At 35.1% G+C, this 64654-nt stretch overlaps 2 long non-coding RNA genes across 4 annotated transcripts; one reads left to right on the top strand and one right to left on the bottom strand.

Annotated features, from left to right (window-relative positions):
- Window positions 1-7245: 7245 nt before the first annotated feature.
- Window positions 7246-8893, bottom strand: LOC141486599 (uncharacterized). Its single transcript, XR_012467944.1, has 2 exons — window positions 8790-8893; window positions 7246-7458 (listed from the first exon to the last, which is right to left on the bottom strand). It is a non-coding gene; the product is annotated as an uncharacterized lncRNA (long non-coding RNA).
- Window positions 8894-11050: 2157 nt separating this feature from the next.
- On the top strand, window positions 11051-19624 carry LOC141486552 (uncharacterized). 3 transcript variants are annotated; one of them, XR_012467916.1, is made up of 6 exons: window positions 11051-14983; window positions 15184-15390; window positions 15462-15554; window positions 15794-15990; window positions 16455-16674; window positions 17185-19624. It is a non-coding gene; the product is annotated as an uncharacterized lncRNA (long non-coding RNA). The 3 variants fall into 3 exon arrangements; XR_012467915.1 differs by having other exon boundaries at window positions 11052-15390; XR_012467917.1 differs by having other exon boundaries at window positions 11054-15390; window positions 16455-16596.
- Window positions 19625-64654: the final 45030 nt, after the last annotated feature.

The following is a 64654-nucleotide window of genomic DNA, read 5'->3' as shown; positions in this document are numbered from 1 at the left end:
GATTTTTTGTAGTAAGTGTGATTGAGTTTTGATTGATATAAGTGATGATTGTTTCGTGTTCTATACTGATGTATTTGAGCATTCGATGTAAGCTTTGTTTAAATAGGTAAATGCAAGTGGTAGTCAGAATTTTATTTCTTTTAAAAGTTCCTCTACAAGACTCACCAAAATCTAAGTCGAATATCAATCTTATTATTCTCTTTTGTTGCCTGAAAGCACGCACCCATTCGTTGGCTTGACCCCAAGAGATAATATTGTAGCTAAGTGTAGAATACACCATGCCAAAGTAAACACTCATGAGTGAATGTCTGTCAAGAGTGTCTTTCAAGGCATGGATAGCATAAAATGATTTATTGAGCTTCCCACAGACTGTGTTAATTTGTTCATTCCATTGAATGTTTGAATCTAAAACAGTTCCTAAAAATAGAGTTTGTTGGCTACATTTAACAGTGTAACCATCAAATTCCATCACATCCATTGTGTCAACTCGTCTTTTTGTGAACTCCATTATTTTTGTTTTTGAAATGTTCACCAATAGGTGATTAGCCAAACACCATCGGGAGAACTGTTCAATGACATTTCTGATTTTCGAAATTATTTCCTCAGGAGTGTGTCCGCTGACCACAATCGTTGTGTCATCTGCATACATGAATAGCCTTCCCTCCTTTATATAGTTGGGAAGGTCATTCACATATAGCAGAAACAACAGGGGTCCAAGAACACTCCCCTGAGGAGTTCCAAGTTCTATTTCATGTTTTTCAGAGGTATAGTTATCAATTTTCACTACCATTTGTCTTTCCCTTGTGAATGACATGAGCCAGTCGTTAATATGACCACGTATTCCAAGAGAATTTAACTTGATTTTTAAAATTTCATAGTTTAGGGTGTCAAAGGCTCGGGATAAGTCAAAGAAAATTCCATATACTAACTTATTGGCATCCATTTGGTCATAAATATATTGTACGAGTTCAGTAGTGGCTGTTTCCGTACTGAGGTCTTCGCGGAAGCCATATTGGCATATTGTCAATGATTTGAATTTAGCCAAGAAGTCATTTATTCGGATACACATGCCCTTTTCAAATATTTTTGAAATTGGATTCAAGATAGAGATACCCCTGTAGTTTTCAATACTTTCTGGATCACCTCTCTTGAATATAGGAATGGTTTTGGAAATTTTTAGGACTGATGGAAATTTTCCACATTCTACAGAGAGGTTCAACAAATCAGCAATATAGGACGCTAGGAATTCATGGCAGTTTTTTAACAAAGACATTTGAACTTCATCTATGCTAGAGGATTTTTTATTTTTCCATTTCCAAGATTATAGAGGAGGAGGAGGAGGAGGATATTAGAGGAGCATATAACTGATCACTACCCTATCATTCTACAGCGTATATCACAGAATAAGAAGGTCAATACCAGTTTAACAAGAACAAAAAGTTATCTGGATCATAGTAAACTAATAAAAAATATCCGAAAAGAAAACTGGCACCATATATACACAGCCGGGAATCTAGAACTATCAACAGAACTATTTATTAGAAAAATACAAACTGTAGTCGAAAGAAGCACAAATAAAATTAAAATAAAGAAAGAAACTATTAAACGTAGCCCATGGATAACAAATCACTTAATAAAATTAACAAATGAGAAAAACTGTTTGTACGGAAAATTTAAAGCTGACCCGACTACGGAAAACAAAACAAGATACAATAAAATGAAAAATGATCTTGAAAAAATAATAGATAACGCCAAAAGAGAGTATTACCAAAAACAGATTTAAAAAAATGGGAATGACTCTAACGCTATGTGGAAAACAAAAAATGAAATATCTACAAGCAGTAAAGGAAGAGAAATTGATAAGATAGTAAATAAAACAGGATACATACTGGAAAACAAACAAGAAATAGCGAATGAGTTCCTTGACTATTTTACTGACGTTGGTAAATCATTGGCTGATAAAATAGATGAAACGCAACTCCGTAACTTTCCAAAAAAAGCTTATGTAAGTCATTTTTCCTAGAAGAAACAACTGAAGATGAAGTTCTCAAAACAATATTTGAATTAAAAAATAAAAAATCCCCCGGAATCGACGGTATCAGAGCTGAAACCTTAAAGACGATAGCACATGAAATCGCAAAACCCCTCACTTATATAATCAATACAATGTTCTCAACAGGACAGTGCCCAATAGCATTAAAAACGGCCATTATCAACCCTATATTCAAAAAAGGAGATAAAACTGACGTGTCAAATTATAGGCCAATATCGCTCATTTCAAATTTGGCCAAAATTTTCGAAAAAATATTAAAGAAACGTATTGTTACCTTATATAGAAAAATAACATATTGTCTGATCGCCAATTCGGATTTAGAGAAGGCAGGTCATCTAGTTAATAAAATCAGCCAATACATAGATAAAAAACACCCAGTTAATGTATTTTCGTGGATCTAGCAAAAGCCTTTGACACATTAAGTTACAGCCAACTACTTGAGGTACTAGAAAGGATAGGATTCAGAGGAAACACGCATAAATTAATGAAAGACTACTTAACATCAAGAACACAGAGCGTAAGGATAGATAATCAATACAGTGATTCTAAGACAGTCAATTATGGAGTTCCCCAAGGAACAGTTCTAGGTCCAATCCTTTTCAATATTTACCTCAATGATTTATACACCATGTTAGTTAAAGGCGATATTATCAGTTTCGCTGATGACACTGCGGTGCTTTATGCGGAAGAAACCTGGGCTGAGCTGAAAAGGGTTGCGGAGGAAGACTTTAAACAAATCATACAATGGTTTGATAGTCGCCTGCTAACAATCAACTTTGGAAAAACCATATTTTTACCTTTCACATCATATGAAAAATTCCTCCCTAAATATAAATCACTCAGAGTTATTTTGAACAATGGCAAAGAGGTCAATGTGTCCGCAGCACAGAATACTAAGTACTTGGGCATAATCATTGATCCACATCTCAAATGGCATGATCATATAAACGCCACAGTAAAAAACTCAGATTTTTACTTTGTAAAAATCGTTATAAGACAGCATTTGAATAAAAACATGTCGACCAGTAGAACACACACATATGAAACGCGAAATGAACATTACACACTCACACTATCAAGAACCAAGAACCAAGAAAAACACATTAATGAGAAATTATAACTTTCTAGCACCCAGGTGTTACAATATGATATCCAACGAACTAAAAATAATCATATCAATGCAATCATTTCGAAAACATCTCATCGCCTGGATCAATACGTTGCCACGCTTAAAAATCCATCAATATATTGACCTGAAAACACTTATTATTTCTAAACACTCATTATTTCTAGATAAAATGTAAACCATGAATTTGAAAATATAATTTTATTATTGAATATTAAATTTAATTTTATTGTAATACTCCATGATCTCAATACTCCTAGGCTTAAGTTAAATATACCCTTTTCCACACACAGGGGAAACCCTCGTGGAATCTTCTTATATTTATTCATAATTACCTAATTGTTTTACTTGTATATGGAAACTTGCCGTCGAAATAAATATTATTATTATTATTATCATCAATGAATTAAGCTGATCGTGGTTGATTAATAACGAAACGTCTGAACTGATGTTATTGTACTTTCTCACGATGACATGAAGTTGCCGTGAAAGTTGAAGTGAAATACATTTTATTACAACTTTAACGATGAGACTAGATAAACGTAAAATATGACATCGAAAACTTTATATTATCGGAAATAACTTGAAAAGTGGTCATTCTGTTGAGAAACTTTAAATGGCCATTCAATCAGAACTGTATGTATATTAAGTATCGTTTTCGATATCCCCATGGTGAATATCAGCTTAAATTCACTGTATACTTTCACGTCGAAGAGTACAATAAATAAATAAGTTCATGATTCATAAACCTAGTTTTACTGCAGAGAATAAATGTTAAAAATTTCGTGATATCGACACAGTGTATTATTTGAACCGCGTGAACGAACTTAACCTAATAATCCTGACTTTCCTGTATCTCCCATCGGATTAATTTTTCCGATTCAAAAAAATAAAATAAAATTTTTTCTTATCTCAACACTCGAAAGGATCTTATTAACTATTTCACTTAATTGAACAAAATATATGAATGATTTACCGAAACTGCCACACCCAAAACAGGCATGAAACTGGAAATAGTATTCAAACATTTCAAACGAAGGGGCGCTTCGATAGTTTAATTCAATGAAATGCCTATAATTGTGGCATACCATTTAGGAAATATTGAAATATCGACATTACAGTTTTGTTTGAACAGGAGGAGTGACCCAAAAATGTTTAGATTTATAGAAATGTTCCCGGAATGATATAAAATAGAAGCTGACTCTTCTTCTTGAATTTTTGCGGTTGTATGCCTCAAGCAATAACTCCCGAGGCAGAGAGTTCCATAACTTTGCCGTTCGTTGCATAAATGTGCCCTGGAAAAGTAATGTTCGTATGTCTCCAAAGCGATAACAAAGGGATGTGAAGATTGAACTCACTGGGTCAGTCATTGGTTGGACCGCTGACGTTGAAACGATTGATGATATATCACTAGAGTATCGTCTATGAAAATATCTATAAAACAAAGACAGATCGTCAACTTTTTTGGGGTGTTCCAAAGAAGTAAGCTTGTTCGTAACGGAGCATCCCCGACGAGACGAATGCCTCCTTTTGAACGGAATCTAAATGTTTCAGTGTGTGTATTGGAACAGGACAGGTCTGTTTTGTTTTTAATAAATCATAATCAGTTGATGGAGAGTGAAATAGCTCTTGGCATAGAACACAAAACCGAGTTTTTAAGAGGCACTTTCAGCAATGGATCGATCTCACATGGTTTTCGCATTTGAAGGTACTGCTGATAGTATTACCGAGTATCGAAATGGAGTACTTCATTGGAATGAATACACCTGACATAATCACATCCGGCAATGTGAGATAGACATTTCTACAGAAAGGAGATGTTTTTTGAATCGATGTAGCTGATAGTTGATGAACATTCATGTTGAATGTTTATAATGGAACTTCAAAGTTGATTCTCATAGATTAGTGGTTTACAAAACCACGACAAATGTTTCGCCACACAATGACTTCTTCGAGGCAGAAGTATACTAAATTATCAGGCGCACAATTCTTCAATACTACTTTTTCAATCATTACAAATTAGTTGTATCTGAAATCAGCCAATAATAATTCTGGTTTCCAAATTATTTAATTTAAAAAGCTCCATCAGAAAGTCAGTCATGGTATGTAAACAACTGCATTGAAAATTATAAAAAGCGGTGAAGCATAAAGTATATGACGTTCTGAAAAACTAAAAAAGAAGTATATTAGCAAACTGTAAATAAATAGTGAAAACGAATTAAAAAAGACTACCGAAGTAATAAGAGACTCCCAGAATAAAAACCATCAACAAACGCCCTTATCAGTTGAAGATAAGCATTTGGCTAAGAGTGTCCATACACGTTAAAATCTAATTGCCAAGCTATTGAAATGGAAGAACTTCGTCAAGAAGTCATTAGAAATAGAAAAGAGATAAAAAGTGCAATAGAAGCAAGCGAAGCCAGAGTATTACTGACATTAGAGGAATTGAATAACAAAGTGAATAAATTGGAAAGGGAAAATCAAGACTTGAAGAAGAAGGTTGAGCTACTCGAAAGGTCATCAAAAAAAAATAATATCTTGATACTTGGTTTGGACCAAACAACAGAGAATACTACGGTCAATGTTTGCACAAAATTAAAAAATTCTCTTGGTATCAATATCACTGAAGATGATATAAATAACATTTATCCATTGAGAAATATGGAAAGAAACCCATTGAAAGTGGAGCTGATATCTTATATGAAAAAACAAGAGATACTAAGAAATTGCAAGAAGCTGAAGGGAACAAATATATCAATCCTACAGGACTTGACATTTGAACAAAGGGCAGAAAATAGAATATTACGTGAAAACCTGAACAGATCAAGACTAAACAAGAATAATATAACGTATATAAAAGGAAACAAACTGTACATCAATAATAAAGCATATACTGTGGAACAACTTGAAAACGCTGAAGAATATCCCCTCTACGAAAAACATAATAGCGCACCTCCCACACCAAACATAAGGAATAAAGAATATACTTTAGAAATAGAATCCAGTCTACCAGAATTTTTCAACAATACACTCAGCCAAGGCACAGCTACGCAAGGAACGGAATCCCATCAAAAAAATAAGACTACCGAAAAATCAGTTATCGCTACGAACTCTAGTATAATTAAGAAGAAAACAGGAGAACAACCTTCCAACGGAAAGAACAGACTACGATCGGCAAATAAATAAATAAGCAACGGCAAGCTGTAAATTAACTACATACATATTCTTACGATTCTATAGGTATTCCAGAAATAGCAATCTTTACATACCTTAGATATATTTATATAATCTCACCTTTCTTCGTTATTGTGAACTCTTTCAGAATTTATAGTATAAAACATTCTATTCCTTTGTATTAATATAGTAATATTTGTAAATCTTATCAGTATGGATCCTTATATGAGAGATTTTATAGTAGAAAAAATAAGAACATACCCCCTGAATAATTGCAATGAAGCGAAAGAAGTCTTAGCGATAAATAATAAATTCAGTGATATAAAATTCCTCAATACTAATATTTGCAGTATTTCAAAAAATATAGATGAACTTAAAATCAATCTTGAAGAGCTTAAAGCGTCTTTCGACTGCATAGTCTTAACAGAAACTTGGCACGTGCCTGATACTTCCACCCTTAATATGACCGATTATGTTACTCTATACAATGACAGCAACTACAACCAAAATGACGGTGTCGTTGTGTTTGTAAAAGCAAACCTATATCATTCCTATAATCATATCGAACTAAACGGAAGTGTATTACTGAAAATCAATATGACGGTAGACGAACAGACCATCTGCATCTACGCGTTCTATAGATCTCCAGCGAGTAAAATTGATGACTTCCTATATCAACTTAACGAATTGCTAAACAAAGAGAATAAGAACCCACATTACAGTTTATTCGTTGGTGATATAAACATTGATCTATTGAAGGAAACTGAAGACTCGAAAACATATCTCGACATTATGAGTGAATATGGGTTTCACTCAACCATAAACACCACTACCAGAGCAAGGAATGGATCGGAATCATGTCTAGATCATATATTTATTAAAACGAAACAGCAAAACTTCAACAATCTATTGCCTATAACTATCTCCACCACAATCACAGATCATTACATAACGCTACTACAAATCGTACTAAATAAAAAAACAAAAAATGAAATAAATAACAATTCAAAAAAATACTTTCAAAGATTAGACAAAAAAGAACTGCTTGAATCCATAAGCCACATAAATTGGGAGGATGAATTATACCCGATGCATAATCTTGAAACTGTAACAGAAAAATTCATAAATATAATAAATACCTGTATTCGTAAATCAACAAGACACATAAAAATGAAAAATAGTGAGCGCAGACGAAAAAACTGGATTACGAAGTCCTTGATAACACATATCAACGAAAAAAACCTATTGTATCGCCTTTGGAAACAAGACCCAACCAATGTGAACATGAAAAATGATTATCTCACAACCAAAAAAATAACTGAGAAAAAAATACGAGATGCAAAAGAAAAGTATTATGGAAAGCTAATGGAAAATGAACAGAATACAAGCAAAAAACTATGGAAAACGGTTAATGAAATTCTGAAAATCGAAACAAAAAAACAAATAAATAACATCAAAAACGAGAAAGGAGAAATCGTCACCGATCAAAAAATAATCGCTGACATGTTCAACAGTTTTTTCGTGAATGTAGGAAGAAACCTAGCGAAAAACATTAAAAAAATCCTATTCACAAAAATAAGAAAAATATAACGAATAATTCAATTTTTCTCACACCTACAAGTATGAATGAGATAAGGAATACTATAAATGAATTGAAGAATAATAAATCTCCTGGACACGATGGAATCAAAGCCGAAATTCTCAAAATCATCATTGACTTCATTAGCAATCCTTTAATGGACATCATAAATAGATCATTTGAATCTGGGACATTTCCCTCAGTTCTGAAGAACTCAATAGTAACTCCAATTTTCAAATGCGGCGAAACAGATAATGTCACAAATTATAGGCCCATATCCCTTTTATCATCGATCAGCAAAATTTTCGAAAAAATTCTAAAAGCCAGATTATGTACATTTCTAACCAAATATAATCTACTGTCAACATCTCAGTTTGGCTTTAGAGATAATAAATCTACTACTGATGCAATTCATTCCCTAACAAAAACCATCTATGAATCTCTAGACTCAAGTACCCCTTCAATAGGTGTTTTCATAGATCTGAAAAAGGCATTCGATACGGTCGACCACTCCATACTTCTAGATACCTTAGAAAATATGGGCGTAAGAGGTACTGCACACAAATTAAAGCAAAGAGTGAAAATTGGAAGCCAAATCAATGCAGAAATGGAAATAACATGCGGTGTACCTCAAGGGACAGTACTGGGGCCGGTGCTATTCGTGATCTATTTGAATGACTTATTCATACAAAAAACAATCGGGAAAATTATAAGTTTTGCGGACGACACGGTAATATACTATAAAGATGAAGACTGGTACAATCTGAAACTGAACATTGAAAAAGACCTAAGAAATCTCAAAGACTGGTTTGACAGTAGATTACTTTCAATTAATTTTGACAAAACAGTATACTTACCATTCAGCAGTCTCTCAACATCCTTGCCAGAATACACTCTGAATATTCAACAAAATCTTGTAATTAAACCTGCGAAAAAAATCAAATATCTGGGTATATATATATATAGATAATCATTTTAGATGGGACCACCATATACAGTACTTAACAAAAAAACTACGTTGTATTTCATATAGACTGAAACAAGTCGAAAAGTTCGTGAATTACAAATACAGAAAAATTCTCATGAAGTCTCTCAAAGACGATTTCTTCGAATACTACTCAATAAACCTGCAAGGTATGAAAGTAATTTGCTGTATAAAGAGACTCAAATTTTAGATTTGAGACAATTATTCATCGTTCAGATAGGATGCCAGCTATACAAGAACAAAGCTGAACATGACACTCCAAACCACCCATACGCAACGAGAAAAAGGCATCACCATTGTATACCACTGGTTTCCAAATCTATAGGATCTATAGGACAGAGAAGCTATCGTTATCTAGCTCCCAAACTATTAAATTATTTACCAAAAGAAATTACATATGAAACTTCTATGAAACGCTTCAAAAAACAATTAGTATCATTTGTAAAGGAAAATGCAAGAACGGATATTCATAAACTAATCGAAGGTTGAACCACTGTCCAAATATATTGTTATTATGATTATCAATAGCTTATTTATATATGTATGTATGTGTATATGCGTGTATGTATTGTGTATGTATGTGTATATATGTATGTATATGTGTGTGCGTATGTATGCGTGTATATGTATGTATATATGTGTATATCCATTATTCATTAGATATAAGATTTCTACAGAGATTGAAATGCATGTATGTATACTCAAGTTTATCTATACTATTATAATATGAATTAATCAGGTATAATTTTAATTGATGTATATTTATTTTACACTTAGTTTTATATTTTATCTTTCGTGACTGTCTCTTTTGTAATTCCACAAACAACTATGTTTGATACTTCTGTGGATATTATTATGTTTATTCATTTTTATACACAACTCTTATATTATTGTATGGATTTTTTTTTTTTTTTTTTTTTTTTTCACCGTAGTGTGCGCTGGTCAGGCCCTATCCCCCGAAGCCCCGACATATTCGGGAGGGCGCGCCAGCATAATCAACCAATGACCACTCCCCACATCGTGGGGTAAGTGATCATTGGGTCCGAGAATCATGTGCCCTGAGCAAACGCAGTGAGCCAAGAATGACAGCCTTCTGCATCTGTGCGGCTAAGATTTCTGCCTTAGTGCGGCAAGCCGGTATGATTTTTAGATTCGAGAGCAGAGAAGACATCATTCCACCAAGGACTCCAACAATCAGAACGACCATCTTGACAGAGTGATCTGGATAGAGTCTGCGGAGTTCGAAGAGAAAATCTCGATATTTTATCCGTTTTTCCTCCTCTTTTCTGGCGATATTCGTCTCGCCAGGAGCTGAAAACTCCACGACAAATATCGTTTTGGTCTGGTGGTCGAGAAGGACTACATCAGGCTTATTAGCTTGTATGAGCCTGAGGGCTCATACAAGCTCTTTTTGCCATCCCCCGCTTTCCACATAACTACATATTGCCACTCCTAGTCTTTCTTTTTTCGAACCATCGTGGCCTTCCAATGAAGATTATTATGTCCGTCCATTCTAATTCGATTAGTTCCTCTTGTATGAGTTTTTCGACTCCAAAAGTTTCGAATCTCAATCTCCCATACGCCTTACAGTTGCCAAGGGAGTGAGACGAGGTTTCTTCGTCTTCTCCATTTGCTCACAGAATACCATACGTTTGAAGATGAATTGGGAATATTGCATTTGGGAGGCAAAGGAATGAAATTGAATATGTTAGAAAGTTTAAACATTTATAGAGAAAAGAATTCCTTGAACTTGATTACTGACCAAACAGACCTCAATTTTTCGCCTTTGTTAAATTCATTTACCGGATAAATAGATAATAGTTAATATAATAATTGGGAAACCAAAAATGTCATTGGCTGATTTCAGGGACACCTGATTTGTAATTAGGTATATCGTAAGCTAGTAATTAATGGATGGAAAATTAGAATTTAAGAATTGCGTTCATGATATTGTAGCGTTTAGTTTGTCTTACTTTAATTTTCTATAACTTTTGAAATAAATCCAAGAGAAGTCAGCTCATACAGGACACCATTCGAACACTTTTGTGTATGGTTAGTTGCCAGCTCCCAATTAAGGCGGAATTTTAAATATCTCACCTTCCATTTGTCTGATAACTGAGATGTATTCCATTCGATTGGTAAAACCAAGCACGATTCTTTTCAAGGCTTCAGTTCAATATTTTTCCTGTGAAGGTAGATGTGCCAAGGTGGTTGTGAAGTGATACAGTTTTTGGATTTGAATTCTTCTTCCTGTTGAAATTGATAATTGTCCTTCCTGAATTGAGTAGAATAATATTCTGGCTGTTTTGTAAAGTAGCCCTGAAAATTCCAGTTTTTTGCTTAATCAAACCACGAGGCTCCCGGTTTTTGATAGATACACCATTGCCTACCCTCTTTAGAGGTAAGTCTTTGAGAAGCCCCAGAAATTGGAGAATACTCGGGATACCTTTTTGTGGATGTAGATGTGGATTTTAGGGATGTAGGATGACATCAGGCGAATAAGTAGTTTATATTGGAAAGAGTGAATCTAATCACTTTGCTATTACCTACGTTCAACTCGGCTAGAGGCTAGAAGTACAGATCTTTCTGATCTTTTCCTTTTCTTCAATTGTGGGGAAAACGTTCTTGGTGGTGTCCAGCTAGATAGTGTTCTACCTCCATTTTACTGTTATGTGAAGAGGACCAATAGGGCCAGAACTTATAATTTATTTCAACTTATAATGTTATTTTGAAGCTATTTCAAATTTTTATAAAAAAAAATATAGGGGAAGTGCTACACATAAATCTCTATAAAATATCATGATTATGATGCTATAATGTTGTGAGCTGATGCATAGTACTATGGGTAAGCATTTTTCAATTATGGTGTGATATAATCTTGCAAAATTGAGTTCTCAGTATTCCCCAAAAATATCTTCGATTTCCATATCACAGAAGCCTTTTGTTTCATATAACTTCAATATACTTGTATTTATTTCAGTTGTTTACTATTTATGGTATTAATTAACAACCAAACTCCACAAAAATACGTTCCCATCAATTATCCCCATTTAATTTCCCAGCTTTATAAATGGTTACTACTTGTGATTCAACAAAGTTTGGTGACGCCCACTTCAATGTTAATTTGAATTTGATGAAAATAACCATTAATCTGTGAAAATAAATTCTGAAGATTCATGATAAACATTTGCTTCTATTTTGTCCATCATTTTTTGGATACCCATACTAGAATTTCTGCCAAGTCCACAATTAAATTGTTCACGTTCCTTCCATGTTCTTTTCCGGTGGAAAAGCGGTGTGAAGGATACGATTCGCAAAGCTGTGCACTGGGCAAGATGTAGCTTCTAGCAAGTCATTGATGTGAAAAATAAACAGTGTTGGTACTAGAATCGAATAGAAGCCACTGAACTTAATTAATTTGGAAATGTTTCATTGAAATAATCAACCGCTATATATTCAGAAGTTGAGTAAAACACATTTGGCTCATTGCAACCAATGACTATCTAACTAACTATTATTAGGGAGTTCATCTGTATTCTGCAATACATACGTTATTATACTTTCAATGAAATTTGTATCATATCAAACTTTCCTTTAGAGTATATTGGTAATTAAATTGAATTGGCCGATACTTGATGAAAATCCATATTAAAAAACTAATCAATACAGTTCATTGTATGATTATCACTATAAGGGTTTTACAAAAACCGCGACACGTGTTTCGCTATACAATAGCTTCTTCAAGCATAACTGAGAGTTACTTCTAAATTACACCATTATTTACGATAACCTAGTACCTAGTCGTCTACCTAAATGATAAATCTACCTGAAAACATCAGGTATCAATACATTTTTCGAAAGTCTACCTGTAAATTTTTTTGATAATAAAGAATGTATCAGACCACTATCATAATCATTGTTGACGGCTATTTGCTTCATTATATTCAGTTCTTTATTGAAATTCGCTTCTGACAATATTGCCTTCAGGTATATTCACAGGTAGACTTTCGAAATACCTGATACCTGACGTTTCCAGGTAGATTTTTTCAGGTACATTTATTATTTAGGTAGACGAATAGGTACTAGGTTATAGTATATAATGGTGTAATTCAGAAGTAACTCTAAGTTATGGTTGAAGAAGCTATTGTATAGCGTACACGTCTCGCGGTTTTTGTAAAACCCTTATAGTTAAAATCGTACAATAAACTGTATTCATTAGTTTTTTTTTCTATTGGTAATAATGGATGATATTGGACGAAGAACTATAAGCAACATGAGATCATAATATCTGAAATAGATCTATGAAGGTAGCAGTGTAGAGAATTTCAAATTCACAAGACCCATAAATATTTTTTTATAAAAACAAAAAAACTACGTCACTGTTACTCGACACGCGTTCCACTCGCCAAGTTGAGATCATCAGGATCTACAGGCTATTGATCATCCTGAAAAATACTTGCTCATATCACATACTCAGTCTGAGAATAAATGAAAAAATATATCTCCTGATGCTGATGGTTGGCAGACCATGCGTCGTGTAACAATGATATAGATAGATGTATTCAGTTTTCATCAAGGATGGATTTGGTGTTTATGAATATCTATCACAACTCTTACTGATATATGGGATTCACGATTTTTCATGTTTACACTTTGCTGCTCCCTGTACCAACTGTACCAAAGAAACCAAATGAAGTATTCATGAATCATTTATTTATACAATGGTTGTTATAATAATGAAAAAGTATTGATTGTTTTTTTCTCTAAATATACAAGTAATACGGCTTGTACAGCTACCGCCAGAGATTCCGAAAAAGTACTGAAAATAGCCCATATAGAGGGCGCTCAAAGCAGTGACTTTTGGTATTTTACAAATATTGGTGAGTGTAGCAACTTGCATGAAGGGTCTTAGTGGCATCTTACACATTGAAACTATAAAGTAGGTATTGATAGACTCGTCATCAGCGTAACTATGCGAAAATCACCGAAAAAATTGTGGTATGAGCGTGCAAGTATTCCACAATTGTGAAGACTGCCACAAATACTGTTTTTTATATACACAGTGTTCCACAAATATATGTAAACGTACACATACACACCAACCAGATGTAATTCCGTCATTATGTCACACACACAAAATCTCATATGAAAAAAATTCTGAATGATCCATGCACTTGAAAATAGTTTTTAATCCACGCAAAAACAAAAAACGGCGACTAGTAGTAGCCATGTACATGATACTCGAAATAAGAACTATTTTGCAAAAGCGAGCGGTTAGATACATGGACGTAGAAAAATAAATGAAGCCGGTGAATGGGAGCATTCTAAGATCACGATGTGGATATGGACGTTGCCATATTGAATCCGTGATAATTCTTTAATATCACCAATGCTGTGCGGAACTTCAAAGCTAACAAATTACATTCAACGGCATGAAGTTATGACCTCTATCATGAGGTTAAGATAGACATCAAACATTTCAAAACCTAAACTAGTACCACATTCACTTCGAAAATATTTGTCATTACCATATAAATCGGCACAGTTCGTTACAAGTGAACTCGTGGCAACACTGTCGAATTTGTCGTTTGGAAGCCTACTACCTGCCTTGCAGTGATGCCAATTTGCCAGTAATTACTGCATTTGCAAGTAATCCGATTATTTAGAAACTAAAATGCAGTAATAAAGATATGCTAGGAATTTGTAAGGACTTTTGGATATTCTGCAAGGATTTTGGATATCTCTCTTTATATTGATATATTTAGTGAGAGAGAGAGAGAGGGAAAGAGAAACAGTTGATTGAATAGAATAATTACATCGGCGACAGGTTGGTATGCATTTTGTACAATTCCCATTGCCAACACTGCTGCCTTGTTCTGTTTGTCTATGTTATCCTCGAGTGTTTACTGTTTCCCTCCACTTCGTGTTGACATAGTTTGGTTTGTGTTGAAAATAGTGAATTTGTTACTGTGTTTTGTTTATATATAGTTAAATAATAGATAGAAACTAATAATGTTGGGTTTGCAAGCAATCCCAATGTTCTAACCAAAAATTGACCCTACACAGGTGAGTGAATACAGGTTTTTGCTCATAGGCGTCACAATGAGTTTCGAATTGCTATAGATAGGTACTTCAAAATGAAACCGAAATTCATTTCGCATGGCACGCAGTGAAATGCAATGTTTTCAGATGAAAACATTTTAAATATACAAATTCTAATAATTTCTATCTACACGTATTAATGAATAAAGAGCAAAAATTTTCAGATTTCCAACTGATGCCAATGAAAGAGCAGTTTGGTTTGAGAATTTGGGATTGAAGCAATGCCCCGAAAATACTCTAAAATATGCAAGAATTTGTTCCGTTCATTTTGAGGGAGAAGCGTTTGAAGTGAAACCCAGTGGAAAAATATTCCTGAAAAAAGGTGCCCGTCCTTTGTCTTTTAATCAAGAGTATATTCCTCCAACTTCAAGGTATAGTAATAATTCAACAGTTATCATTTTCTAACAATATTTTTTTCGTAACATAAATTAACTTTTTTCAGAAAGGATGACTCATCTACATATTCAACAGATACAGCTTCAGAAAACAATTTTTTGGAATTTGACAAGTCTATCGATGGCCCTCCACTAAAGAGGTAAGATCAAATCCAGGTGGTGTAACATGATTGAGGCTCATTTTTATAACTATTTCTGCTCCTGGTATTGTGCTAATAATCAAATAATGATCTTTTATGCTCACGGAATTTTGTACTCTAAGTGCTAAAAAAATATCAAAGGAAAACTGAATTGGTTCCAATGTTTCCTGTGGGATTTTGAAACTAATAGTGTTTTCCATTTAGAAATTGGCTCAATCTGAGCATTCTATAATTTTTAGATTAAGAAGCAATGTGCAGACTCATCAGACCGAAATATCTCATACTCTGACTCCAGAAATGGGCACACATTCAAAAGGAGAATATGAAAAATGTATTGATTCTAGCTCAGAAACATTGACTGCATCAGAAACTGAACTAATCCATAACTTAGTCACAGAAAAGGAAACAGACTCGCCACAAATTTGCAGAAGAGAAAGTAAGTGAAAAATAATCTAACAGAGAAATAGTTTTAAGAAGTTATCACAAGCAATGGGTTAGCTGTATTTGTTAGCTAATTTTAACCACGAATCCCAAATCTGTATCCGTCAATAGTAACAATATGCGTTCAATAATAATAATAATGATTTCAGTTCATTTTGATATTTTAGGCCAGTATTTTCCTGCTTGTCATTTCAATGTTAATTAATTATTGTTGATACTTGCAGTCTGATCTTATAGTTTTCCAGAATATTCAGAATTCATGTTCTTTGATATGAGCATGTTTGTGAATACAAATAACAGCTTGAACATTATTATTATTATTCTTTATTAATCCCAGAAAACATGAACGATGTTCATACTAGGGAAATAATACTAAATTAATAAACTTCAATATAACAATTTAAAAAAAAGATGAACAGTTTTTGAGAAAAAACTGAATTTTATTTATATTCATTTCAGAGCTCCTGATGACCTAGCTACCAGTGATTTTTCAACTCCTCGTAAGGTCAGAAGAAATCTGAAAATAATGAAAAAAATCTTGACAGGCCAGAAAACTAAAATTAGAACTTTACAACAGTCAGTGCGGAGACTGCAGTCCAAGGTGACAAACTTGAATTCACTGATAAACCATTTGAAAGCTAAATCTTTGGTCCGTGAAGATTGTGGAAGTTCATTGAGAGTGTGTTAATAAGGTTTCAATCCGTTTCACCACCACAACAAATTGTATGAAAATTATAGATTTTTGTAGAGTTGATTGCTCATGAACTTCTTTGCCGAGCAGAAAATATGATAATGATAATGAAATAGTCATCTTCGATGTCATAAGGAAGTGATTGAGAAATTTTCGGTGCTATAATATGTAGCGCATTATGGGATATATTGGGTTTTGTGTTTATTTTTTTCTATACACTTCATTCCAAGTAGCATTATGGGTACAGTTTAAACATATACAAAAACTCCTTTTTTTCCACTAACTCTAAAATTTTTATTTTGTTTATCATCTCAACAATCTGTGAAGGAATTGGAACAAAAGTTTTCTTTTATGAATAATCGACTCATTCTGAGAAGTTGAAAGTTCCAGCAACTTACTATTTTATGTTCTTTTGAATTCATACATACTCGATTATGACAAATCATGTGATAACAACTTTTTGATCTTCAAAGATATCTAGCATATTTTTTGTTGCAGGCTTCTATGTCAGAGTCAACATCTGAACTTTTCAAAAGGATGCTTAAGGGTCCCAGAACTCAAAAATATACACCAGCACTTAGATCATTTGCTCTAACTCTGAGCTTTTATTCTACTAAGGCATATAATTATGTTAGGACGACATTTAATAATTCTTTACCGCACCCGACAACTTTATCAAAATGGTACCAATCAGTTGATGGTGCTCCTGGGTGGACAAAAGAAGCGTTAACAGCATTGAAACTGAAAGTTGATGCAGCTAAACAAAAAAAAAATGTGATATTATTTGTAATTTAATTTTTGATGAAATGTCCATTCGAAAACAAGTTGAATGGACTGGCAAAAAGTTTTGTGGGTATGTAGATATTGGTACTGATTTGGATAGCGATCAACTTCCTGAAGCTGAAGAAGTGTTGGTGTTTATGCTAGTTTGTTTGAACAGTTGTTGGAAAATACCTGTTGGATATTTTCTCTTAGATGGTCTTTCTGGATCTGACAAAGCTGGTCTTGTTAAGAAATGTTTAGAGTTGGTTGATGAAACTGGGGTAATTGTGTCCTCTATAACATTTGATGGTACTGCAGCCAATTTCAAGATGGCTTCAATTCTGGGAGCAGATTTCAATGTTTCACCAATGAAAACTCATTTTAATCATCCTGTTACGAAGGAAAAGGTATATTTATTTCTAGATCCATGTCATATGATAAAATTGGTAAGCAATTGTTTGGGATCTTATAAGAACTTGCAAGACTCTGCTAAAAATCAAGTGAGTTGGGATTATTTTGACAAATTAGTTAACATTCAATATAATGAGGGGTTACATGCTGCAACAAAACTGCGAAAACGTCACATACTGTATGGACTAGAGAAAAAATGAAAGTCAAAATCGCCACACAAACGCTAAGTAAAAGTGTAGCAGATTCTTTGATATATCTATGTAAAGATTTATTACTGCCTGAATTCCAAGGAGCGGAAGCAACTGCATTGTTCGCCCGTTACCTCAATGATTTATTCGACATTTTCAATGCAAAAAATAGATTTGCTAAATATAATTATAAAAAGCCTTTGTCTCCTGTAACGAGTAAGTAATTTTTCAAGTGTCTTGACATCATTGAGGAATATATATTGCATCTGTCTACAGGAAAAGTTGAGGTATTGAAATCAAAGAGAAAAACTGGTTTTTTAGGATTTCTTATTTGTATAGAGAGCCTCAAAGGCCTTTACAAATCTAATGTCAAATCTGGAAAACTGAAATATATTCTAACTTATAAATTATCCCAGGATCATGTTGAATTGTTCTTTGGAGCAGTTAGAAGTCGTGGGGGATTCAATAACAATCCAACTGCTAGACAATTTGAGGCAGCTTATAAAAGGTTGATAGTTCATTCAGAAATAAAAGCTGGAGATACGGGAAATTCTTTGAACTTAGATGCAACCTCGATATTATTTTGTAACAGTGATCGAGTTACCATCAGTGAGAATGAGGAAGATCTTTCTTCGACTACTGATCAAGCAATATTTGAGAATAAACTGAGTGAAGACATACAAGCGTTGGATTTTCTCCATTCTCCTGCTTGGTGTTTAACAGATTATGTTATATGGCGGGTTATGTGTCGAGGAGCCTGGAAAATATTGTTTCATGTTTCAGATGTAAGTCACTTTTATTTGATGAAAATGATGAGACTACCTCTACACTGCTTATAAGAAAGGAATATCGAAACCTCACTAAAGCATCAAAGTTAGTAGTAGAAGTTTGTGTTGTTGCTGAAAAGTATTTTAGATTTTTCCATAAAACTAACAACATATTCAGTAATAGAATAAAAAACCTAATGAATGTTTTGGTGAATAATACTCTGAAAAAAATTCCACCAAAAATATATGATTATTTTGGTGATCACTTGTATGATGAAGATGCCATTGGTGGTCATTCATTGCAGCTATCGAAACTGATTTTAAATAAATATTTCAACATTAGAATTCATCATGAAACATCCTCTAAATTAGATTCATCAACAATACGAGTTAGGAGTATATTGACAAAAACTGTTTTGTTTCGAAATCAATAAAACTCTTAGAAACTTCGGAGAAGATGAAAACCCAAACACCAAAACTGGAATCACTCGCACTCGACGCCCGTTTCACTAACCAAGTTAGCGCTAACTTGGTTAGCGAAACGTATGTAGAGTGCGAGATTCCAGTTTGGTGTTTGGGTTTTCATCTTCTTCGAAGTTTCTAATTTCAAACAACTATTTCTGAAAAATATTTCCATTCATATTATCGAGTGGGTTATTTATCAAAATTATTGGGTAATTGTTTCAATATGATTATATAATAGTATATAATTGTAAAAGGTTAATTTTTAATTGACTAGTTTCAATTGTGAACCGACACTATTTTTCATATAATATTATTCGGTATGGATTCATGGATATATTTATATTTGGTTCCTTTTCAAATTGTAATAATTTTTTTTGTTATTGTTTATTTTGTATTGTTTTATTTGTTTCATTACAGTTATTCTTTAAACTTGAGTTGTTTAATTTACAATCCTACCTCAGAACAAGAAAAAGATACCATCTGAGATGCAAACAAAGATTTCCTCTTCGTGCAGGAAGCCGAATTCAAACTTTTTCGAAAGCCTTATGAAGTTGATATAGTTGCAAAATATATCTGGTGATAGCACAAAAATAATAGTGGATGTAAAATCTAACAATGAGTTTTGATTTCAAAGAGAGGCAATGACACTTTTGATGATTTTCGTTGTTAGAGAGAGAAAGTCTGCTACGACAAAATAATGGTGTGTTAAAGAAAATTAGACAGTCAAATTGTAAATTCAATCAAAAGGTGAATATTATCTTCTTACTAATTACTTTAGTAACCCATCTACTCTTAAAATTATAAAGAAATACCGTTTTGTGATTGTCATTTTGTACCTTCAATATGATAGAACTAGAATAGATAAAAATACTCAATTCAAAACATTGTTCCTTTTTACTCTTTTTTTATTTATCAATTTTCAACAGTTTTTTTAAAGGACCGACTTTTTCGAGTAATTATATTTATTTCGAATACAATGAAGTTTTCCTGTAATGGATATCGGAAATATCTATGATCTCTAACAATAATTGATGAATAGATCTCTGAAGTTTTCATAGGTATATAACATTTTGCATATTTTCGTTTACATTGCCCATATTGAATTTATTGCGTGCGCCACTGTCGTTGGAGGGTATGTCACAGTCTATCACAAGATTCCTCCTTCCCCGTAACCCGCTCGCCAGCGAACCGAGCGGCTTCAAAACATTCTGTGTTGAAGGTATTGGTTTACCGAGTCCATTTATTTTTCTACGTCCACGATCAAAACATTGGAACAGCAGCGATACAGCAACATAGTACTAGTCTAATATATAAAAACGAATGTTTGTTGGTTGGTTGGTTGGTTGGTAAGTGATAAACTTCTACATCGCTCAACAGATCGTGATGAAACTTGACATGCATAAATAATTTTTCATAGAGAAGGTATTTGGGCTATCAATTTTTCGGTAAATCGCCACTAGATGACGCTGTAGAACAATATTTCAAAGCACTGTTCTATAACGCTGTGAACGCCTGAGTTCGTTGATTCTGATTCTGTCAAAACATTGGAACAACAGCGATGTAGCAACATAGTACTAGTTCTATATAAAATATTTATACAAACTGGGAAAAACCTTTTCGCAACAAGAACTTTCACATGCACATTAATTCACATATTCATTGTTTGATGATGCTGAAGGGAAAGGCAAAAATGTTTCTCCCAAAAAACTAATCTTCCAACCACAAGATACTACTTTATCAGTTTCAGTCAACCAACATCTTTTGAATAGTATCAATGAAACCTTTCGAATGACTTTTCACAGGTGAGTTTTAGAGTACAAACAAAACTGAGTTCGACAAAACTTTATTGAAACTCTACAAATTTTCGTTTTCTATATAAAATTAGTTTCACACTATTGCCTATCTAAATATATTTACAATGTGTCTTTTTGTAGTAATCAGTAAACCCAACAAGCTATATAGCTTGTTGAAATAATATTGTTGGGTTTACTGATTACTACAAAAAGACACATTGTAAATATATTTAGATAGGCAATAGTGTGAAACTAATTTTATATAGCTGAAAATTGTTCTATATATAGCTGTAACATTTAAACATACATAAGGACATATTGTAAATAATAGAAAGGCCAATTGTAAAATTAATTTAGGGTGGTACACTTGTATGGGTGGTATTACTGATTACCTACCTGTATGATGTACCTGATTAGTATAAGTAGCTTTAGTTTCGAGTAGTTATTAGTTTTATCTTCCTCTTGAAGATGATCACTTGGTGATCGAAACACGTGTCGAGGTGTAAAAATAACGATTTGGTGTTGGGGAAAAAAACTCCGGTAATATTCACTACTACACCAAAGGTTTCAAACAGTATATCACAAGTAATAACTTCAGTGAAGAATCCTGCACTGATACGTCCTTCGTGGTATTAGCCAGGAGAGTACTTGTTTTTCGATAGGTTTCAGTCCATTAATCTACAGTGTGAGGAGTTGAGACTTACCTGAAAGAATTGTTATATTTTTAGATGATTTGATTTATAGTCAGTCTTCAAGTATGCCCACTGACTATATGTGAAAAAAACATACATTCAAGGTGATGTTTGCTATAAATATGAAATTACTTGAGAATAACAAAGTCTCAGGCTGAAATGAAGAAAAATATTGTGCCTCATAACGTTATGGTTGGTGTCATCAAATTCTTCTATGAGAAAACCTAAGCTAGTGTTAATGGTGTGGAATCATTTATAGACACCTGAGGAGGAACAGTGGCCCTTTTCAGTTTTCTCTAAAATCTAAACGTTCAGCAGCAAATTGAATTGTGTAAGTGCTATAGTATAGTTTACTGTAAATGAGAGTAATGTGCTGAGTAAGCCCTGATTGATAACAAAAAAACCCGCAGCAGAAAAAACTGGTCTTCTTTGCTGAGAACATTTGGCCAGATATAACAATTTTGTTCTGGTGCTTTCGTCGGATGATCTCAAATGTAATTCATAACAAGTTTTCGTTACTTGTTTTCCTTTCTTTTCCAGGGCATCACAAGATATCACCATCAAAATCAGGTTAATCTAAAATGAAACAGAAACTTTAAGCAGTGAATTTGTACCACTTTTCATTATCCAAAATTGTGAATAACAAACTTGATAAAAATTTATTTGGCTTGGCAGTAGTATATGGTAGTATTTGTCGTTGAGTTCGGGTTGAACCGCGTCTGGAGTTTTCTTTCAACCCGAACTCAACGTTCAACCCGAACTCAACGACTGCATATATGACATAACGTAACTCATAGGCAGTGATAGTACAGTGTAATTCATTCATCCAAAATTCAGAATTGCAAGCTAATGATTAGGCGTATTGCACGATATGAAAAAACTTTATTGCCAGAGCGTACAAATGTGGAGAACAGGTTTTTTTAAATATTCCGGAAAACGTTTAATTCTCAATAATGACGATGGAATAGTATACTGAATTCTGATAATTTCCAATGACAAAGTAATGGTATGATGGAATATCAATCCAGTAATATAAATAATTTTCTTAAATCATTCACTAAATTATTCAATAGATGAGTAAACGTTTTTCTATAATATTTTACGAGAAAAATCTGAAAATCTTCGATTTTGGAAATGAACGTAATGACAAAATGATATATACAAAAAAATCAATAAATTCAGAATTTAAACATTTGATACTACCACAAAAAGTTATCCTTCAATCGAATATAATTGACAATATTTTTTTTATCACAGTAGAAATGAAAAAAAATTATAACTGATAATGCCTTCGAGAGATCGTATTTGATTTCGGCTCACTATCTCTGATTTCAGGTCACCGTTCTCAGAACACTATCCGGCACAAAGAATGTGAATCACGTGTTCTATCTTGTCATTGAAAAAACCTCCCTTGTCAATGATAGACACTAGAAAAAAATATCACCGATCATATTTAAGACAGATAGTTATTCTTTTGCAGGAAGACATGTGTAAATCGTGATCTTGGAATTGTAGAAAAACTCTTGGTGGAAAAAAATCGTGAAAGTATAGATTAGACAAGTATAAGAAGGATTTCAACCTCAATTTTTAGGGGAGACTAATTTTTGGAAAACAAGGGTTTTGGCTTTTTTTTTCCATTTTTATACAAAACAATGTGGGAGTCTTTCAAAGACAGAAAAAAAGCAAATAATTGTAAAATGTATATATATATATATATATATATATATATATATATATATATATATATATATATATATATATATTATATAATGTTATGATGATAATGTGGGTTCAGAAAAATTAATTTTTATTATTTCTTGTGATGTAAATTTTGATTGGCTAGACTCTTATGTTGAGTTTAAATCTTATACCTCAGTATATAGAGATTTTTCTCAACACCTCAGGTGGATTCAGACACAAACACAATTACTTACCCAAATTGATCTTACTTGGAGATGTTCCTGTGAAAACATTTGAAAAAGACACAACTGATTTCAGAAAATGTAGAACAATTTTAATAATGAATGTAAAAATGTTGAAGTCAAAAATAAATATAAATTAGCAATAGAGAAAATCACTCAATTCTAAAAAAATACTAAAACTACACCAAGCTATTTGATGTGAATATCCAAAGGCACTCAGTCAAATGTCAATTTATTATTTTAGGTCACTGTAATACTTTTGCAAAACTTTATTTTGATTGTCCTATTATATTCTTGGTCAATTTCATTAATATATGCATATATTGTGATGAGAAATTGAATCGGTAAATACCTTGTTTTTCTCCAACGTTGGTGTGTGTGTGATTTTTCTTCGGAGCTGGTATTTGTGGATATATCACTGGAACGGGCTTGACAGGCAAGTAAATACTGGATTTACTTTCAATTCACAGTATATAATACAATTATTTCTGAATTGTTAAGTTTTCATATAATATTTTTTAAATATCAGGAGAGGAAATTTTGTGTGTCGTTCACATTTGTCGCCTTGAGAAGAATCCCCCTTGTTTACAAAAAAATTGAAAATCTATTTCTTTCCCTAGTTACCACCTCTCATTTTTCATAATTACAAATTTTCAACTTCAATATCATAAAACTTATCTATTCTACGATTATTACATTGGTTCTCAAATGTAGATACATTTTCATTTAACAATTTTGTACAAAAATAATTAACCTCACTTTTCTCTAAATATAAATATTTTTCAAAAGCATCACTTGATGTCCGTTTCTGAGGAAATGATTCACAACAATAATTTTTGAATTTTTCATCATTCCTAAATAATAACAATTAGTTTATTATGCTTTTTTCAGTACCTATATCAGTTATCTGTTTTTTGAATATCAATGAATTTTGATGTACAAATCTTGAAATTGAAATTTCCCACTCTCTCATACTTGTTCCTGTCGAGTCTGTGAGTTTCAATACATGTACAGGGTGTCCTCGCTGTATTTCTGTATCTGAATTTTTCTGTGATGTTTTAAAAATCTCCATACACTATATATATATATATATATATATATATAAATATATATATATATATATATATATATATATATATATATATATATATATATATATATATATATATATATATATATATATAGGGTGTCCCATATAAAACTTCGCGGGCAAATATCTGAAAAATGAGAGAGAATATCCATATATATATATATATATATATATATATATATATATATATATATATATATATATATATATATATATATATAAAGGGTCCTCTTATTTGCGAAGAGATCCAGCAATAGACGTCATCCATTAGGGCGTCGCGACACCGACGCCAATTTTTTTGAATGATAATCAAGATTTTTCGATTCGTTTTTGGATTCTGCATTGAATTCTGAATTTAGCCATATAGCACACTTGTAGTTTTCTTTGAATGGTGATGAAAAAAAGCAATTTTATTGCATATTATAAAGAGGACCATGAATACGTCAAAATGAATGCAATTATGCGAGTTTAATAAAATGAATCCATCAGTTATGATTTCATTGTCTGTTCAATTTTATCTAGTTGCGTATTTCTGTACAAATTAAAATAAGTGTCTCAAATTACCAAAAAATATGTTACTTTGACCATAACTCGACTTACATGGTGATAACGAAATCAATTAGTGATAACAAAAATCAATTTAGTAAGTGTTCGAACTACCTCCCTTCACGTAGAATACACATATTGCATCTTTTTAGTATTTTCCGATTCGTGACAGCTGAAAGCATCTCTCGCGTTATGGAAGCACAAACATTTGTGATACTATTTTTCAAATCCTCTACATCTTGTGGACGTCGCAGATAAACTAAGTCTTTGATATATCCCCACAAAAATAAATCTAGTGAAGTAATATCTGGACTTCGAGCTGGTAATGGAATTGGACCCTTATTTCCAATTCATTTTTCATTAAAAGTATCATCCAAATATTGGGTAATTATTGTATTATTATGCGGAGGTGCCCCATCTTGTTGAAACCATATATTCAGTCGAGTTTGTATTGGTAAATTCTCCAAGAGATTCGACAACACATGTTGTAGAAAAACCAAGTACTTCTCCCCATTGAGAATTCCTTCAGAAAAATAAAGAAATGAAAAAAGAAAATGAAAATACAAAGTTGAGAGATTCCAAGCCACGTTAGTTCACGACGTTTCGATTGTAGATACCAACAATCGAAACATCGTGACCTAAAGTGGCTTGGAATCTCTTAACTTTGTATTTTTATTTTCTTTTTTATTCCTTTATTTTTATTTAATTTTTGTTCAATTGTTCTATTTTTACTTGTATTTCATTTTACTGTTATTTCATTTCAGGTTTTTGCTTGATATAAATTTTATTTTCAGCTATTCATTTTTTAATTTTTCTCTTTTAGATGTCTTACGGATTTCAAATTATTTTATATATTAGACAATGGAAGTCCAAACTAGTAAAATGCACCATGAAACTTTGTCAATCACCTTCAAACAAATGCTTATGTATATTTTTGGGAAAGAAAGTTTTTGGCTTTCTACTACTCCATCTTGATACAAAAAAAGGATGAGGGAATCTTCCAAAGAAAGGAACAAAGTAATCAATTTGGAAATAAGTAATTCTATACATGGATGTGTAGATCATGCAAAGAAGTAACTTTCAGACACAAACTGAAAGAAAATCCTCCTGAAACAGTTACTTTCATATAAACATTGAATTACACGAAAGAAAAAAATATTTCGAAACAAATACTTCTACATGAACACTGAATTGTACAGAAGATACTTTTCTCCACTCAGTTTGTATTTCAAACATTCGTTGTGGAATAGAAATCAGATATCATTCACATGAGTTTTACTTTAAATGAATGGTAACAAATTGCATTTACGTGTATATACATATGTGTGTATGTAAGACAGAGGTGTGGCCCTTTGAGGAGTTTCCAAAGAAGCGAATTATAACATTCATATACAAATCGGATTTTCGAAAGACATATTCAATTAATTCAGTAATAGTTGTAAGTACTCACTATATATGCTGTCATAGTGGAATAATTCCTGGCAATCATATTCCAATGTACATGAGCAAACAGAGAAAAGACAATGTCGATGAAACAGAAGTCTACTATTGTAATAAGATATAGAAAAATCTGCCAACCGAATATGATGTTTGCTTCTGTTACTACTTTTTCTGATTTTTTGAGAAAGGTGTCGACCATTATAAACAATTCTTCTTTATTGTCGTCGGTCTTCAATATATTCCTCAATTTAACACAGACGAAGCTATATCTAGCTTTCAGTATTTTGGCTACTAATGTAATATGTATAATTAATACTACACCATAAAAGTTAAAGGCGATAAGAGCGGAATTAACAAACCAATCAGTTATTCCAATCTTCTGCTGAAATACTACATATAAGTTAAGTATAGTCCATGAGAGGAAAATTGAAAAAATAACATATATCTCCATCGATAGTCTATTTTTTTTTTGACGAGTCTGGAATCCCACTGATCCTAAAAGTTGTTCAATTTCATTTAGGCATTTTAGAAACGATATCCAGTTGTCTGTGATGGTGAATTTGGTGCGGAAAAGGTAAGAGCCTATGAAAAATGATTCCAATATAAACCAAATGTCCAACAATAATGCGAAGATAATAGATCCAGTCCATCTAACGGACCAAACACTTCCAGAAATGAGCATGACCAGAAGAAATAAAATTAAGAGCGAAACTCCACTCAGGATTGATCGTCTATTTTTATATTTTTCCATTACTGCTGTCGCTGCAAAATATTTGCCCAATTGAAACATGAGTTTCATAACCTCAAAATCATGTTGCTTGAACTGGGATGAAAAAACTTCTCCTGAATGTTTCATATTTTCACATTTTCTGGGAAACATTTCTTCAAGAATAGTGGCGAGGCATAGAATTGAAATATGACTATTGTATTGATTTTACTGTGTGTCGTTAAGGATGGCAGGGCTATATGGAGTAATTACTTTCATATTTTGTGATATTGGTTTTGATGTCCCCGCATTTCTGTATTTCTCATGATGATAATGACTATGAAGCTCAATCATTTTCATCATACGGAACGATTCAATTCATGAAAGCAAGTATTTTCCATGTCTAGAATTTTATTGAGAAGCGACAATTTATTCTGACAATCAGAATAGGAAACCCCAGAACTCCACTCATTGATAGAATTTGAGCCCTAGTTGTAGTAGCTAATTATTGATAATCCAATAATCTGTTGCACTTTCATTTGCGAACGGCAGCTTTTGGCCGCAGAGCACAATAGGTTCGTTAATTTTTTTTTCAAATTCAAATCAACACTGGAGTGGGCGCCACCCAACTTTGTGAGAATACAAGCAGCAACCATTTCTGAAGCTGGGAAATTGAATTAGATGAATTGATGGGAACGTATTCTGTGGAGTTTGAACCTTAAGTAATAGCATAAACAATTATAATGTATACCTGTATATTAAAGTTATATAAAACAAATGCTTCTGTGATATGGAAGTCGAAGATATTCTGGGAAAGACTGAGAACTCAAATTTACAAGATAACATCACATCATAAATAAAAAAATTTCACCCATAATACTGTGCATCAGCTCACATTATTGCATCACATTCATGATTTTTTGATAATCACATATCTCTAGGTTTTTTATAGAAAAATTGTAAATGAAGTATTTCGGTTCAAAATAACATTATAATTCGAAATAAACTTCATTTGTGAAATTAAAAAATAACAATGAAAAATTATTTGGGGCTCCGGGGCGACTTCATTGATCCCAGTGGCGCATTTGCTTTTTCAGCTGCAGGAAAACCCGAAGAAACCTGCAGCACCACATCATCTGAAGATCTTGATTTGCCAATGTCCTCTCTCTCATAAAACAAAATGTACATGGGGATCTCGTAAACGATAAGGGATAGAGTGTCAGTTGAATTTTGGCAAAGGTGTGTATTTTAGAGACCTATTCAATGATGTGAAAAAATCGAATATAGCTCTTGTAGTTCTGGAGATATACAGGAAAACCAAAACAATCCCAAATTAGTTTTTTCCTATATCTTCTTTATTCGCAGACATATTGAAAATGTGTCCACATTTTGCTAGTGTCACTTGAAGTGGGCTATCAGAATATGTACATTAATTCTTTATATAGGGTGTCATCTGACTTGGGCCACCCCCATCTTTGAATTTTTAAATTCGGAACTATATTTTTAGTTGTAGTTTTTGTATTATAGACGTTCACTTCATACTGAGAAATTGAATTTTTTTATATTATAGGATGTTTCGGTAATATTTGAGGAGATGGATGCCGAGTTTACGACTCCAGCTGACCTCCCTGTAAATTTAGTTCAGGAGCGAGAGCTTCTCAACTCCCCAACTCCTGATCCAATGACAGAACCTTAAAAAAAGGTTTGGTAGTGCAGATAGGAAAGGACTGAGTCGTCTCCTCAAGAGCGGGGTACCTTATTAAACCGCCTTGCACGAAATTCTTGAGCGGCGTACGCTGAATCTGTCTCAGGTGGGGGAACAAACCCCCCATGAGCAGGTTAGCAAACCTTTGCGCTCAAGTGATGATTCACCAAAACCAGAGGCGAAAAAGCCCTGCACGGCTGAATCTAAGGCATCGTCAGGTGTAGCCGACTTCCTTATTAACAGAACATATACTTTGTGCCTGCCCCGCTGGGGACAAAATCAGGTCTTTAGAGTTCGGCAAAGCCGTACTGACCTGAAAGACAACTCACCATATAAACTAATCGACTTCGTTGAGAAGCTGGGTTCATTTGGCCGAGTGTCAATAGGTGTGAGCCACAATAAATTCTTGTGGGTTGCGGTGGAGGGTCGAATAGACACACTCACTTTGGACCTAACCTAATCTAAGTTGCCTTGAAACTTTGTTGAAATACTATTTGTCAAATATTCCCAAGTATTTCATGACAATGTCATAAATTATTATAACTATCAACTACTGTTCGAATATTTTTCGAAGTGCCGATTTCTTATCAAGAAAAATGTGATATGGTAGAATTCTACTTGGCTTGCCAGAACCATCCAACACAACAGCAATTCGTACCCTGATCGTGAATTACCTAATCGGCATTTTTCTGACGTGCAAAAACCCTCAAATGGGAAGGTTGTCGTGTGTATCAAAGTAGAAATCTTGCAATTTGACTATCCGACTACCTCATTAACTGGACATATACTTTGTGCCTGCCACGCTGGGGACAAAATCAGGTCTATAGAGTTGGGCAGAGCCATACTCTTACCATCTGACCTGAAATACCACTCACCATACAAACTAATCGGCTGGGTTTACTTGGCCGAGTGTGAATAGGTGTGAGCCACAATAAACCCTTGCGGGTTGCATTGGAGGGTCGAATAGACACACTCACTTTGGACATAACCAAACCTATTTCAATCCCAGCCAAATGAATTTTGTTCGAATTGAAACGGAAACATTTTGAGAAAGATCAGTTTTTCGGGAAAAAAATCCATCACTGAACAATGAATATGGAAAATTTCTACAGAGTGAAGGGAAAAATACTGCAATAGAACTCAGTATAAAATGTTCATACAAACTGAAAAAAAAACCTTTTCGAAACAACAACTTCCACATGCACAATAATTTACACATTCATTGTTTGATGATGAAGAAGTAGATATCCAAAAAGCTTTCTCCCAAAACACTAACCTACTTACTAAAAATATACTACTTTATCAGTTCCAATCAACCAACAGTCTTTTGAATACTTCCTACAAAACTTTTTGATGATCTACTGCGTAAAATCTCATTCCGAGAAGATGTCCACAACATAAACAACAGGTACAAAGAAACTGTTACTCCATCCTCTTATCGAACTGATATATTTAGGCGGTCTTTTTTGTAACAAGTTTCACTCATCAATAATTCCATTCCAGCTAATATAAAGAGTCTAAATATCGAATTATTTGAAAAAAGTCAAGAATCTCTTATTGTTCGCACAAACTCATATGTAATTCGAGATAACACATTAAGTGGATCAATAAAACTAACGCTAATGACTTATGTTAATGATGTATGGTTTTTTCTTTTTTTTCTGAGTAACTTTTTTTTTGAGTAACTTGTATGTGTAACTTGTATTCTAAGTAATTAGTATATATGAAATGTCCGGTGTACTGGTCAGAAGAAGCTATTATGTAATTAATCTTCTACCGCTTGAGGTAGATCTCCGGCGATTTCCAAAATGTATATCTACCCTGTTACTAATTGTATTGTATGTGTGGGAAATAAAGACCTATTATTATTATTATTATTATTTATTTGATTTTCAGAGTACAAACAAAATTGAGTTCGACAAAACTGTATTGAAACTTTACAAATTTTTGTTTTATATCTGAAACACACATATAAATTTGAGGTGATGTCTGCTATCAATGTGAAAATGTTTGAGGATAACAAATTCTCACGGTGAAATGAAGAAAAATATTGTGCCTCATAACGAAATTGTTGATTCTTCTTCTCTTCAAATTCTTCTCTGAGAACCTAACCTAACCTAACCTAACCTAACCTAACCTAACCTAACCTAACCTAACCTAACCTAACCTAACCTAACCTAACCTAACCTAACCTAACCTAACCTAACCTAACCTAACCTAACCAACGGTGTAGAATAATTTATAGATAGCTGAGGAGGAGCAGTGGCTTTTTTCAGTTTCCTCTGAAATCTAAAAGTTAAGCAGCAAATTGAACTGTATAAGTGCTACAGTATAATTTACTGTGAATAAGAAAACTGTGCAGAGTAAGCCCTGATTGATGACAAAAAACCCCGCAGCGGAAAAAACTGGTCCTCTTTGCTGAGAACATTTGGCCAGATATAATAGTTTTGTTCTGTTCCTTTCGTTGGATGATCTCAAATGTAATTCAAAACAAGTGTTTGTTACTTGTTTTCCTTTCTTTTCCACGGCATCACAAGATATCACCATCAAAATTAGGTTGATCTAAAAAGAAAAAAAAACATTAGCACACATTTTATGTCATATATTATTATAACCCGAGCAACTGTTATCAATTAAATGGCCAACAAACTTGCTGAAAATGTGTGGAATAAGATAACTCATTGGTAGGAACAGGCAGTAGAATATATCCAAAATTCTGAATTGCAAGCTAATGGCTAATGGCTTCTCTCAGAGTATGGAAAAACTGCAATGCCATTCCGTAGAGATGTGGAGAGCATATTTTTTTCAAATATTTCAGAAAATATTCAATTCCTGATGAGGACGATGGTGTAGTATACTGAATTTAAAAAATTTTCAATGATGAAGTAATAGTATGATGAAATAATATTCTAATGATACAGTGATACAGATAAATGGGACGTGTTTTTTAATATTTTGCGAGAAAAATTTGAACATTTTTGAAATTTTGAAAATAAAAATAATGAGGAAATAGTATATACAAAAAAAATTAAAAAATTCATAGTCTAAACATTTGATATTACCACAGAAAGTCTTCCTTCATTTGAATATAATTGACAATATTTTTATTCGCTTTTGATTTTTTCATATTACGGTAGAAGTGAAAAAAGAGATGATTTATTTATTCACTCAAAATTTGGGATACAAACAGGTAAATACCCATAAAAGCATTCACTGATAATAGTGGTTACAGAGATACACGGTGTCAACAGATACAAGAAAAAATAAAAATTAATGTATTAATAAATTTTGTACATACTAACCAATTGTTTTTGTTATGTATTGAATATTATTTTCATCGTTATTTTAAAGGAATTCATCGTAATAGAGAAATCATTTACATTACTACAATATCTGTTGAAAGAATCACACATTCTAGTAATTGGGAAGTTTTTGCCCAAATTTGTGTAATTTTCTGTTTCTAGTGTTCCTATGAGGAACGTGACAAAAAATCATTGATACTATATTGGGTGAGTTATAACAGTTTGTTATAATTGTATAAATAAAAAATAAGTCGGTTATTATTCTTCGTTGTTCTAGAAGCTGTATTTTGTAGTGAGATGGAATTTCGCTAACGCCAAGTGTTACATAAGTATTCGTTATTTTGAAATGCAAGAACCTTACAAATCTTCTCTGGAGTCTTTCTAATCGTAATTTATGTGTATTATGATGTGGGCTCCATATGACCCCTCCGAAATTAAGTTTACTATAAACAAATGCATAGTAAATAGATTTGATTGCTGCCTCGTTGTTGAAGTCTTCGCATATTCTACAGAAAAATCCCAAGGTTTTGCTGCAGAAATTCATTACATAATCTAAATGGGGATTGAAAGTCATTTTTGTATTAAAATAGATTTCAAGATCTTTAATTTGGTCTACTCTGTTAATACTATTATTGCCCAGGGAGTATTGAAAATGTATCGGTATGTTGTTTTTGCAAAATAATATGCATGTACATTTATTAATACTGAGTTTCAATTTATTGAGGTAACAATATTCTAAGAAACCATTGAGGTTTTCCTGAATCTTTGAGCAATCTCTAATCGTCGTTACTTTTCTGAATATTTTTCAGTCATCAGCACATAATAGTATTTGTGAATGCTTGAAGCAATGATAATTGATAATACATTTGAGAGATCGTATTAATTTCAGCTCACTACCTCTGATTTCATGTCCCCGTCCTCAGAACAGTACCCGGCACAATGAAAGAGGATCAAGTGTACTATCTTGCCAACGAAAAAAACTCACTTATCAAAACTCAGACTAAAAATAATTATACTAATCATATTCAAGACAGATAGTTAATTCTTTAAAGAAAAACAAAAGTAAATCATGATTTTAAAATCGCAGAAAAACTCTTGGTCGGAAAAAAGAATTGTAGAAGTATATATTGGAAAAGTAATGGAAAGGATTTCAACTCCAGTTACACAAAACACAACGTTTCGATTCTGATATTGTTACGCCCTACCACATATCACATCTCTATGAATTCTGTATTGGAATTGAATCAGACGCCATTCACTGGATTGGTATACAATCTGTCGAATATTGGCAACACCGAAGAACCGGGCGCTAAACACCCAGCGTCTACCCCTCCATGCACAGCTACCTGCTGAAGGGTTTTTTCCATCCTAACATCCCAAGACAAAGACACTTGCAATAGACACTCCTTACAGTGAACATATTTCATATTTAACATTTTGTTAGTTTTCGCAATAAAGCGTTAGTAGTGAATGTGGTGCCATTTTATTCAAATACAGTCCACAAAAACTCAAAACCACTTATAACATTTTGGTCCTTCGAGCCGGATTGGATATACTATTTTTGATCTTAGTGCAGCGAACGATATTCATCTTCACAGACGAGGAGAAGAAAAAAAAAGTGAGTCCGTTCCATATTATTTCTTTCCTTGACACATTCCTTTGCTTTGACTCGCAAGCAGATTACTTCATTTCATTAGACTGCTTGTCAATTCATTATAGATTCAGCTCGCATTCTGTTGTTATTCTCAAGGTGTTTTGTCGATTTCATACAGTCCAGAATGGCCGAGTCTGAAATTCAACTCGTAGAAAAATTGCGTAAGAAACGTAGTGTTTGTAAATCAAAACTGACAATTTTCAATAAATTCATTATTCACTTAGAAAACAAATATCCAGATAAATGTATTACGGACTCGGATGTTCTCTTTGATCTCCAGGCGAGACTAGAGAGAATTAGTAGATTAATTGAGGACTACGACAAGGTTCAAAGCGAAATCGACTCATTAAATTCGGTCGATACAATAGTCGAAGAAAACGAGCGGGAATCGTTCGAGACAAATTTCTTTGCATGCGTCGGTAAAGCTAAACGATATTTGGTGTCTGTAAGTGCGGGCGGTGAGGAACAAGACGAAACGCACAGTAGGAAATCTTATGCATCGGGTCATGCACCGTTGCCAGATGGCATAAATAAACTAGAGATCAGGGAAACGCGTTTACCTGAAATTACACTTAAGATTTTCGACGGCTCTTTAGATTCGTGGCCCGAATTCAGAGACACTTTCGAATCTATTATTCATTCGCGAACAAACATATCGGATATTGAGAAATTTCATCACCTTAGACGACACCTGACCGAAGAAGTGTACGAGCATATCGGTAGCTTAGACTATAGTAGTGAAAATTATAAATACGCGTGGCAAGCGATATGTAAAAGATATAACGAATCTACCGATTTGACGCAACATCATTTAGAACGACTTTTTGAGTTAGAAAAAATTGAGATCGCTACCTCAACGGGAATCCGCAAGGTTGTGGATGCCACTAACAACAGATTGAAGGCTTTGAGTACGTTAGGGGAACACACTGAACACTGGGGCACGTTTATCATTTTCATGACACTATCGAAATTAGACGACGACACGTCCGCGAGATGGCAAGAAGTAAAACAAAAGTATGAGCGCCCAAGTTGGCAAAACTTCTCGGACTTCCTGGAAAAACGTGCAATTTTACTTTCTAATATCGAGAAAGGTAAATCCGCTAAGTCCGTATCAAACTCGACAACCAAAGATTTTCCTTCAGCACATAAAAATGTGAATACAAGACGCGACGACAAACATGGTAAAATTAAATCATTCATTTGTTCAAACGAATCGAATGAAGCTCCGATCATTAGATGCCCTAATTGCAAAAATCCACATTTCATCAGTGAATGTTCAGATTTTAAAAAATTGTCGATTAAAGACAGACTAGAACGCGCGAAACAAAGGGGACTTTGTATTAACTGCTTGAAACCTGGTCACTTGGTACGTCAATGCAGGTCTAGTTCTTGTAAAATTTGTAAGTCTAGACACCATACAATGCTCCACATAGACAAGGCTACAAATCTGAATTGCGAAGCCCAACCCTTTCGACAAACTAACGAAACTATCACAGCATTCTCAGCTTATAGCGCCTGTAATAGCCAAGTCATTCTCTCGACAGTCACGGTTCGAGTTCGCGACAGTTCGAACAAGGTGCACTTTGCCCGTGCACTACTAGATCCAGGGTCTCAAAGTAGCTTCATCACTTCTGAACTCTGTGAACATCTCAAATTGGAAACCGTTCATACTCAGCTCGTGGTAGGTGGTCTCAATGAGACGTATTCTCAAGTGAAACATCGTTGCAACTTGAACATTCAATCAAACACGAATGATTTCTCACTAAATGTTTCGTGTCTAGTAGTTCCACAAATAACGGGGGATTTGCCTAACTTCAAAATTGATTTGGGAAAACTTGATATACCCCAAAACATCCAGTTAGCCGATCCCAATTTCCACATTCCGAACAGAATTGACATCTTAATAGGAGCAGATCATTTTTGGGAAATTATTTGTGTGGGAAAAATCAATTTAGGTTTTCACGGACCTATTTTGCAGAAGAGCAGATTCGGTTGGATAGTCGCGGGTCCTATCCAAGCTAGTAGCTTTCCCATAGTACAGTGTAATTTCTCGAAAAACATACAGATAGACAAACAATTAGAGCGCTTCTGGTCGATAGAGGAATTTCCGTACACGAAGGCACTATTTCATGAAGAGATTTTAGCTGAAACGCATTTTGTTGAAAACACCAAGCGAGACGAAAAAGGGCGTTTTGTTGTTAGCATTTCACTCAAACTCGACCCCGAACTGCTCGGAGATTCTCAGGAAGTCGCGAAAAAACGATTTCTGAGGCTAGAGCGGAAATTGCAAAATTTTCAAACCTTTGGCGATCAGTATAGGAAATTTATTGATGAATATCGTGCACTTGGACATATGGTGAAGGTCACTGAACCTGATAACGCAAAAAATGTCTACTATATGCCACATCACGGAGTTATCAAAGAAGCTAGCCTTTCAACTAAGCTCAGGGTGGTTTTCGATTCATCTTGTTCAACCACAAGCGGGTATTCATTAAATGACCTGCAACTAGTCGGGCCGACTATTCAGTCGGATTTGTTCTCGATTCTACTTCTCTATAGAAAACACAATTTCGTGATTGCGGGTGACATTGAGAAAATGTATCGCATGTGCCTAGTCGACCCTACTCAGAGATCTCTGCAAAGGATTCTTTGGCGTGATAATCCCGAGAATCCAGTAGATACCTACGAATTAACGACAGTCACTTACGGCACTTCCTCTGCTGCCTTCTTAGCCATACGCTGTCTCTATCAGTTAGGGGTTGAATGTGAGGATGCCGCGGCGGCTGAGGTGATTAAGCACCATTTTTATGTTGATGATATGCTAACGGGGGGTGCTACAGTAACAGAAACTGTTGAAACTGTCAACAAAGTTATCAAGGTCCTTGAATCGGGAGGTTTTCATTTACGTAAATTCATTTCAAACAGTTCGGAAATTTTACAACGCTTGGTATCGAAAAATGACACTCAATTAGTAGATCTCGGCGTAAATGAAAACGCGAAAACCCTTGGTATGATATGGAACGCCTTAACAGATCGTTTTTTATACAAAATATCAGTAGGAACTTCCAACAGGGTTACAAAACGTACGGTTCTCTCCGAAACTTCTCAAATCTTTGATCCTTTGGGACTACTGAGCCCGTCGATTCTACTAGCCAAACTCATCATGCATGACATATGGATGGAAAAAATTGATTGGGATGAATCCTTGCCATCAAACTTACACACTCGTTGGTTGCGGTTTCGGGATGAACTGAAGGATTTCAATGAACTTTCTATACCTAGAAGAGTTATTTGTCCCGAATTCGTATCGCTAGAAATCCACGGATTCTCGGACTCGTCTGCGCATGCGTATGGAGCGTGCGTCTACATAAAATCATGCAACTCTCGCGGTGAGGCTTTCGTGAATTTAGCTTGCGCGAAATCTAAAGTAGCGCCTCTGAAGATTCAAACTATACCACGTCTAGAGCTCATCGCTTCCTTGCTAATGTGTCGAATGGTTGATAAGGTTAAAAACTCGCTAAAGTTGAAGGTAGATCTTATCACGTACTGGACAGATTCAACTGTAGTGTTAGGTTGGATAGCAACGCCGGTCAACTTATTGCAAGTTTTCGTAGCCAATCGTGTTGCCGCCATCCAAGAGCTGAGTGACTCAGCGAATTGGCGTCACGTGCCCACTGAGGACAACCCTGCTGACCACGTGTCGCGAGGCATCGTACCCGGTATGCTCGGTTCATTGAAAATTTATTGGTGTGGACCGAGTTGGCTGCAAAAGAGCGAAGGAGCTTGGCCCTTCATGCCAACAAAAACTTCGACACTACCCGAACTCAAGAAAGTTGTGTTTGCTCACAAGGCTACCATTGAGACTCTCGATATATTCGAAAGATATTCAAACTTAGCAAAAATTCGTAGAATAGTGGCCTATTGCTTGAGATTTCGAAAAAACTCTTCGTGTCATAAAGATGATCGAAATTTAGGGCCGCTCACATGTGATGATATCGATAGCGCAAATTCACGTTTAGTTCGTTTAACGCAAAATACGTCCTTTCGTAATGAAATTCGCTCCATTCGCGAAGGGAAAGGTTTAGATCGATCCAGTAAAATACTGAAACTAAACCCTTTTCTTGACGAGCAAGAAATTTTGAGGGTTGGAGGAAGGCTGGCCAATTCGAACTTTCCTTTCAGTCAGAGACACCCGATTTTATTGAATAATAAATGTCAGTTCACTGTGTTGCTGTTCTCATTGGAGCATACACGATTGATGCATGCTGGACCTCAGTTATTATTAGCACATATTCGACAAACATACTGGCCAATTGCTGGTCGCAGCCTAGCTCGACGGATAGTGCATGAATGTGTAACGTGCTTCAGAACGAAACCCACCATAACCAACCCTCTCATGGGAAATCTTCCGGCCACTAGGGTGAATCCTTCTCCTCCGTTTTTCATCTCATCGGTAGATTACGCTGGACCTTTCAAGGTCAAGGATCGACAAGGTCGTGGTTGTAAGATAAGCAAGGCCTACGCTAGCGTTTTCGTCTGCTTCACCACTCGCGCAGTTCATATAGAGTTAGTGCCTGACCTAACTAAAGATTCATTTATCGCAGCCTTTAGGCGTTTCATAGCAAGGCGAGGAAAACCGTCTCGAATGTATTCTGATAACGGAACCAACTTTGTTGGAGCTTTCAATGAGCTTCATGATCTCGGCGTTTTCCTCAAAACAAATTCGAAAAACATAGCCGAAACAGTAGAGAATGAAGGCATTTCATGGTCCTTTATTCCAGCGGCTTCTCCGCACTTTGGTGGTCTCTGGGAGGCTAGCGTGAAATCGATGAAACACCATTTGATACGCGTAGCGGTTAATGCATTACTCACCTTCGAGCAGTTCTACACACTGCTAGTGCAAATCGAAGCAATCCTCAACTCGAGACCCATGCACCCACTATCTTCTGACCCATCAGACCTCAATCCCCTCACGCCCTCTCACTTTATCATCGGCCGTCCCATGATCTCCATCGCAGACACTAATCTGCTAGCAGTTCCTGACAACCGGTTGAAACACTACGAGCGAATTCAGCAGATCCAACAGCATTTCTGGAAACGCTGGTCCTCAGAGTATGTATGCGAGCTCCAAGTGCGTACCAAGTGGAGAACCAACCAAGAGGCACTAAGGAAGGACGACCTAGTCATAATCAAGGATGACGACCTCCCCCCATTCAAATGGGCCCTAGGACGAATCGTATCAGTACATCCTGGAAAAGATGGTATTTCTAGAGTGGCCACGATCCAGACCAAGGCAGGCCTCTTGCGACGAGCCTTCTCCAAAATCTGTGTTCTACCCAAAGCAGATAGTTTTTCATTGAAAGAAGGTGGTTCTTTCAAGGCGGGGGCTATGTCGAATATTGGCAACACCGAAGAACCGGGCGCTAAACACCCAGCGTCTACCCCTCCATGCACAGCTACCTGCTGAAGGGTTTTTTCCATCCTAACATCCCAAGACAAAGACACTTGCAATAGACACTCCTTACAGTGAACATATTTCATATTTAACATTTTGTTAGTTTTCGCAATGAAGCGTTAGTAGTGAATGTGGTGCCATTTTATTCAAATACAGTCCACAAAAACTCAAAACCACATATAACACAATCTATTCTTATAAATGCGAAAATCAACACTAATTCATCTCTGTTTATGGGTACTGGTAAATCCTAGGTAGCTAGAATTTGGTACATTGGTACCTACTTCTCAGGTTTTAGTTGCGCACTCAGGAAGGATTTTTGAATATTTCAACTGTGGTGCCCCCGTGGGGGTAAATGGAGCGCGTTTACATTTTCATTTTCATTGTACTACTATATTTTCGGAGGCTGAAATTTTGTATGTGGGTGCGTTTTATATTATAGATGTGTAATAAGAAAGGATTTTCAAATTTTCTAACTGGGGCGCCCCCCCTGGAGAGATAAAGGGTCGTATTTACATATGAAAATTACCTTATCATCAATGTTCCTCCGTACCGCTATATTTTCGGAGGCTGAATTTCGTATGTATGTCCGTTTTTTGTTGAAGATGTGCAATGAGAAAGGATTTTCAAATATGTCAACTGAGGCGCCAGCCGCGGGCAAAAAGGTGCGTTCATAAAATGAAGTTACTTTTTCATTATTGTTTCTCCATATCAGTATACTCACGAAGGCTGAAATTCTATATGCAGGTTCGTTTTATATTGTAGATGCTCAATAAAATTTTTTTTTTGAATATTCAAACTGGGGCGACAGCCGTTTGGGAAAAACTCGCGTCCATTAAACTGAATTATATTTTTATCAGTGAATATTACTGGAGTACCAACCATGCAGGTATACCAACCTAAATTAATTTTACAATTTTGCCTTATCTATTATTTTACAATACCTATATGTTGATACAATTTTCAGATATATAAAAATTAATTTCACAATATTGCCTATCTAAATTTATTTTTGCAATGTGTCCTTATGTAGTAATCAGTAAACCCATGTAAAACCATCTGTGGTTGTTTCTAAAGTATTTTTTGTTACGTTAATTTCAATGTTAATATTGAAGTAGTTGTTTTGAGAGGGCTTTGTCTTTCAGTACTTGTTTGGAAGTTACTTCTTCTTATGATCTAAACATCGTTGTAAAAAAATCATTTGTGTGTTAGGAATCACACGTCAAAAGGTAAGACCTCGTTAATCCTTAGCCCGCACAAATTTCGACTTTTGAGGGTTGTCGTTCGTAGGGGGTGTGGCAGCTGGTTAACGGAAAAACAGATTTCAAACAGATTTTGAACAGATTAACCAGCATTCTTTCTGTCTTTGGGAGTCAAAACCTTTCTTTGCCATATCTATAATCATACTTCAATATCATCCATCCTTCGATTATTTCACTTATCTTTTATCTTTTTGTATATTCATGTTATCTCCACATTAGGCAGTCAAATAAATGAAGTATTCATTTATCTCTTATAGCCATGTGATTAGAATCTTCGGTATTGTAATGAAACAAAGCTCCAATAGTGCTCACAATATTAGGATCGCGAACTGTCACCAGCATCAGTCCCTCTATAAGTGCAAGAATCAAAGAGAAATGTTACAAAATTCGGAGCAAGCGATACATTTTCATTACCGAACATTTTCAATTTTCCCCTGTTGGCCAATTGTGAGTCATCATTGGGAAAACACGAGTCTACTTGATAGATCCTCACCTTCCCTCCCGAAAGTTCTACAAGCAACGGCCATCCAAAAATTATATCGAATACAACGATCGGCTTGTTTAAACATCACTTCATGAGAATAACACCCCTCTGGACCTGTACGTTGAGAAGGTTGTGTTAATGACTATGTTACGATTGCACACGGCTGGTGTAAACCTCGAAGTAGGAATGGGTCAATTGAGGCTGAGCCTATGGCGAGAAGCGCACACTATGCGCACTCTGCTGCAGGCAACCAGTGATGCAATTGTACCCAGGTTTGTGTTTAATAAATCCTACAAAATACAAATAAAACAACACAAATTCAGATGCTACAAATGCAATACGCATATATACAGACGACTCAAAAACCAAAGGAGGCTCAGGATGTGGAGTGTACTCCAGATCACTTTGCCTGAGGATTGAGTAGAGAATGGGAAAAAATACCAGCGTGGTTCGAACAGAACTATCTCAATCGCTACAAAAGAAAACATATGGAAAGGAATTTCTGGCAAAAAAATAACAATCTGCACTGATAGCAGACAAGCCCTATTAGCCTAGAACAGACAACGTGTTACCTCAGGGCTAGTACTAGAGTGCCATCAAGTTTTAGCGAAAGCCTCGGTAGATAATAACATTATCCTGAGGTGGATTGAAGGTCACGACAGGAGTAACTCTTCAGCCAAGGAAGCACCTACGGCCTGATGATTTCGACAATTGCGGAACTATCCAAACCTTACACCCATGCTCAATCCCTAAAGAGAAGGGATCAAATCAAAGGATGCACTCTTGCCAGGATCACCCTGGGCGTCCCTGGGAAGCTGGCGCCGAAAAATTATCTAGCGATGACCAGGAAAAATCTATGCTTAACAGTAGGATTTCTGACTGGCAACTGTCAACTAAGAAAACACATCCATAATATGGGGCTAGTGGACACACATATATGAATGACAAATAATAATGATAGGAAGAAATACGGACTTTAGATAACAAAGTTGACCCTTACGTATACACGTGTTAGGAATCACACGTTAAAAGGTAAGACCTCGTTAATCCTTAGCTCGCACAAGTTTCGACTTCTGAGGGTTGTCGTTCGTAGGGGTGCGACAGCTGGTTAACGGAAAAACAAATTTCAAACAGACAGATTTTAAACAACAATTTATGATATAGATAGGTATCCAACACCATCTACATCCATAATCTAATTGTTTTAACGAGTCTGAAATCCCACTGATTCTGAAAATTGTTCAATTGCGTTCAGGCATTCGTGAAACTGTATCCAGTTGTCTGTGGTGGTAAATTTGGTGCAAAATACGTGACAGCCTATGATAAATGACGTCAAATGTCCACCAATAAATTGACGATGATGGTTCCATAAAATCCAACGAACGAAACATATGCAGTGATGAACAGAATAGAAAAACGTTACAAGGGAAACTTCACTTGGGATGGATTGACTTCTTTCATTCTTTTTCACTATCGCAGTCGCTGCAAAATATTTTCCCAATTCGAACATGAGTTTCAGAACCTCAAAATCATATTGCTTATACTGTGATATAAAAACTCTTCCTGAATGTTTCAAATTATCACATTTTCTGGAAAACATATTTATTCAGGAATAATGGCGAGGCATTTAATTGATATATATCTTTGGTATTCATTTCACTTCGTTTCATTAAGGATGGCATGGCTATATGGCGTAATTACCTCCAAATTTTGTGATATCGGTTTTGATACCTCCATATTTCGGTATTGAATTTCTCATAATGATAATGACTATGAAGCTCAATCATTTTCATCTTACGTGGACGAGGCGATTCAATTTTGTACACAATCATTTTTTTAAGTCGCGGCTTGTTTTAGGAATCGACAATTTATTCTGACAATCAGAATGAGAAACTTCCGAACTTCACTAAATGATAAAAACTACAACAAAAATACAGGTCCGTATTTAAACATTCAAAGATGGGGTGGCCCAAGTCAGATGACACCCTATATAAAAAATTCATGAACATATTCTGATAGCTCACATCAAGTGCCAATAGTAAAATGTGGACAAATTTTCAATATGTTTGGGAATGAAGAAGATATAGGCAAAAAATTAATTTGGGATTTTTTGGTTTTTTCTGTATATCTCCAGAACCAAAAGAACTATATTCGATTTTTTCACATAATTGAATAGGTCTCTGGAATACGCAACTTTGCCATTATATAACCGACACTCTATCTCTTATCGTTTACGAGATCCCCATGTACAGAAACGAACTTGAATAGCCCTCCCTGTATAATGAAATAAAAATTTCTATTCTGAATTTTTTATAAAGGAGCAAAATTCAAAAAATATTGCATTGTCTTTTCACACAAAACATGAAAACTATTTTGAAATATGTTTGAAAACATTTCCGTTAACTGCCATGCATTTACCAACTCTATTTATCAAATTATCAAAATAACATTAAATGTTTTCGAATCATATGTCATAAACACACAAGCGATTTACTGTGACGAAAAAAAAACGGTTTTACAAAAAATCAATTACAGAGTACCTCAAGGGTCGGTCTTAGAACCTACTTCATTCATAATGTATGTAAATGATATATTGAACAATTCACAGTCTTCCTCATGCATTATGTTCACTAACGATGTGAAAACCGAAACCTTGGTCATATTATTATCAATTTATTAAGTAAGTCTATATCTATACCCTTTAATTGAAGATGAATTTCCACAAAATAAATAAGTCATCAATATCAAAAATTATGGATATGCAACAATCATTCGTGCTGCCCACAACTTCTCAAATGGAGCTATTGATAGAAAAAAGCTAGTCGCAAGAATCAATAAAAAGAAAGGATGGTAATGGAAGATGAACGAGTTGTAAATCTTATGGGAGAAGTAACATGAATAATAGGTGAAAAATAAGAAACAGGATTTCATAGAGGAAATACAAGACGACGGAAAATTGAAAGTGGGATTGACGAAATAAGCTGTGAGGATTGGGATAAAGAAATGTTGGACAAACTTAGCGAACTATAACAGCTCGCTACAAGGAACATGTTTTGCATATTCGGTTTCATACACTAGACAAGTCCGGTGTTGCTCAACGTGCCATAGAGACTGGCCAGAGAATACATGAGGAATGCTTGAAATTGTTGAGGTTGGTATATGACAACAAGTCTTTAGATGCGCCATAGTTTAGGAATTCAAAAAAATGTTGTGTAATGGAATCTATGAACTGTGATAAAGATCCCGTTGTTTGCACTCTTACGTGATTATAGGTAAAAAACAGCAGGTAAAGATTCAGTTTCAGTAAGGTAGTAAATAACAATAAAAACAATAACAAAATAATAGAATTTGAATTGAAGGGGTTATATTTTTAGGAGTGAATAATTTTTGGGGAAGAAAGTTTTTGGCTTTCTACTACTCCATCTTGATACAAAAAAAGGATGACGGAATCTTCCAAAGAAAGGAAGGAAGTAATCAATTTCAAAATGAGTAACTCTATACATGGATGTGTAGATCATGCAAAGAAGAAACTTTCAGACACAAACTGAAAGAACGTCCTGATAAAACAGCTACTTTTATATAAACATTGAATTACACGAAAGAAAAAAATTATACAGAAGTTACTTTTCTCTACTCAATTTGTATTTCAAACATTTGTTGTGGAATAAAAATCAGATATCATTCACATGAGTTCTACTTTAAATGAATGGTAACAAATTGCACTTACATGGAACACTGTCATCGTCACTGGTATACATCGATGTTTCACCTTAAGACACCTGCCCTAAGGCTCTTCAGTACCAAATTGGATAACATAATAGAAAATACACGAAATAAGCTGTGAGGATTGGGATGAAGAAATGTTGGACAAACTTAGCGAACTATAACAGCTCGCTACAAGGAACATGTTCTGCATGTTCTGCATGTTTCATACATTAGACTAGTTCGGTGTTATATAATGTTATCCAATTTGGTACTGAAGAGCCTTAGGGCAGGTGTATCAAGGCGAAACATCGATGTATACCAGTTGTAAGTGCAATTTGTTACCATTCATTTAAAGTAGAACTCATGTGAATGATATCTGATTTTTATTCCACACAAACGTTTGAAATACAAACTGAGTAGAGGAAAGTAACTTCTGTATAATTCAGTGTTCATGTAGAAGTTTTTGTTTCGAAAGATTTTTTTTCTTTCGTGTAATTCAATGTTTATATGAAAGTAGCTGTTTCAGGAGGATTTTCTTTCAGTTTGTGTCTGAAAGTTACTTCTTTGCATGATCTACACATCCATGTATAGAGTTACTTATTTTCAAATTGATTACTTCCTTCCTTTCTTTGGAAGATTCCCTCATCCTTTTTTTGTATCAAGATGGAGTAGTAGAAAGCCAAAAACTTTCTTTCCCAAAATAATAGGAATTGATTTAATGACCCACGTCTAGATTGATTCAGATGCATATAAAACGTTCACACAGCTGAAAGAAGTATTTTCTGTCGGCTCATGATATTGCTAACTTGGTTAGCGAAACGCGAGTTGAGAGACATTATTTTTGTTCTGGTGGGGAAAAGATGTTTTCAATAGATTGTATATAAAAAAGCGCTACTACCGAATATGAAGAAATGTAGTTTGATAAGGAGTGCATGTCTGGCATTTGAATCCATCTGATTATATTAAAAAAAATTGAAGAAATTTCACAAGTGAAACACGGAGGGAAGAAGAGAGATTCAGAATAGTTGTTTCAGGAAAATAATTGAGATATTTAAGAAAAATTACGCTTTGGAGAAGCGAAGTGTAATATATCAACTGTCTAGTACTCAATTTTAAAATAGAATTGATGATAACTAATGTAATTAATCAAATTTATTGGGGTTAGTGTTAGTGTTTACAAGGTATGTTTATGGTGAGGCCCTGCTTTAGGCTTATGCCTCTTCAGGGTTACAGTTATCTATCTCATAATCTATGTTAGTATTTGTATTAGTTTTTCCTTAGTTTGTTCGGGTGTCCTGTTCCATGGCGGTGGTCGTTGTTTGGGGGGTTCGTGAAGAGCCTTGGGTGGTGTGGTCGATAGTTCATGATGTCTTCAGGGTATTCCAGGGCGTAGATTTTCCGCCATCTGATAGCCAATATATATTCCTCTAGGATGTCCTGGATCTGCACCGCAGGGTCTTCCAGCATTCTCAGGAGCCTGGCTGGGGGGAACGGGAGCTTCTTCCGTGGTATCCTTTAGGCGCTTTCGCGGGGCCTCCATGGGGAATTCAGGGTGGCGATGGCCACGGTGTTGTGGCTTCTCATGGTTCTCGATGCGTATCTGCCTTAGGTTTCCTGAAATCTCAGATTGATAGGTGTAATATCCATTTAGTTATATAGGTCTTGGGAGGGATATCTACATGGAAGGTTGTGGATATTCCTTAGGATCCTTCTCTCGGTTCTTAGTATATGTAGGATTTGATTCTGGGAGAGGGTGCAGTAGAGCGCGGCTTTATGGTCCACGATAGGTCTTATAAAGGTTTTGTAGGTGTATGAGAGAGTCCTACTGTTACATCTGCCGAGTTTGCCTCTCAGCGCTTTTAAGAGATTCGCCCTTTTCCTGACTCTATCCAGGGTTTCCCTAAGGTCGGTCTCCCAGTTGAGGGTACTCGTGAAAGTGACGTGCATGTAGGACACCGAGTCTTGGAGGTGGAGGTTCTCTTTTAATAGCGTGAGGTTCAAGTCGTTAGTATTGAATCGTGGTCGTGGTATTGGGGTGTCTAAATAGGATTGTTTGGGTTTTGAGGGGGTTTATTTTGATTCACCATTTGTTGCATCATTGCTCAAAGTGGTCAATCATTGTTTGGGAATGAGTTTGCAGGATACGTGTGCTGGTGACGGAGGAGTAAAGGATTGTATCATCTGCGTATTGTAGGATTTTTGAGTGGAGGGAGAATCTTGCACATATATTAGGAATAGGGAGGGTGCGAGGACTGAGCCCTGAGGTATTCCGGCTTTGGGTATGAACGGGACGGAGAGGGTTTCGCCTACTTTGACCCGGATTTGTCTGTTGGTAAGATAGGACGCGATTAATCTGATGAAGTGAGGAAGAAGTTGGATTTGAATAAGTTTCCAGATCAGGCCAGCGTGCCCGACCTTGTCGAATGATTTTTCGATGTCTAAGAGGATGGCGACAGTACCGAAGGAAGAATTAATGTTTTGGGTGATATGTGTGTTCAGTTCGACTAGCGCATTTTGTATGGAGTGTTTGGGTTTGAAGCCATGTTGGTATGGAGGGATTATATTATTTTCGTGAATGAAGTTATTTAATTTATTAGTGATTAGACGTTCTAGAAGTTTTCCGAGGACATTGAGGCGACTGATGGGTCCGTAGGAGTCAGGTTTGGGAAACAGGATAGTGTTTGCCTTTTTCCAGGCCGATGCGTCTCTGGTTCGTACATAACTCCTATATAGCTTCCATTTTTTTCTGATAAGGGCTATTAAGTAAGGACGGAGAGGAAGTTGATCTATTCTTCTAGTTGAAGTTGGGGTGGATACGTCGTCGGAGTCGTTGAAAATTGTTTGGATTTTGTTAATTTGTGAGTCTATTTGTCTAGGAGGAATGAGAGGGGGATTATCTAGAAGTGATAGCTTTTGAGTAATAAGAGATTAGAAACGTTTTACGTCTGTGAATTTGTGGTTATTGAATGAGATGGTTTCGGGTGTTGATGGGGATTGGAGGTTGAGTGTGATTTTGACAAGAAGTTGGAGGTGATCTGATGTCATTGTGTCTCCAATATAGCCTTGATCTTCGACCGATTCCACAAGGCTCTCTGAGCATAGGATGTGGTCAATGATAAGAAGTGGTGACCCAGAAAAGTCGGGTGCTGACAGGGTACTCTATAGATGTTGTGGTCTAGAACAAAGATAGAGAGTGGGCGACCATTAGCGTTAGAATTTGTGTCTCCAAATTGGGTGTGACGGGAGTTGAAGTCTCCTAGGAGGAATGCTTTAGGCAGAGAGTCTGCATATTCGATGATGTCTCTGGGAAGAATTTGAAGGTATGTAGTATGCTGTGACTGTGACTTTGTAGGAGTTTGTAAGGATGTCGATTGCCAGGCAATCTAGGTTGAGGAGGTTGGGAGGTAGGTTGTGTATTTTGTGAGATAGTCCATGCTTGATGAGGATCGCGATGCCGCGGGAATGTTGGTCGTTTGGGCGGTGGATTGTATTGTAACCGGAGAAGTTAGGAGGATTTTGGTGAGTGTATCGGTGATGCATATGATGCGGATATTTTGGAGTAGAGCTTTGGTGTGGTGTCTTTTCCTGGAAAGTCCTTGGGCGTTTACTGTTCCGAGGTAAAGGTGCCTGCTTGTCAATTATCCATTCAACTCCGTTATTGAATCGATAAAGGTGTATTCTACCTTATTGCCACTAGCCGTGGCGAAGAGGGAGTGGCCTAAGATAATTTTGCATAGGTTGGTAGTGAGGTTGAGGATTTCTGTTCTCATAGTAGGCATGAGATTGTGGAGGAGAGTGGTCTGGATTTTTATAATTGCTACAACTTGCCGAGTGACGGGTGACGGGGTGGCCTCGACAGGTTTTTGAACTGTAATGGGAACGATTTCGTTTGTGTTTTGGGGAGATTCTTGCCGTTTAGGGCACTTAAGTAAGTGTGGTGATCTCCGCTGCAGTTGGAGCATTTTGGGGAGGATGTTTTCTTACATTAAGTGGGGAGATGGGCCTCTCCACAGTGAGGACATTTCACTTGGAGGGTAGGACATTCTGTTGCCAAATGTCCTGTTGAACTGAAAATGTTACAGTACTTGGGGATGGGGGGAGTGGATTTGTGTTGGACGCTTCGCATTCGTGAATGCGTTCGAAAATGGTTACCCCTTGGGTGAGGCAATGGGTGTATTGCGTCTTATCGGTGATGATAAGGCGAATCAGAGAGGTGGGACGGGTCGTAGCTCTGGAGGTAATTGTCCAAATTCTGATGAAATCAATTTCAGCTATGTTAAGGAAAGATTATATCTCTTCCATCGTGATTTCAAGGTGGACTCCCTTGAAAACCAGTGAGAGATGGGGGATTTTTGGAGCGGTTTGTTGGATAACTTGGTTGGGTTGGGGGCGCAGGTCGATGACCTTGATAGGGGTGTATCCTCTTCTCTCTCTGAGAAGCTTTTGCAATGTTTCTGGAGTTTTGGAAGAGTCTGAGGTTTTCAGTAGGACAGTCTTATTGAAGTTCACCTTCAATTCGCTAATGTGCTCCCTGAGGATCTCATTAGTGTTTAGAAGATTATATAGGGCCTTTTGGTTTGCGTAATTATTGGAGATTCCCTGATGTAAAATATTTTCTGAGTCTCGCTTTCATGTCTGCTGGTAGAGGGTAGCTCATTTGAAGGAAATTTTTCACGTTTAGGAGAGGAGGCAGATAATGTGGGAGATGAGTTAGATGAAATAGGTTTTTTTACGTTGAGACGGTGGTTTTGTAATAGGTAATTAGCCTTTCGGGTTAGGCTGTGTCAACCCTATCGAACGAGTATGATTCGGAGAATCAGGGACTCGTCACGCCTGCAGGTAATACGAGGTAATCCTCTGGACTTAGGTAGTAGCACTTCACTTAACTTTCACAATACACGTCTTCACTGCACGAAAGCTAACACCAGAATGCGAAATAGAATTCAGTGTGGCAGGGCTTAAATATCATCATCCGAATAAAATATAGGCAAGTGAGTTCATTCAGCAATACATAATGCGCATTCAGTGGTGAATTCATTTATTTGAAATGTATTTTCATCGATCGACAACGAGTGACAATTGACTGAAACTGAATAATCACAATCTAGTCAGAGCCCATTATGAACATATGTTTTTCTTCAGGTATCATAACAAGAAGTTGTTCATATAACAATTAAGAACTAACACAATTAACAAGTACTAAGACCCCATTCATTGACACTTATTTAATGACCACTGTGGAAGGATCTAACTTAGTAAAGGCACAGTTTCAGTAATCTCTAGATGATGTTACCTTGGATAGGGAAACGCCGGTCGAAAGACAGTGCTTTAATTCTGGTGTGGAGAGAGTTTTCATTAAATTAATTTCCCTCCAGACATTCTCATCAAGCTATTGGATTCAGAATCGTATTATAAAACAGAGGTGTGCGGATAAAGTTAACAGTGTGGCTCTTTAAGGAAGTTTCAAAAAAAGCGAATCATAACATACATATATAAATCGAATATTCTCAAGATACTTTCAATTGAATCAGTTATAAGTACTCACTATATATGTTGTCATAATAAAACAATTCCTGGCAATGGTATTCCCATCTACATGAGCGAACAGAGTAACGACCATGTCAATGAAACAGAAGTCTACTGTTGTAATAAGATATAGAAAAATCTGCCAACCGAATATGATGTTTGTTTCTGTTACTACTTTCTCTGCTAATTTGAGAAAGGTGTCGACCATTATGAACAATTCTTCATTATTGTCATCGGTATTCAATATATCCCTCAATTTAACACAGACGAAGCTATATCTAGCTTCCAGTATTTTGGCTACTAATGTGATATGTATAATTAATACTACACCATAAAAGCTAAAGGTGATAAGAGCGGAATTAACAAACCAATCAGATATTCCAATCTCATGCTGAAATACTACATACAAGTTAAATATGGTCCATGAGAGGAATATTGAAAAAATAATAGATATTTCCATCCATAATCTATTTTTTTTTGACGAGTCTGGAATCCCACTGATCCTAAAAGTTGTTCAATTTCATTCAGGCATTCGAGAAACGATATCCAGTTGTCTGTGATGGTAAATTTGGTGCGGAAAAGGTAAGAGCCTATGAAAAATGATTCCAATATAAACCAAATGTCCAACAATACTTTGAAGATAATAGGTCTAGCGAATCCAACGGACCAGAAACTTCCAGTAATGAACAGAAGAAAAAAAATTACAAGTGAAACTTGACTCAGGATGGATTGACTTATATTATATTCTTCCATTCCCGCAGTTGCTGCAAAATATTTGCCCAATTCAAACATGAGTTTCATAACCTTAAAATCATATTGCTCGAACTGGTATAAACGAACTCTTCCTGAACGTTTCAAATGATCACATTTCATGTTAAACATTTTTCTTCAAAAATGTTGGCGAGGCATATAATTGGAATATGACTTTTGTATTGATTTCACTTTGTGTTATGGCAGAATTCCGTGGCTCTATGAAGTAATAACTTACATATTTTATGATATTGCTTTTGATACCTATATATTTCCCTATTTAATTCCTCATAATGATAATGACGATGAAGCTCAATCATACGGAGCGATTCAATTTATGAACACAAGAATTTTTCATGTCAAGGATTTTTTGAGAAGCGACAATTTATTCTGACAATCAGAATAGAAAACCTCTGAACTTCACTAATTGATAAAATTGGAGCCCTAGGTTGTTGCAACAAATCAGTGATAATCCAGTAATCTGTTGTACGTTTATTTCCGATCGCAACTTCTGGCCGGAGAGCACTATGGGTTCATTTCATTAGTTCGACCTTCCATTGTCTAATCTAATATATAAAAATGGATGTTTGTTGGTTAGTTGGTTGGTTGGTTGGTAAGTGATGAACTTCTACATCGCTCAACCGATCGTGATGAAACTTGACATGCTTGAGTAATTTTTCATAAAGAAGGTTTTTAGGCTATCCATTTTTCTGTAACTCGCCACTAGATGGCGTTGTAAAACAATTTTTTGAAAGCACTGTTCTATAACGCTGCGCACGCCTGAGTTTGTTGATTCTGATTCTATCAAAACATTGGAACAGCAGCGATACAGCAACATTGTATTTGTATGATATAAATTGATTTGAAATCCCTGAAAGAATCTGTGAAAAATTAAAAAGACTAGCTGAAAAATAACAATTTTATTAAGCAAAAAACTGAACTTACAGTGAGCTGAAAATTAAAAACGATTATTAACAAGAAATGAAAATTAAACATTATTAGATTCCAAACCAAGTTACTTCACGACGTTTCGATTGTTAGTATCCACAACCGTCTTCGGGTGATAACTGGACTTATTCCTTCGAGATCTGACTATGTATAGGTCATTCGAGTGTTTTCACCTGTCCCCTCTACCCTCTCTCCGCTTCATTGGTTTTAGTGGGAGCTGACCGTTTGGCGGGAGTTTTTCGTGTTCCACTTGATTAGAGGTTTCCATATGTTACGTATCTCTACGCTAGCTTGGATAAATACGTTGTTGGAAAACATATATGCGGCTTCTTTGAATTTTCTCCTAAACCAGTGTTCCTCCTTGTTATTGATTTCAGCTTGAGCCCACTTGATATTATATTGATGAGTCCAAACATGCTCTGCTATTCCAGATTTGCTGGTTTCTCCTCGCTGTGTGTTTCATGTGCTTGGCAATGCGAACTTTCAAAGGCCTCTTAGTTTCACCGATGTATGAGTATCCGCAATTCTCAGAATCGCAGTCCTCGTTTGGTGGCCTGGTTCTCATGAGGCTGCTACGGATAGTGTTTCTAGATCTGAAGCAGGTTATGATGTTATACTTGGACTCAATCTTTCTTATCCTTTTCGACAATCCTCTGATGTAGGGAAGTACAAGTACTGATTGTTACGGAAGATGAAGGCCTGCCAATGAGATCGCCACGTTCACCAGTTATTGCCGGTTATATATATACAGGGTGTCCCTGGACTTCCTCTTTTCCTCTCGGTAATGTATAGATGGGGTCAAAATATCACCAGTACTTCATATAACTTTTTTTCCTAAAAGTCTTCGTAACCAAGTTACGGGCCCTCGAAGTTACAAAATGAAAAATGTTTTTCTTTGATAACTTTTCAAGTGAATATTCAAAATCATCCAAATATTGGTAATTGACTAAACAAATGAATTCCGTCGATGAGCTTTCATGCAGGAGTCAGTTGTTTTGCTACAAAGTCAGGAACGGACTACTCCTGATGGTCCACACCCCAAAACTTTGAAATGACAAATATTTTTCAATATTTTTCAACAAAATAAGGTTACTTGGACAATTTTATGAATAAAAGTACTCGTGTGGAAAGTCGATCGGAGCAACGAGTCTTGATAAAAATGTAGTTTCACTCGACGAAATCAAACCCGCTCGTCCACCATTATTTGAAATGAATAATTATCAAAGCAGAAATAATATTGATAACGTTAATTCAACAACATTTATCCTGAGATGTCTACCATTATTCGAAAATATTAGTTTTTAAGGAAAATGGAAATGATAGGTAAAATGTTCATAACGAATTTTTATAATGCAAACACGTTTAACTAACGAAACTCAAGAGCCTCAAGAGCAAACAGAAATGAAAAATCCGCTACAGAAACTGCTCGACATGACCACCTTCTCTCTCTATACATTTTCTTAGTCTGCCAAGACACTAGTAAATAAGTTTTTGGTCACTGACACCAGACAGCATATTTTTCCATTTTATTATGTCATATCCGACCTTGTCGTTTATTATCACTTTCTGTTATGTACAGGGTGACCCTCGATTTATGACTTCAGACTGAGAGCTTGCATCGAAAACGCTGCCCTTTAACATATAACAAAACAGTTTACCAGATATTGTTATTTTATGAGTTTACTGAAAAGTTCGCGATGGCATATGCCTATCTTTCAATGGATGCTTATGATATCCATTTCAATGTTTGAAATAATGGTAACATATAAATTGGTAAGTAATTGGAGAACTATTTAGACGGAGATGATATAATTTCTTATTAAATAAATGCGTTACTTGCCTTAAGCATTTTATACACATTATATTAGTTACCTTTTGACATGTAATTCAAATGAATTTTTTAGAAGTTTTTGCAAAATTGAAATTATCACACAAAAAAATGATTTTAAGCGGCCTGACAAACCATTGCGACAGATCTAATAAAGAAAGATTCCAATTGCATTGGTTTTGTTTTCCATAGTGAACAGATTTTAAACAGACAGACAAATTTTGAAGGTTGAGGTCTATCTTTACTTTTTGTTGTCTAGAAGTAGATATATTTTTACCTTTTTCAAAATTGAAATTGATATATTTCATCAGTTCGGACTTCCATTGTCTAATATAATATAAATTGATTTGAAAACCCGGGAAAAAAAATTGAAAAATTATTAAGATTAACCGAAAATAACAATTTTATTAAACAAAAACTGAAATTACAAAGAAATAACATACAAGCAACAACCAAACAACATAAAAAAATTGAAATATCAATAAGAGCTGAAAAATTAAAACATATTATTAACAAAAAATTAAAAATAAAAATTATAAGATTTCAAACCAAGGTATGTCACGATGTTTCGATTGTTAGTATCCACAATCGTCTTCGGGTGATAACTGGACTTATTTCTCCGATATCTGACTATTTATAGGTCATTCGAGTGCTTTCACCTATACCGTCTTCACTCTTTCCGCTTCAATGAAGCGGATAATAATAACATTTTTTATTTTTTTTTCAGGGTTTTCAAATCAATTTATATTTTATTAGATAATGGAAGTCCGAACAAAGAGTTCAAATAAGATAATATAGTTGAAATAAGAGTATAAATTTCAAATCATAAGGGGTCAACGGAACTCGCTCTATATATTTTTATTAATTCGGAGCCTCATCCACACTAAAATGACTTCGAATGGTCCACAATATTCCAAAACATCCCACAGCAATAAAGACTGTTCTGAGATGTTTCACAATGATCTGGTATGTTTCAGAATATTTCCGAACGTTTCACACTATTCTCAAACATTCAAAAATATACCAGTATGTTCTGGAATGCTCATGGTAAAACTTCCTCATCTCTTCACAAGCAAGTTATCCAGATGAAAACGAGAAGCTTTTTCATGGATTGGGCATATAGAATTACCATATCATATAATTATCTCCCTTTATCGTGGGATGGGCCCGAACATTCCTGATTATGTTTCCAAAAGTATTCAGTAAATGGGAGTAATTCGATTCTAATTGTTCATGCAGTAAATTACCCGAATTCCTGATTCTATTGATTTCTAAACATTCTAGAAGATTGAATTTCAAACTCCTCTCTTCTAACTGTAACACGTCGCTCTCATGATTGAACTCATGTCCTTCTGTAAAAGGTGGTTTGCAAATGTGGAATAGGTCTTTCTATTTACAAAACTACTGTTATGCTCTTTAATTCTTTGGGAATATCAGCATGAAGTTGCTGCATTCAATATTATGCTTCACAAACTATTGAATATTCCACTCTCTGAGAGTAATTTCCAGAGAGAGCTGAATTCGATCAAACAAATCGCGCGGTCAACAACGGTCACAAGGTAGACATTATAGACTCCATTCTTTCCAAAAAAACTACAAAAGCAAGCCAAAGACCTGATCTACCCAAATTGAGATGCGATAACGTCAGTTATAGGACATTGTCATATATATATATATATATATATATATATATATATATATATATATATATATATATATATATATATATATATATATATATATATATATATATATATATATATATAACACTTTCTGTGCTTGCAACCGTGATGCCAACTTTCATCCTGACCAGGATTGCCATTTTGGTTTTATGTTTTTTTGAAGTACGACAGAAATTGAATAGAGAGTATATACTATGAAGTTGTTAGATTTGTTATCGAAACTTTGAAAGTTCTTATCTACTATAAAAGGAAGAAATATATTTCAGTTAGATAATTTAGGTCTGTTTTTTCATTTATACAATTTTCTGATTGAGAAATGAAAGACATCTCAAGAATAAGCCTCTGCTGTATTTTGATAAAATTGTTGTTTCATAAAAATTCATGAAACGTTAACATGTTACGTTAAGGCGCATTTTTCTGGTGTTAATCTGCAGTCACTTTTGTAGAAGATATACTGTCTTATAACAACCGTGAAGTTTCACCAATACATATTTTTTTCACAATCTACACATGGTATAGAGTATACTATATTTGGTTGAAAATGTATCGGAGTTTTATCTTTCCCTTCAGTGAAAATTGAATTTATAGAAAAAACTGTTTTGTTTGCAATTTTTATATAATAATCATATTTATTAATGATCCGTACAAGTTTTGGTGTGATATCAGAAATGTAAGGTAATGAGACGAATTGTGGCAAAATTAGAATCGTATCAACTATATTACCATTTTCGTTTTATGTTTTTTTGAAATACGATAGAAATTGAATAGAGACTATTGTTAATATTAATTAACACGGTCGCGGCTTCCCATCTAGCCGAAAGTTCCAAGTCTGCTGGAACTGCAGCATTGTCTGGCGAGAAATTGAAAAGGAAAAAATACCAAAATCTAGGAAACAACTATCTGTTTCATCCAGTAGCGGTTGAAACTTTTGGTGTTTATAGCCCGGAGTCTCTGTTATTCGTTCATGAACTCGGAAGGAGAATAGGCCAAGCAACGAAAGATCACCGTTCTACCTCTTTTTTGATAGAAAGAATTAGTATTGCTATTCAACGTGGCAATGCTGCTTCAGTACTTGGAACTATTCCTCCTTCACATAATTTTGATGAGATCATGCATTGCCCTAATTTCAGTACTGAACTGAAACCTCTTCGAAACAAGCCAAAATATGTGGATATTCATCAGTCTCCTATCAAGGTTAATTCACAAGTGATTGATCCACCTTCTTCTTTTTCAGTGCGGTCAGTGGACTCAGGTCATTCTTGGCCCCAAAAAATGAGTTACATTCCTCGTAGAATTGGTACCATTTCAGTGGAAGCGCTTCTTGAAGCAAGAGCCGAATCAATCCCCCTACGAAACCCTTTTTCACTTGGAAGGATCGATCGCAGCTTGAGAAATGGTTCTTATGGAGATTCTGTGAAACGTGTTCTTCCTTACGAATCAGTAGAGAGTTGTCCTGAAAATCTAGAGAAGAAAATTGGATTGGATAATTTAGGAAACACTTGTTACATGAATAGCATTTTACAAGTGTTGTTCATGACGAAGAATGTCAAGAACGAAGTTTTAATGATGAACGAGAACGGGAATGTTTCCTGCTTATTCATCAAACTCAAACAACTGTTCATGCAGCTGCAGTTTCGTAAGAAGGTATCATCTTTCCCTCCAACCGATTTCCTGGAGTCTTTGAAGTCCACTAGATACTCGTTAGGACAACAAGAGGATTGTTCCGGATTCTTGGGGTTCTTGTTGAATACTCTTCGTGAGCAAAACAATAGCAAAATCAATACTCCCAGCCGCTCTGGACTGAATGATTCCATACAGTTTATCTCGTCTTGTGTTTGTAAATCTTTTACTGGAAAAATCCTTGCTTGTTTACTTTGTAGTAAATGTTCAAGAGGTAGCGAAAACGTATGTGAACTTCATCTACCGTTTCCTAATATGAATAATAACCAGTCCGTGCAAAGCTTATTGTTAAATTATTTGAAAATGGAATTTTTAACAGGTGATGATCGACTGTATTGTCGAACATGCGCCAAACTAACTGACTGTTATAAGGAAACAGGTATAGCTGAGGCACCAGTTAATCTAATAATAACACTGATGATTTTCAAACAAGACTCAACCTCTAACGGAAGCAAGAAACTCTTTGGAAGGTTCGAAATAGATGAACATTTCAACCTAGCAGACCACTGTTATAATATTCATGCAGTCATTGTTCATTGTGGTTCTGACGTTGAATGTGGTCATCATTACGCCTTGGTCAAAGAAGAAACGGACATGTTTAGGTTTGACGATAGTCGTGTCACGAAGTGTTCTGGAGATGCATTGAATTTATTGGAGCCTCTGGAGACACCCTACATTTTGTTTAATGAGAGAGAGGATATTGTTAGATCAAGATCTTCAGATGATGTGGTGCTGTAGGTTTTTCCCGGTTTTCCTGCAGCTGAAAAAGCAAATGCGCCACTGGAATCAATGAAATCGCCCCGGAGCGCCAATTGATTTTTATTGTTGTATTTATTTTATTTTTATCGTTGTTTTAACACATTGTAATGATTTTATGAATATATTTACTTCATTACCATTGATATTTGTTTCATTATTATTCTGAATATTCAAATTATTATTATCAATTAATATTTCATTTATCATAGAACTAGTATTGAACAGTTTTTTACTGAAAAAGATGCTGTTTTTGTTATTTTGTTTTTGAAGAAATTACCTCACTTTCAGTAGTGGACTACCTTGTAACTGTGATGAATATTAATGCCAATTGCATATGCAAAGAAAGTAATTTCGTATCCATATGTAATTATCCTCGTATTTCGAAAACTAGTCATAGTTGTTCCCATTCAGTCTGCAACAGAATTTCAGATTCCCTGAATTCTCAGTTGAAGGAGTTTGATTGAGGTTTGAAGAATATCGACTCATAATCAAGATGGGATTCAACAAGTCCATTATATGCCATTTGTTGGGTTGCTGGATCTGCCCTCTGCTATATTCCACTGAACTACCGTATAAGTTTGATTCCTTCAATAGCTTCGATTTCAATCGACTCGATATGTTGGTTCTAGTTTGAATTATGTGTTGAATGAGTCCTAAGCAATTTCATTTCAACTGTGTTTGGAAAGATTTGGTCAATGAACAGTATCGATTCGATCAAGAGGAACTAAATTCCTGTTTCTATTGTCCTTTTATAGCCATTTGGTTTCATTCTTTTCTACCGAGATTTGGAAGTTTAGGATGTCATCCAGCTGAAAATAATGAGATTAGTACCTTCAATAAGTATAGTAAGGTCGACTGCTAAAATACTCTCGTGCCCTGTTGTATTCTTACGTTACTTGAAATCCACATTTATTCAAAATATTCCATCACCAACAGCAATTCGTCGATTCTAGGTCCGTATAAACCGGATTTCAAAATTTGGCGAATGATATCTTATCGCCTATCGGCAGATAAGATGGGAAAACATTTTTGTGTTTTATTCTTATCACGTTTTGTTGTCATGTCGAGATAAAAATGTATTTTAACTCGGAACGAATATTTCTTCGAATAATGGGCTCGTTTCATGCTATGGAAAATGATACTGGTTTGCTTATAGACTGATCGAGTAAGGGGTATATTATACTTATCAAACCTAATCGATCACAAAATCCCTTTATATTTGAAAAAAAAAATTCGAAAAGCAAGAATTTAAATTGGCCGCGTGTCTGTTGACCAATAAAATTGATCGTGTCTATAGAGGAGTTGCCAAGTGTATTGGTTTTTAATATCCAATCACAGATCTGATGATCCAATTTGACAGACGCCATTTTTGTCAACTTGGTGTGAATACAACTGTTACAATTATCTAATTAAAACACGTTTTTTTGTAAAAGGTAGGTCTCGGCGGGTGCCTATTTTGTTGCACATTCCAAAAAATATTTTTTCAGTTTATTTTTTGATTGATATGTTCTGTTTAATTTTTATTGTTGTTTTTATTTTTATCGTTGTTTTATAATATCACAAATAAAAATTGTTTTGGAGTAATTCTACATAACACGTGTTAGGAGTCACACGTTGAAAGGCAAGACCTCGTTTGTCCTTAGCTCGCACAACTTCTGAGAGTTGTCGTTCGTATGGGGGCGACAGCTGATTAACGGGAAAACAGATTTTCATTTAAACAGATTTCACTGTTCATATTTTTTGTTTCTCTTTTCAGTCACCATACTGCTCCTTGGTCGAGAAAAAAAAATAAATCAAAACTTTCCATCCTTCGATAAAAGACAAAGTCTGAAATGAATGTCATATAAATAAAAGGGACCTACTGAATATACTACCTACCGTTTCAATTTTTTATTCTTCATTTCGGTACCAAAGTATTGCAAATGTTTCAAGTAAAATTCATCGATCATTTCAAAATCGAGTCTTGGTAAGTTGTCGGGAGTTAGCTTCAACAAAACTAGGCTCAACATTCATTTTGAAATTATTTCAACAAAAACACGAAGTTTGTGGAAACCACTGACATTAGAAAGAGCACATTGTCGCATTCACTACAGAGGGCGCAGGCTGACTGGATGACAATATGGCTAATATACCAGTAACGTTGAATTTCTTATTTTTGGTGGGTGGTATGAATGCATAATTGATTTATTTCATCAAGGTTCATGAGCATTCGAAATCCATTTGAAAATACAGCTCGTTTAATTCTATTTAGTATCATATTCAGATATAACTTGTACTATATTAGTTATCAAGGCAAATATTATTGTCCATTTTTATGCTTAATTCTTGGATTCGAGCGATCTTATTATTGTATATTTAATTGTTTGATGGCTTCATTCTTGAAAAAATGAATGAATAATTACAGAAAATTTTATTTGATCGTTCATTTTCTCAGGAAAATGGAATACTCATAACACAATTTATTGGTTTATTCGGCATTGAAAATGTATGTCATATCGGATCCATTCTGCTTGTTTTTGCATCATTGAGTTTCAACTTTTTCTTCGCTGACAGCTTGCGTAGGAAAAATTCGTTATCTCAAGGAGTTTGGTTTGTGTATGTTTTAAAAGTGTATTGATATATTTGAATATTAATATGATGCATTCTTGTGCTGATTTTAATTGTGCGGAAAGGCACAATTGGTGTGCCAATTGTGCATTGGTGTATAAGTAAGTTATTTCATATATCATGTTCAGGTTCCCAAAGGATAGAATGATGAGAGAGAAAAACGGATGAAAGTATTGAAAAGAAAGAACCACAATCCTGCTACTCTTACAAGACTTTATAGAAATCATTTAAAAACTGACTATGAATGAAAGAAGAGCGAAAATATTGAATTTGATGACACACTTTTGTATCTCAACTTCAAGTTTTCTCCACAGAAAGTATTATTTGGAATTATTTCTGTTACTGAAAGTATGAAACAAAATTAATTGAATTCTATCATATGATTAATGATTATTACCTCAGAAGCTTTTGTTGGATCAGTTCAAGTACAATCAATTCTGTCTATACTTGACCTCATCAAACCTTCCTCTCACGTTTTGGAAGATTCAACAGATTACCCAAGCTGATCTGTAACGCTTGAATTCAGTAGCTATATTAGAAGGTGATATGTATGTCGGAATCGTGTTAATTTTATTTTTCGTGTACATTCCATGTGAAGAAATTTTCATTAATGGGAACGTTAACGGGTTCATATACACTTCCATAATCAAATTCATAATCATAGGCTCCGTAAATTTTACGATTTGGCAATGTTGGTTATTTCTATTGTTCCTATTGGTCAACCGAACAAAAAGCGGGAATAGGACCGTGACGTCACCACCCTACCACACTCGATTTTCAATATAATTGTTTACGGGAAAACTACGGTACTTAGAGAGATAAAACAAAGTGCACTGTTCTTCCATTTAAAATTTCTATCAAGTGAACTATAAACCAAAAATCATCAAACCAGCCCATTTTTAATATTCCCAACAAGAAGTGTCTTGCACTGGTTTACTTATATTTTTCAAGTGTCAGTATCACAACTTGATATAACAAATCATGTTTTATACCTTCCGTTTACGTGTCGTTCTTACTACACCAATTCACCATACTACTGATATTAATGTGAAAACAACAACTCTCAATGTTCTATAAATCACGTCCGTCCTATGCGAATGCTGAGAACGGAGTGGATGTTGAAGGACAGTGGAAATATTTGGAAGGTATTTATTTGGGCAGTACAGTTTTTTGAGAGATACCTTATGTTTGAGTACAACTAAGTATCACTTTCACTAAAAAATAATTGAGAAAACATATTTTAGTGAATTTTGACTGCTTTTTTTTATGATGCTTATAGACGTTCCGCTGCAATAATAAGTATTTTTCAGTCGCCAAATTGACACAAGGTTGATTTGCTTCCAACGCTGCACAGCGTTTTTTCATATTATGGCTGAAAAAACATCGTATATCACCCATATTTGGAATAACGCAAACGAGAAACATGGAAAATCAAGAGCTGTTGCGCTTGATATTTCTATGGCCTTTGACCGTGTGTGACATGAGGAGTTGCTGGCCAAACTTCGATGCTATGGCCTGTAGGATCATTTTTGTGTATGGCTCTTCAGCTTCCTGAAAAAACGTTCCCTGCAAGTGGCCTCATTGGATATCTCTCGAATACTCTCACCATCAACGCTGGTGTTCCCCAGGGATCCATATTGTTTCCAACTCTCTTTTTATTGTATATCAACGACTTATTGGTAAAAAACCAGAATCCGATATATGACTTCGCTGACGATAGCACATTTGTCTCATGCCAGGACATCGGCTACGGAGGCACATCTTCACCGGGTGAAAGTAACCAGGTTGAATTCAATGCCACAAAAACCCAGGCATCGGTTTTCTCCAAGAAGATAAATGTCTTTGAACCGGATGTAATAATGTCAGGTCAGACAATTCCGCTTTCTGCTTCGATAAGTTTGTTGGGGGTTGAAATGGACTCCAATATGTCTTGGCACAATCATGTCGCTGGAATTGCAAAAGCTGCTTCTCGAAAGCTTGGAACACTGTTCCGAACCAGAAAACTGTACACACCTCATCAACTTTTGATGACCTTCTTTGGTCTGATCTAAGCTCTGCCCCCAAACATATCCTGAAGTTGCTGGATTCAATCTATGTTCCTATCAAAGGCATCATTTACATATTCAAAAAACTCGTATAAAGCTCTTTCAGTCGAATCACCTGGACAAAATCCGTATTGTAACTTCGTCATCACATTAAACTTGTCTGAAAAATTCGGTTCTTTTGGAGTTTGCACTTCTTATGTTCCACTGGTTTACTTTTATTTTGTTGCGTTTATCAGATCCCTGGGATTTGTTTCAAATTTATCAAGGATTTTCATGAAACTATTGCAAAACTCGTTTACTATATTTTCCAAAAGGGTTAATTCACGAGGCACGAGCTCTAGGCTGGGTAGATGTTTGATATATGAGATAACTTTTTGGTCGTCTTCGATCTCTACTGTTGTTGAATTGTGAAAAAAATTGGTATGGTGGGGATCTGGGTCTGAAGGGGGAATACTTGTATTGAAAGTGGTGGGGGTGTGTTTGGTATTTTCTCACGGAGTATGTGAAGCCTACCTTTCCAGTTGTTTTTTTTTTCGAGGGGAATTTGGTTGACCACCTTATGTTCTTTTGGTTCGTGCCCACCCTTGGAAGGGAAACTCCTGTTTTCAAACTAGATAGATGAAAACTATTGGCAGGGTCTGAGAGTCAAATTTCATGACAAACTTAATGGTGAAAACAAAATATCGTTTTTATTATCATTTCTGAGTAACAGCATGTTGCTGTAATTTTTTTTTGTCAAAAATTTCTTGTTTCTATGGAAACATTTGCAAAGCACCTTTTTATGTAGAATTCAATGGTGTGAAAAACTTATTCTTCCAAATAAGAAATCAATAGTTATTCATGGAAAACTATTTTCTCAATGAGACACCTGTATGTTCCTATATATTTCAATCGTGCTCTAAATTACCTTTCAAAAATGTAGCACACTTGATGTTTTGCTAAAGTGATTTTTGAAATACAGAGCTATTAGGTTTTTTCATACAGACTTTGAAATTCATGGTGATCAATTTGAGAAGAAAAACCTAAAATTATATAAATCAAGTATGGATAAAAAGATGGAAGGACTAGACGTGTTAGGAGTCGTTGAAAATAACCCCAAAACGTCAACGCGAAATTTGAGAATATCAACAGGTCTACCAAGAAATAACGTCAGGAAAATTTTGAAAAAACACGAATTCAAACCATACAGGTCCAGAAGAGTTCATTAACTCAGACCAGGAAATCTGGTAAGTTGTAACCAAGCGCGTGATTTTTCGTTGAATCGCCTTTGGACAGACGAAGCTTATATGAGCAGTGCCGACATTTTCAACCGTTACAGTTCTTATACGTGGGCACAACAAAATTCTCACTCTATTGTGGAGCAAAGAAGTCAAGGATTCAATATGTGAGCAGGTGTTTTCAGGGGTAGAATTATCGGTCCGTTCATTTATAATGGCACTCAAACAACTCAGAGGTATTTATACATTTCAAGGCAAAATATTGAACCGTTTTTTGATGAATTGCCACTAATAGAGTTCAGAAAAAAATATTTTCAAGAAGACGGGATTTCGCGTCATAACACTGCAATTTTTCGGCTGCAAATTTTTGTAATAATTGGATAGACAAGCAAGGACGCAACCGTTGGCCGGCCAGGTCACCGGACCTAACGCCTATGAAGTTTTATCTCTGGGGAAGATTCAATATCTCATTTTTTATTTGCCGTATAATTCTAGATAAGAATTGGAAGCGGCAGTGACTCAAATTTTTGCTTCTCTCACAGCTATTGAACCAATTATTTCGGACACATTCAGAAAA

Source organism: Leptinotarsa decemlineata, unplaced genomic scaffold (assembly GCF_025532065.1).
Source record: "Leptinotarsa decemlineata unplaced genomic scaffold, Ldec_3_MD MMD2_tig00026358_RagTag_RagTag, whole genome shotgun sequence".
NCBI classification, from domain to species: Eukaryota; Metazoa; Arthropoda; class Insecta; order Coleoptera; family Chrysomelidae; genus Leptinotarsa; species Leptinotarsa decemlineata.
Note: the sequence above shows the minus strand (reverse complement) of the source record. Positions and strands in the feature narration are given on the sequence as shown.